The 64,203-nt window shown below is 32.3% G+C and overlaps 2 protein-coding genes and 3 long non-coding RNA genes across 6 annotated transcripts; 1 reads left to right on the forward strand and 4 right to left on the reverse strand.

The window, feature by feature from the left end:
* Positions 1–16,940: 16,940 nt before the first annotated feature.
* On the reverse strand, positions 16,941–17,772 carry LOC128291640 (uncharacterized). The gene is made up of 2 exons (XR_008281450.1): positions 17,655–17,772; positions 16,941–17,222 (listed from the first exon to the last, which is right to left on the reverse strand). It is a non-coding gene; the product is annotated as an uncharacterized LOC128291640 (long non-coding RNA).
* A 1,265-nt stretch (positions 17,773–19,037) lies between these two features.
* Positions 19,038–22,905, reverse strand: LOC108459761 (WEB family protein At2g40480-like). The gene is made up of 2 exons (XM_017759165.2): positions 22,502–22,905; positions 19,038–20,804 (listed from the first exon to the last, which is right to left on the reverse strand). Exons 1-2 carry the CDS (start codon positions 22,757–22,759, stop codon positions 19,320–19,322), a joined length of 1,743 nt encoding a protein of 580 aa, XP_017614654.1. The 5' UTR covers positions 22,760–22,905; the 3' UTR covers positions 19,038–19,319.
* Positions 22,906–36,366: 13,461 nt separating this feature from the next.
* Positions 36,367–41,740, reverse strand: LOC128291666 (uncharacterized). Of its 2 annotated transcripts, XR_008281483.1 has the most exons (3): positions 41,322–41,740; positions 36,712–38,667; positions 36,367–36,600 (listed from the first exon to the last, which is right to left on the reverse strand). It is a non-coding gene; the product is annotated as an uncharacterized LOC128291666 (long non-coding RNA). The 2 variants fall into 2 exon arrangements; XR_008281484.1 differs by having other exon boundaries at positions 36,367–38,667.
* Positions 41,741–42,190: 450 nt separating this feature from the next.
* Positions 42,191–43,472, forward strand: LOC108459399 (uncharacterized). The gene has a single exon (XM_017758761.2). The coding sequence runs from the start codon at positions 42,509–42,511 to the stop codon at positions 43,205–43,207; it is 699 nt and encodes a 232-aa protein (XP_017614250.1). The 5' UTR covers positions 42,191–42,508; the 3' UTR covers positions 43,208–43,472.
* Positions 43,473–45,067: 1,595 nt separating this feature from the next.
* On the reverse strand, positions 45,068–46,176 carry LOC108460106 (uncharacterized). The gene is made up of 3 exons (XR_001867464.2): positions 45,833–46,176; positions 45,654–45,718; positions 45,068–45,496 (listed from the first exon to the last, which is right to left on the reverse strand). It is a non-coding gene; the product is annotated as an uncharacterized LOC108460106 (long non-coding RNA).
* Between the last annotated feature and the right edge of the window lie 18,027 nt (positions 46,177–64,203).

The following is a 64,203-nucleotide window of genomic DNA, read 5'->3' on the forward strand; positions in this document are numbered from 1 at the left end:
TTATGATGTAAGAAAATATTTTCTATTTGCATAACTAGCATTGATATTATGATTTTTGGTTTCACATTCCAAATAGCATTAGATTTAATTATAAAATTTATATGAAATTAATTTTAAGAACGAGATTATATCACTTTTTATAATACAAAAATTAAGTAAAATATATAATAAAATGATAATATATTATCTTTATAAAAATATTTTATATTTTGTTCAAAACTTTCATAACACTTCTTATGAATAATATTTTTTCATAACTTTAGGAAGTTATTTTTATAAATAATTTGTAATTTAAAAATTATAACATTTTTTATAAATAAGTATATTATTTTATAATATATAATATAGACACATAAATTAGTTATATCCGTATTTCTTAGCCATAACATTTTATAATTAAATATATTATAACTCTTTTATGATATATAAATTATTTTCATAATAAAATTTTAGCCATAACTTTAGAAATTTTTAAGATTAAATAATATAATTTTATAAAATACACAATTATTTTTATAATATAATTTTTAAGATTTACAATATAAGATTTTTTTACCATAATCATCCCAAATACTTATATGTGTCCATGCTTACAATATGATTTTTATAATTTTTATAAAAGTTATTTCTAAAATTAGATTTGGATGTAATTATTTGTGTAATTACTCCAATTTTATCCTCCTAAGAATTAGAAAGTGTAATTGGAGATGATGCAATTACACTCAAATCAGTGGGATCTACCAATCACAATGATTGTCCAAATAAGTCGCTCTTGTGTAAGCAATTACATTCAAATCCAATTACTAGGTAGCTTTTTAAACAATACATTAAATTTTCTTTTGTAATAAATTTGTGACCCTTAGACTTTCGGCTATTTTTAGAACTCAATCCATAGGTTTGGTTGGTGTGAGGTCCAAAGTTCTATATGAAAGTATTTAAATTGATTAGATTTTTGTCACACTCATTATGTGGCTAAAAGAAAGTATAGGCTTGGTGTGAGGACCAAAGTTCTACATGAAAGTATTTAAATGAATTAGATTTTATCACATTCATTATAGGGTAAAAAAAATTATTTTATGTTAATATATTATATATATTTAAATTTACTCAATGAATATAGGTGGAGTAATAATGACTTGTACTGATCTTAATGGACCACCATGAAGTCTATTATTTCTTTTTCTCCAAATGAAGTAAATAGAAGCATTTCACGCTAGCCTAAGAATGGTAGAGAGTAGTGATTTACATGTTCCCACCCTTTGAATCCATTCAAACTCATCATGCCAATAACTAGGCAACCCATGCAAATCACAAGCCTGCAATATTTTCCCCCAAAGTTCTCTTGAGTAAGAGCAACTCATAAAATATGGTCCATAGAGACAGCTTCATCATCACAACATAACACACAAATAAATTGACCTGCAATTCTCAAGAAATCATTCTGTTTTTGTATGCTAACTTGTCCATAATAGCTAACCAATCAATAAATGAATTCCTAGGAATAGTAACAATTCCTAACTCTTCTTGGCCTTATATGACTCTTGAGGAGTTTGCAACCTGAGGAGTTTCTTCCATACCCAGCAATGACTTTGCTTTGCTTGAATTTGCAGCATGTCGCGACCTTTAAGGATATAAAGGTCGACCCGAGCTACCCAAAGTGATCCAGCTTTCATCCATACTGACCACAAGCTCTGCATCATACAAACTTCATTCTAAAGAACAAATGTTTTTACTCCAATCCCACCTTTAGTCTTGGGATGGCATATCCAATCCCAACTCACTTTTGCCCCCCTTGCTGAACTTGCAGAACATCTCCAAAGAAAGGAATTATATAACCGTGTAACCTCCTTTATAACCTTGGAAGAAAGAAACAAAACCCTGAACCAGGAATTTTGGATACTAAAAAATGACCGGCTGTAACAACTGAAGTCTACAAGCAAATGAAAGACTTTTTTCATCCAACAATTAATTCTATGAGTGATTCTCTCCACCAAACCTTTGCAATCAGTAACACTTAAATTGTTTGCAACCAAGGGAACCCCAAGATATCTGAACGATAATGCCCCCGTTGTAATTCCAATACATTCAACAATTTGCAACTGTTCAGAAGGATCAATGCCAGAGCAATATAGCTCACTCTTTACGTTGTTCATTTGCATCCCAGAAATGCAATAAAAGAATCGAGAATATTACTAATTGCAACAATAGACTCAGTTGTCCCCTTTGTAAAAACCAACAAATCATCGACAAAACACCCATGTGTTACCTGTAAATTTTGGCATATTGGATGATATTGAAAAACCTTATGCTCACTAGAAATATTCAATAAACCTAACAACACATTCATAACTAGAATAAAAAGATGAGAGGACAAAGGGTCCCCTTGCCTAACTCACTTAGCCCCTGAGAAATACCCAACCAAACCACCATTAATCCGCGAAATGCATGCTCTAATCCATTTGCAGAATTTTTCTAGGAACCCAAGCAACCTCAGAATTCAAAAAATAAAGCTCCAAATAATTGAGTCTTAAGCCTTCTTGGTATCCTCTTTAAGAGCACATCTTGGAGATAAGTGTTTCCTCCCTTATCCATTAACCAATTCTTGAGCAAGTAGAATGTTATCAACAAGATTCCTACCCTCCATAAATGCACTTTGGTTTTTAGAAATGATAGAGGGTAAAAAACTTTCAATTTGTTAGTTATAATCTTCGTGACATTTATAGATTGTTGAACAACAAGAAATAGGTCTAGTCGGTAACGAAACAAGGATTAGGAATCTTAGGGACCAAAGTATAGTAGAATTAAAAGACCCTAGTAAATTCCCGGTATCAAAGAAAAATTGCATTGCTCTCACAATATCATCTCCTACAATGCTCCAAGAAGCTTGAAAATTTTTGGCATTAAAGCCATCATGTCCTGGAGATTTATTCCCATTCATAGGAAATAAATTAGCTTTAATTTCAACTATTGTAACCAACACAACTAATTCCCCTTTCAACTCATCAGGTATAGCAATCTATAGAATCTCTCTAAGTAAATCATCAAGACTACTCTTTACATTCTGATATGTTTAGGAAAACTCGGTTTGAAAATTGAGTTAGTTTGTAATATTTATAACAATAAAATTTTTATGAAAAATACTTGTGCTTTATGTGAGACGGATCTTTAATGTTTTTGACTTTCAACCGAACGACTTCTTTACTATTCTCGTGAATCACTTTGAGTGTGGGCTCAAACAATCATGAACCCTAAATCTCTCTCTTAGTAGAAACCAATAGAATTATTATTCCTAAAAAATATAATTTATACTTAGAAATAAATATCTCTACCATTTTCAAATATGTTCAATTGTATTGAATTATAGGCAAATTTGGCAATAGTTTGCCCTTCCTTTTGTAAACAGTTTGGCCTTAATATATGAAAGAAGTATAATGCTGGACAATGTGTTTCTGTTTTTTATTATTATTGTCTATTTTATCTTTTCTAACATATGAGCATTGATCCATACAATGTAAGAAGCTGCCAAACAATAACCAAATACTCTTTGAAGTCTTAAAAGAAGATTAAACATTTAGAAAATCAAATATAAATATGTAAGAATACTAGACCATTACAATAACCAAATACTCTCCCATTGCAATTATTCTTTCAACTTTCAAGGTTGTAAGCAAACTTCTACCCTTTATAGACCATTACATTTAGGACACCTAGCTTTCACTCACAATGAATGAATAACAAAACAGTATACCAACAGCCACATAAGCTGACTTTCAGTGCTCACAACAACAAGAACACCAACTATCATATAAAAAAGTTTAGGGTTTAAAAAAAACAACAATATTACAAATACTAGCACAAAAACCCCATGTTTTTCTCTCTCTACTTGCATCCTCCAATGTATTCACCTATTTTAAAATATTCAACAACACAATTCGTGAATGTGGCGTCAATGGTGGATCAAACCAAGTGAAAAAATAACATGGTTTTCGAAATCCACTCCCAAACTTCTTATACCAAAAAACCTCCTACCTGGGTTGTCATTGGACTAAGACGTGTTTAATTTGGCTGGCTTTCCACGATAGTACACCGGAATCACGGCCAGCATATCTATTTTTTCTCTTCTCCTCCTTCTTCTTTTTCTCTTCTTCTTCTTCTATTGCCTAAACCTTAAATTGGTGTTGAAGGGGCTATTTAAATTGGTGGTAATTGACCACTGGACGGTTAATGACAACAAGGAAGCCGTCATCTGTCAAGTCATTTTTCCGTTACGTTTATTGTAACACCCTTAACCCCGTCCCGTCACCGGAACAGGATTACTGAGTATTACCAGCCATTATAGTACATTTGCACATAAATGAGTATAAATGCAATATATCCATCTAAATATAATTTTTAATGGGTCCACAGTACTTTACAAGTGTAATTAAAACAAACCAGAATTCGATCCTAAAGCTTAGTAAATTTTTCGTGAAATTTTAAATTTTCTTCTTTTGAACAGTACCACACGCCCGTGTGGCTAATTTAACATGCCCGTACTGTGACAGCCCAAAATTGACCCTAGTCGGGATGTGGTTTCGGGACCACAAAACCGAGGCATAAAAAAATAATTAAAAATTTATTTTGATGCCTATGATATGTGTTAATTTGTGTGTGACATTTTGATGATTCAATTTAGTGTTATAAATGTGAATTTCACTAGAAAGGACCTAGTAGTAAACTTTGAAAGTGTGATGGGGAAATGTGTGATGACTAGTTAATCATGCATGCAAAAATAAGGGATTTGCATGTCAAATTTCCCCAAAGGAAGCTTAGTGGCTGGCCATGACATGGTTTATGGGCAAAGAAAACATGTTGAAACATGTTTTGTTGGTGCACTAGGGTGAAATAATAAACAAAGGGGTATGGGTGATAAAAGAATGAAAAAAAAAATGTGTGTGAGTGTGGTATTCCCCCCCCTTGCCGTGAGTTGAGAAAGAAGGAAGAAAAAAAAATTGTTGTGTTCATCCTTTCTCATCTTTTGGCGAAAATCATAAGGAGGAATAAAGGATTTTTGCTCCATTTTGGTTTAGAAGAGAACTAGAAGGAGATTTGGCTATACTTGCATCAAGATTAAGGTATGTTTAAGGTTGTGTCATGAGATTCATGCATGTTTTTGTTGCTAACTTGATGTTCATGTTAGCCATGGTTCAAATCCTTGTTATGCCATGGAAATGGTATTTGGCCAAGGTTGTTATTGTGTTAAAGCCATTGCATGCTAAATGTGAAGCTTGCTAATGATGCATGCAATGATGGATGGACTACTCTTGAAATTTCTTTGTAGCAATCTTGAGTAAGACATTGAATTCTTTGTTTAACCATGACAAAAAATTAAAAGGAGTATGGTGTGTGATGTATTCGGCCATGGTATGCTCATGAGCATGGTTTATGCTTCTTGCATGATAGTTAAAAATTTGTGTTTAGGATGGTTATGAACACCTTGAAATTCGGCCTTGCACCTATATGTGTAAATATGTTTGTTTAAAGAAGAAATTGTTGAAGAATGTTTGTGAAATTGCATGTACATTCGGCCTAGTACATATATAGTGTGAAAATCTTGGAATTTATTGTTGATTTGGTGCAAGTATGACTAAGTATAATCGGCCATAGGAGTGCTTGATGCTATGTTATAATTATTGAGCTCAAGTATGTGGATGTAAGTGTGTGTGGCCTTATAAGAGCTAAGTATCTTGGGTTCCCCTTCGGTATTCAAACGACTAAATCAATTTATTTGTTAACATAAAGCTCAAGAACAAAGGGGAACTAGCTCCAATAAAGGAAAAGAAAAGGTGATTGAATAGTCGTTGGAAGCGCTCGACAACCTCCAAGGTAAGTTTTCGAGTATCGAAACTTAGATTTTGATTCGATTGAATGAAGTATTAAGCAATCGAAATTGTGCCCTTGTATGTGGCCATTGAGCCGAAATGATATTCTTGATTAAGTAAATTGTGCATAAAAGTTTGTTATGAAATTGAAACAAAGATGTGTATGAATGTGCGAGTTGTGATATCGGGCTAAGCCGAAGGCAATTGTGCGAGTTGTGATATCCGGTTAAGCCGAAGGCAATTGTGCGAGTTGTGATATCCGGGTTAAGCCGAAGGCAATTGTGCGAGCTATGATATCCGGGCTAAGCCGAAGGCAATTGTGCGAGTTGTGATATCCGGGTTAAGTCCGAAGGCATTTGTGCGGGTTACCATGACCGGCTACGTCCCGGCGTTTGAGCAGTAGCTATATCCGGTTAAACTCGAAGGTATGTGATTTGAAAATTATAAGCTTGCTGGAAAATTTTCAGTTAATGCACTTGTGAAATTCCCAACAACAAGGTATGTTTTGTGTGTGCTTTGCACACTATGAGTAAGTCTTGATATCAATATTCGTTCCAATGATAAACGAGCTAGCGGCCTTAACTAAGCCGTTATTTGTGTATGAATATAAGAGTTGGGATTGTGAAGTAAGCATGTCATTGAGAAATTGTGCATATGAATTATTGTTTAGCTACTTGAATGCTATGCTTTGGTTATGTGTAAATTATGATTCGAAACTTACTAAGCATAAATTGCTTACTCCGTTTCTTTGTTTCTCTGTTTATAGATTTTGCTCGTTAGCGATCGGATTCGGGATCATAGAAGTTGAAGTCAACCACACTATCAAAGCCCTTTTTGGTACTCCTTTAGTTGAGTTTTGGATATGGCATGTATAGGATTACCCTCGGTTGTTTTTCGGTACTTGGTGATGTATATGTGTGCGGCCATGCGAAAATGGTTCGTAAAAGCGGAGTATGGAATTTGACCATATGTAGTTTGTAATTATATTTGGTTTCATGATGTGATTATGGTTTGGAATGAGAGAGTTGGTCACATGATCAGCCATTGGATTGGCTAATTATGATCATATGTGGACCTAAGCATGACTAGACTATAGTTGGTCCATGGGAACTACAAAATAGGTAAAGCCTACCTTAAAAACAGATGCTGCCAGCTGCAGTGACGTGGATGTGAAAAATCACCAAAATTTGTAGGTGTGGTTTTAAATAGTGAATAAATTATGTAAACGAACCTTGACGAGTCTATTTTCATATGAAAGTAACGAAACGATCATATGAACAGTATACCGAGAGATATTAAAGTTCTCGTGAGACAGGATCAGAACGGTTTCTGGGTCCCCTGTCGCGACTTTGAAAATTTACCATAAATTCTCCAAAAGGAATTAGAAGTCATTCCTTATATTGCAGATTCCATTTTGAGTCTAGTTTCATTAGAAACAAACGCCACCAGTATTAAAGCCCTGTACAGAGAGATATTCAAGTTGTAGCATACGAAGGTCAGTGTAGTCGACCCCTGTAACATGGGTGACTTTAACTAATAAACTGTACCAATTGGCCCGACCAAAAATTCCAGAAATAAATCCATGGATGGATATATGAGTCTAAATTCAGGGAAAATTTACGGAATCAGTTTCCGAGTTTTGAAACTCGAGATATGATTTTTAAGGCGACAGTGACGCACATTTCCAGCTTGTCTGGAAATGTCAAATTGGTCGGTGCAATATGTGGATTTGGCTCGTTAACCCCTCGCGTCCGACACCGGCAACGGTCTCGGGTTCGGGGTGTTACAATTTTATTGGTATCAGAGCTACGGTTTAGTCGATTCTAGGACTACCGTGATATGTTTGGGGTCTAGCTATACATGCCATTAAGTGATAAATTGATAGTGTGGTGATTTCTGACAATCTGAATTTGTGTTTGTTTTTGCAATGGATCCCGATCCCAACCGAGCAATAGCTGATAATGTGGAGAGTGTGGCGCTGCTCGCGCAAGGGACAGCGCCGACGGACTCTCAACCTATTGCCGACAATCCGAATGATGAGGCTAGGCAAGCCTTTTATAGTGTGATGAATGATTGGTTTAACCAATACATTCGAACTAACACTACTGTTCCACAACCTCCATTCCCGACTAATGCAACCCCGCACCTACAATACCTCCGTGAATCGACCAAGTAAGGTCAAGTAAGCCCCAATCGATGAATTGAAAACATGGGGCTACTGAATTTAAAGCTACGGATGATGACGATGCCGAGCAAGCTGAATTTTGGTTGGACAACACTATCCGGTGCTCGATGAGCTATCTTGTACACCGATGAGTGCTTAAAGTGTACCATCTCCTTGCTACGCGATTCCGCCTACTATTGGTGGAGTACTCGACTTCGTGGTGCCTAGAGAGCAAGTGACTTGGGAGTTCTTTCAAACCGAGTTCCGAAAAAAGTACATCAGTCAGAGATTCATCGACCAAAAGCGAAAGGAATTTCTTGATCTTAAGCAAGGCTCTATGTCAGTTACCGACTAAGAACGAAAATTTGTGAGGCTTAGCCGATGCAGCGAGAATGCATTTCGTCCGAAGCTATTATGTGTAAACGCCGAGGATGGGCTGAATGATGATATAAGGATGTTCGTTGGCATTCTCGAAATACGAGAGTTCGTAGTACTTGTTGAGCGAGCTTGTAAAGCGAAGAGCTTAGAAAGGAGAAAGCGAAAAGTTGATGTGGGAACTGGAGAATTTCGAAAAAGGTCCTCGGGAAAGTCTCTTCAACAAGCATCGAAGAGATTTCGAGATGATGTGGGCCGGTCTAGAGGCGCTTCGGGCTTTTCTAGACGAGATCGCGATCGACCCCATGTGATCACACGAGTCACTTCGATCGCCAGTGGTGGAAATGATCGCCGAGAGAGAGCGGAGTGTCTGCATTGTGGCAAATGGCATTCGGGGAGCTGTAGGTTCCGTGATCGCTCCTGCTATGAGTGTGGATCAGCCGACCACTCTATCAAGGATTGCCCGAGGTTACTCGAACAAAATGTAAGTCAAAGTGGAAACCCGGGGCTACCACTGCTCGAGGTAGGCCATCCAGGAATGCGGGCAATGCTAGTGGCGGTCAGAGAGGGTCGAGAGATGCTACAACAAGACCCGAGGCTCGTGCTCCTGCTAGGACTTATGCCATACGTGCGCGTGGATCTTTGCCTCACCGGATGTTATTACCGGTACTTTCACTCTTTTCGATACTAATGTGATTGCTTTGATTGACCACGGTTCTACTCATTCTTATATATGTGAAACCTTAGAATCCAGAAGACTTTGCCTATTGAGTCTCTTGAGTTTGTAATTCGGTGTCAAACCCTTGGGTCATTACGTGCTTGTCAACAAAGTGTGCAAGAAAAGTCCCCTAGTATTCGAGGTTCTTGTTTTCCGCGGACTTGATGCTTTTGCCGTTCGATGAATTCGACGTTATTCTTGGTTTGGATTGGTTGACCATGCACGATGCGGTTGTAAATTGCAAAAGAAAGACTATTGATCTGAGGTGCACGAATAACGAGATAATTCGGGTTGAGTCTACGGACTTAAAAAGGGGTGCCAGCTGTAATATCAGCAATGTTGGCTCGAAATATGTAAGAAAAGGGTGCGAAGCGTACCTTGCGTATGTGCTCGATGACAAGGAGTCGAAAAGAAACCCGAATCGATGCGGTGGTTTGTGAATACCGGATGTTTTCCCTGAAGAATTACCGGGTTTACCACCTATTCGGGAAATGGAGTTTGGCATCGAATTGGTACCTGGTACCACTCTAATTTTGGTAGCTCCGTATCGTATGGCACCAACGAAATTAAAGGAGTTGAAAGCTCAGTTGCAAGAATTGGTGGATAGAGGTTTTGCTGCTTGAGTTTTTCGCCTTAGGGTGCGCCGGTGTTGCTTGTGAAAAGAAGGATGGAACCATGAGGCGTGCATCGACTATCGTCGACTTAATAAAGCGACGATAAAGAACAAATATCCGTTACAGCGTATCGATGACTTGTTCGATCAACTGAAGAACCTCGGTGTTCTCGAAAATAGATTTGAGATCGGGCTATTATCAATTGCGAATTCGAGATTGGACGTACCCAAGACGGCCTTCAGAACGAGATATGGTCACTACGAGTTCCTAGTGATGCCGTTTGGGCTTACTAATGCCCCTGCGGTATTTATGGATTTAATGAATCGGATCTTCAGACCATATTCGGATCGGTTCGTAGTCGTGTTCATTGATGACATCTTGGTCTATTCAAGAAATGAGGCCGAACATCTTTGAACACCGAGGTTAGTGCTGCAAATTTTACGGGATAAGCAAATTGTATGCTAAGTTCAGCAAGTGTGAGTTCTGGTTAAGAGAGGTTAGCTTCTTGGGGCATGTGATATCTGCATCGGGTATTCGAGTCGACCCGAACAAAATTTCTACCATACTTAACTGGAAGCCTCAGGAATATTACCGAGGTTGAGACTTTTGGGCTGGCCGGTTATTAAACGATTTTTAAAGGTTTCTCAACGATAGCCACGCCAATGACGAAGCTACTCCAAAAGGATGTAAGGTTTGAATGGTCGGAGAAATGTCAGAAAAGTTTTGATCAACTGAAAACTTATTTGACTAAAGCCCCAATTCTAGTGCAACCCGAACCTGGCAAAGAGTTTGTCATCTATAGTGACGCCTCCCTACTTGGGTTAGGTTGTGTATTGATGCAAGAAGGTCGAGTTGTGGCCTATGCGTCGAGGCAATTAAAGCCACATGAGAAAAATTATCCGACCCATGATCTCGAATTGGCTGCCATCGTATTCGCCTTAAAGATATGGCGACATTACTTATTTGGTGAGAAGTGCCATGTGTATTCGGATCACAAAAGTCTCAAATATTTGATGACCCAAAGAGACTTAAATCTGCGACAAAGACGTTGGCTCGAGCTATTAAAGGATTATGAGCTGGTCATTGACTATCACCGGGAAAGGCGAATGTGGTTCTTGATGCCTTAAGTCGTAAATCATTATTCGCTTCTGACGATGAATGTGCACTTGTCCGTTCAATCCGACAATGTGTTAGTAGCTGAATTGAAAGCCAAACCATTATTGACACATCAAATTTGTGGAGCCCAGAAAGTCGACGATGAATTAGTTGCAAAAGCGAAATTTGAGTGTGTTCCGAACAAGGAATCGGAGTTTCGGATCGATGATGACGATTGTTTGAGGTTCGAGAGTCGTCTGTGTTCCAAAGAATTGAACTTATTTCGATAATCTTGAATGAAGCCCATTGTAGCCGAATGGCAATCCACCCGGGGAGTACGAAGATGTACAACGATTTGAAACGTCAGTTTTGGTGGCATGGTATGAAACGAGACATCTCCGACTTTGTTTTGAGGTGTTTAATATGTCAACAAGTGAAAGCGGAACATCAAGTGCCTTCAGGATTACTTCAGCCGATCACGATACCCGAGTGGAAATGGGATCGTGTCACAATGGACTTCGTATCCGGACTGCCATTGTCAGGGAGTAAGAAGGATGCGATTTGGGTCATTGTAGATAGATTGACTAAGTCGGCTCACTTTGTCCCCGTACGTACGGACTTTTCAATAGACAAACTAGCCGAACTGTACGTTTCTCAGATTGTGAGATTACACGGGGTGCCTATTTCCATCGTGTCGGATAGAGATCTGAGATTTACCTCGCGATTTTGGAAGAAGTTGCAAGAAGCTTTGGGTACCAAGCTACATTTCAACACCGCCTTTCACCCCCAAACCGATGGTCAATCCGAGCGGACAATTCAGATACTTGAGGATATTTTAAGATGTTGCATCCTCGAGTTCAGTGGTTCATGGAAACGGTATTTGCCTTTGATTGAATTCGCTTACAACAATAGTTTTCAATCAAGTGTTAAGATGGCATCCTACGAGGCTTTGTACGGTCGTAAATGCCGTACACCATTGTTTTTGGTGAGCTCGGTGAAAGCAAAATTTTCGGGTGGTTTTGATTAGAGATCTTTGAGCAGAAAGTGAAAGTAATCCGTGAAAGTCGAAGATAGCCTCCGATCGTCGAGAAGTCGACGCGGATTTGAAGCGTAAAGACATCGAGCATCGTGGGAGATAAGTGTTCCTCAAGGTTTCACCTTGGAAAAGATACTCAGATTCGGTAGTAAGGGCAAGTTGAGCCCGAGGTTCATTGGGCCATATGAGATATCCGGCGAGTCGGTCCAGTTGCATATCGTTTGATTTTGCCCCCTGAACTCGAAAAGATTCACAATGTCTTTCATGTTTCGATGCTTCGACGCTATAGATCTGATCCATCGCACGTGATTAGTCCGTCAGAGGTTGAAATTCAAGCCAATATGAGTTATGAGGAAGAACCGATTCGTATCCTATCACGTGAAGTGAAAGAGTTGCGAAACAAGCGGGTTCCGCTAGTGAAAGTGTTATGGCTCAAACACGGGATGGAAGAAGCTACTTGGGAAACCGAGAACTCTATGAAAGAGCGATACCCAAACCTATTTACCGGTAAGATTTTCGGGGACGAAAATTTCTTAAGTGGGGGAGAGTTGTGACAGCCCAAAATTGACCCTAGTCGGGATGTGGTTTCGGGACCACAAAACCGAGGCATAAAAAAATAATTAAAAATTTATTTTGATGCCTATGATATGTGTTAATTTGTGTGTGACATTTTGATGATTCAATTTAGTGTTATAAATGTGAATTTCACTAGAAAGGACCTAGTAGTAAACTTTGAAAGTGTGATGGGGAAATGTGTGATGACTAGTTAATCATGCATGCAAAAATAAGGGATTTGCATGTCAAATTTCCCCAAAGGAAGCTTAGTGGCTGGCCATGACATGGTTTATGGGCAAAGAAAACATGTTGAAACATGTTTTGTTGGTGCACTAGGGTGAAATAATAAACAAAGGGGTATGGGTGATAAAAGAATGAAAAAAAAAATGTGTGTGAGTGTGGTATTCCCCCCCCTTGCCGTGAGTTGAGAAAGAAGGAAGAAAAAAAAATTGTTGTGTTCATCCTTTCTCATCTTTTGACCGAAAATCATAAGGAGGAAGAAAGGGATTTTTGCTCCATTTTTGGTTTAGAAGAGAACTAGAAGGAGATTTGGCTATACTTGCATCAAGATTAAGGTATGTTTAAGGTTGTGTCATGAGATTCATGCATGTTTTTGTTGCTAACTTGATGTTCATGTTAGCCATGGTTCAAATCCTTGTTATGCCATGGAAATGGTATTTGGCCAAGGTTGTTATTGTGTTAAAGCCATTGCATGCTAAATGTGAAGCTTGCTAATGATGCATGCAATGATGGATGGACTACTCTTGAAATTTCTTTGTAGCAATCTTGAGTAAGACATTGAATTCTTTGTTTAACCATGACAAAAATTAAAAGGAGTATGGTGTGTGATGTATTCGGCCATGGTATGCTCATGAGCATGGTTTATGCTTCTTGCATGATAGTTAAAATTTGTGTTTATGATGGTTATGAACACCTTGAAATTGACCTTGCACCTATATGTGTAAATATGTTTGTTTAAAGAAGAAATTGTTGAAGAATGTTTGTGAAATTGCATGTACATTCGGCCTAGTACATATATAGTGTGAAAATCTTGGAATTTATTGTTGATTTGGTGCAAGTATGACTAAGTATAATCGGCCATAGGAGTGCTTGATGCTATGTTATAATTATTGAGCTCAAGTATGTGGATGTAAGTGTGTGTGGCCTTATAAGAGCTAAGTATCTTAGGTTCCCTTCGGTATTCAAACGACTAAATCAATTTATTTGTTAACATAAAGCTCAAGAACAAAGGGAACTAGCTCCAATAAAGGAAAAGAAAAGGTGATTGAATAGTCGTTGGGCGCTCGACAACCTCCAAGGTAAGTTTTGAGTATCGAAACTTAGATTTTGATTCGATTGAATGAAGTATTAAGCAATCGAAATTGTGCCCTTGTATGTGGCCATTGAGCCGAAATGATATTCTTGATTAAGTAAATTGTGCATAAAAGTTTGTTATGAAATTGAAACAAAGATGTGTATGAATGTGCGAGTTGTGATATCCGGGCTAAGCCCGAAGGCAATTGTGCGAGTTGTGATATCCGGGTTAAGCCCGAAGGCAATTGTGCGAGTTGTGATATCCGGGTTAAGCCCGAAGGCAATTGTGCGAGCTATGATATCCGGGCTAAGCCCGAAGGCAATTGTGCGAGTTGTGATATCCGGGTTAAGTCCCGAAGGCATTTGTGCGGGTTACCATGACCGGGCTACGTCCCGAAGGCGTTTGAACGAGTAGCTATATCCGGTTAAACTCCGAAGGTATGTGATTTGAAAATTATAAGCTTGCTGGAAAATTTTCAGTTAATGCACTTGTGAAATTCCCAACAACAAGGTATGTTTTGTGTGTGCTTTGCACACTATGAGTAAGTGCGTATCAATATTCGTTCCAATGATAAACGAGCTAGCGGCCTTAACTAAGCCGTTATTTGTGTATGAATATAAGAGTTGGGATTGTGAAGTAAGCATGTCATTGAGAAATTGTGCATATGAATTATTGTTTAGCTACTTGAATGCTATGCTTTGGTTATGTGTAAATTATGATTCGAAACTTACTAAGCATAAATTGCTTACTCCGTTTCTTTGTTTCTCTGTTTATAGATTTTGCTCGTTAGCGATCGGATTCGGGATCATAGAAGTTGAAGTCAACCACACTATCAAAGCCCTTTTTGGTACTCCTTTAGTTGAGTTTTGGATATGGCATGTATAGGATTACCCTCGGTTGTTTTTCGGTACTTGGTGATGTATATGTGTGCGGCCATGCGAAAATGGTTAAAAAAGCGGAGTATGGAATTTGACCATATGTAGTTTGTAATTATATTTGGTTTCATGATGTGATTATGGTTTGGAATGAGAGAGTTGGTCACATGATCAGCCATTGGATTGGCTAATTATGATCATATGTGGACCTAAGCATGACTAGACTATAGTTGGTCCATGGGAACTACAAAATAGGTAAAGCCTACCTTAAAAACAGATGCTGCCAGCTGCAGTGACGTGGATGTGAAAAATCACCAAAATTTGTAGGTGTGGTTTTAAATAGTGAATAAATTATGTAAACGAACCTTGACGAGTCTATTTTCATATGAAAGTAACGAAACGATCATATGAACAGTATACCGAGAGATATTAAAGTTCTCGTGAGACAGGATCAGAACGGTTTCCGGGTCCCCTGTCGCGACTTTGAAAATTTACCATAAATTCTCCAAAAAGAATTAGAAGTCATTCCTTATATGTGCAGATTCCATTTTGAGTCTAGTTTCATTAGAAACAAACGCCACCAGTATTAAAGCCCTGTACAGAGAGATATTCAAGTTGTAACGCACGAAGGTCAGTGTAGTCGACCCCTGTAACATGGGTGACTTTAACTAATAAACTGTACCAATTGGCCCGACCAAAAATTCCAGAAATAAATCCATGGATGGATATATGAGTCTAAATTCAGGGAAAATTTACGGAATCAGTTTCCAAGTTTTGAAACTCGAGATATGATTTTTAAGGCGACAGTGACGCACATTTCCAGCTTGTCTGGAAATGTCAAATTGGTCGGTGCAATATGTGGATTTGGCTCGTTAACCCCTCGCGTCCGACACCGGCAACGGTCTCGGGTTCGGGGTGTTACACGTACGGCATGGGACACGCCCGTGTCCTCAACCCGTATGCAACACTGACTTTTAAACACTACCATGACACACGTCCGTGTGGCCTGCCCGTGTACTAAACTGACTTTAAGACACGGCCGTGGCAACCAAGGCACACGCCCGTGTGACAAACTATGTGAACTCAAAATGAACCTTGTAATTTAAAAATTTACCAATCCTGTAAATTTCAATCCACAACCAATACAATTACCTATATTAAACCAATCCAAATGCATTTTATATATTATCTAATGCTTAACTTTAAACACTTATCATGTATCATTATCAATTATCAATTTACTTATTTAGTATTACAATCACAACCCAATATAACACACTTAAGACATCCTAGGTACATGCCATTACCGATAATTAACATGCTTTACGTTTTTGAGTTCGGGATCGGCTTATGATGCTGAATTGACGATCTTTCTTTAACCTAACTTGTGCACGGAAACAAACCGTACGCTGAGTATGAACTCAGTGGTATTTTTATAAATCGATACTTAAGTCAATAATAAATCATATATCAATGAACCTTGAGAATTCAATCTATTACTCCTAATAGTTCAATCATTTGTTTTTGATATATAATGCTAAGATCTTGTTAATCACTTTCGATGAAATGTATACAATTTCAATGTTTGTTCATTATCCGTCGATTTTTCATATTTATTCAGTAATATCCTGTGTTTAGTATCATTCAGACATTTAGTAGCAGTCAATTATTCAGTAACAATTAGTTTTTTCAGTACTTTTATTTACAATTCATTTGAGTAATAATATTATTTACCTTTCATTCAATATTCTGTACTATATCATTTCAATAACAGTCAATATTCTTTAGTAACAACCCATTGATCTTTATCATTTAGTATCAGTCAGTCAACAGTAATAATCGGTTAATCAATAATATTCATTTATTCAGTATCAGTCGTTTATTCTGTAACAGCCAATTATTCATTAGTAGATAGTCTTTAATACTTTTCATTACCCCTATTAACATGACTCGGACCTGGACGGATACACGAATCTAACCCACACACCGGGGATAGTATACAGTGTTTCATCGGCCGAAGCCGAAATACACCGTAAGGGTAACATTAACAGTAACAGTAACAATAGCGGTACACAAAGTACCTCCTCGGAACAAATCCGGAACAGTAACAGTAACAGTCAGGTACGGAGTACCTCTTTGGAATGAATCCAGAACAGTCACAGTAGTCAACACATATAGTGTCTCATTGACACACAGTCGGAATATCCCTGAACACTTCCAATCCTATGGCATGCCAACTATATCCGACTAGCCGATACAGTTAATAGGTTATTCAATAAAATTTCAACTTTTCAATTTCATTTGTAATTTAGTTTCAGTCCAATTTAATACATTTTTCTATATCAATTTCAATGCAATATACATTTTTCAATTTTCCACTCAATATTTACATATTCTATTCAATATCAATAATCACTAATAATTCATGAATTTTTTATTCAATTCAATACCAAAATAATAATAATAATACTTACCATTCATATAAATAATAAATTCAACAAATAATTATTAAATTCGGTTTATAAAAATACAAACCGTAATTCTCGAGTTTACTCGATATCCTCGTCCACTTTCTCTTTCCCCTTCTTCAATGACATTTCCTGCGCTATGTTAGCTACGGAAAAATTTACATTCATTCAAAGTCATTAATATCACATTCTTAAGACTTCCATGTAACTTTTCCATAAATTCCAATTTAGTCCTTCCACCATAACCATTCTTTTTCTTCAAAATTAACTTAAGTTTTCATCTTTATACTTGCTTAAAATAAATTCCAGCTTTTCATATTCAACATAAAACTTAAATTCTGAATTTCTTTCAACTTAGTCCTTACTATGTCAAAACTTAACTTTCTCTTTATAATTTAATCATTTTCCCACTTCTAACTTAAATTCCTTATCAATAAAACTCATAATTCATCATTTTATTCAACATGAATAATATTTAGAAATCTAATAACTTTTAAAATATCAACTTAATTTCATCAAAACTTTGTTCTAAAACTTCTAAAACATCAAAATTAAGTAAAAAGGCTAAATTGACATACCTATTTAAACGTCAAGCTTCAAACCTTCAATTTTCCTTTCTTCTTTCTTTTCTCCTTTCTTTCTTTCTTTCCCTGCTTTTCGTTTTGCCTATTTTGTTTCTATTTCTATTCCTTTTTTCCTTATTTCATTAAACCATTATATATATAATATAATAACTTAATAAATATCTATTATAAAAATCTATTTAATAACAAATATTCTTTTAACATTTGTATCCATTTATAATATCACACTTGTTTTTCTCTAATCTATTTATTATATAAATATCTTTTATTTAATAATAATATATAATTTAATAATATATTTATATAATAAGTAAATATACATGTATTTTACAAATGTACATATACTAATATTTCACATGTCACTATACATACCATACATTTATCAACTTTTATTTATTTTTCACATAAAAATCTTATAATATAATTATTTAATTAATAAATACCTTTTATAAATAATAAATATCTATTAATACTTAAATACAAGCATTACAAGTATATATATATTTTATTAATACACTTGTACCCAATCATAACCACACATTTGTCTTACTTTTATTTATTTATCATATAATATTAATTTAATAATAATAAATACATTAATATTTACTTAAATAATAAGCAAATACATTCATGTATTACAAATGTGTGTATTATATTTATTCCACTTGTATTTTATTTTTGCCATACACTTGGCACTCTTTTGGCTTATTTACTTATTTAGTCCTTTCAATTTTCTTTATTCTATAATTAAACTTTCACACTTCATTCAATTTAATCATTTTATCCAATTATCCTTAATTTAAGCTAATTCACTTAATTAGACTCTAATTAACCACTCGATTAACTTCGTAAATATTTTTAATAAATATTGAAGAATCCATTTTTCAGAAACGGAGACCCGAAAATACACTTTTTCGGTAACGGGAAAATTCAGGTCATTACATTTATAGTAGAAAATGATTAAAAGGATTGTTTTGTTATTTTTCGAAAGTTGAGTGACTGAATTAAAACTTGAGTGACTGTTTTGTTAACTACTCCAAAATTAAGTGATCGTTGGTTTAATTTACCCTATAATTTATTCATTAATTGATTGAGCCTTAACTTTTTTAAAAAAAATAATTCATTTTAGCGCTCCATTTAATTTTTTACCTCTTTTAATATTTAGACTTGCATTTTTGTCAAATCACCATAAAATGAATGGAAAAATTAACTTTTGTTAGCTTTACTAACTTGCATACATGTGGATAGTTACATGGAAGACATATCATTATTTAATTTATTTTTTAATTAAAATTTAAAAGAAGGGAAATTTCTTCGATAAAATGATAAATGTTAAAAGAACAATTAAAATACTGTGGAGCAAAAGAGTCATCACGATTTCAATGCCTTCTGATATATAGATAACATGAAATTCTACCCCATAAATATTTAGGGCTGGTGTCGATAAAAAAATAAATATAAATATCAGGGCTGGTCATAGAATCCATGACTACAAACTCCAGACACACCTTTTTCAAAACCAATATCCAAAGATTGCAGCAACATAAAAACAATAAATAAAAATCACCCAAGAACAGCTGCAACACAGTGTCACGGTTGGTATTCCGAACTGTACTCGTGTTTAGTCATAAAATTTGTCCTATATGTTTCGTTTAATGCTTATGATTTCTTCTTGTTTTGCTTTGCCACTGGAAGAGAGATGTGGATGAACCCAAACTTCCTCCTCTGGGTTAAGTACTGCTTTTGATCATCCCCATGTTCTTTTTGGTGATCAGGTATCTGAGGAAATGTCAGATCTTCCCTTAGTTCATGAAGCATTTGACTCAAAGCAACCTTTTGCTTTTCAGTATTGTGACCCTCATTAGGCCTTTTCACCACACAATCGTCAGGAGTAACCTGTTTCCTGCTCAAGATATCCCTCATTGAAACTGTCGGCCTTAATACAGGCTTTGGTTCATCATCCATTGTTGGGTTTTGCTTGTTCATCAGATCATGTAAAGGAGATCGAGGAGGATGCTGATACTGAGGGATTGGTGGGTGGAAATTGCTGATCTTAGGGGCATTATAAATGACCTGTTTCTTCTGTTCTTGTTCTGGAATCCATCTCCTGAGAGCTTCTTCAGCATCAAGTTGCTTTCTGGTTGCAATTTCGAGTCTATTAAGAGCCTTTTCCAATGCTTGTTTACTATGTTTAACTTCTTCTGAAGCTTCCTCCAGCTTCTTCAAGATTGACATTTTGGAGATATTTGCTTCCGCAAATTTGTGCATTGTATGGATTACTTTCCTGTTAGAAACCTCTTTTGCCCTTATAACTTTCGGGGTTCCAAGCAACGGTTCGGGTTCTGGTTCCGGCAGGGAAAATCCTGATGAGTTGCCATTGCTTGGTAAACCCTTCATTCCCGTAAGGGCATTCATTTCAATTAGAGCAAGTGCCTCAGCTGCCCTGGCGGCGTCCTCCATCTTCTTTGCTGCAATCCATCTCATTTGAGCAGTCCTGCTACAAGGCCTATTTTGTTCATTCCCTGGCAGTGGCATTGATCTTGGAACTTCAGTTTTTGCAGGATCAACCGTTTTCTTAAACAGCTCGAGCTTCGAGTTGCTGTGAAATGGAGATCTTAAGATGTTGGAACAATTATCAAAACCCCCATAATTGGCAGCATCCACAGTGTTGGCAATCGGTGGCTTCACCTTCACCCCTGCAAACTTACAAGTTAGCCTCTCAAGGGTGATATCAAGTAAACTTTTCTCTTTCTTCGTATTCTTATTTAGAGACTCAACAAAAGTTTGAATCTCCCCAAGATCATTGATAGTTTTACCAAGGTTCAGTTTTGCTTCTTTCAACTCCATCAAGATCAAATCAGGAGATGAAGTGGGGCAGGGGCTTGAACCCCCGTTTCCGATCTCTTCACGGTGCTCCATGTTCATTTCTTTGATAGCAGGAGATGGCATGTTGTCTGGTGTAGCAGTGGCCATGCATTTCAAGGCTTCATTCTGGAGCTGTCTCTTTAAATCTTCCACAATCCTTTTTGTAGTTCCAAGTTCTTCAAGCACATCCAAAGTCTCCAACTCTTTCACAATCAGATCTTTCTCCAATTCTGCTGCTTGTTCTTCCACTTTCTTTATGTCAAACTCTTCAACCCCGTTCTGTTCATAACAAATACGATTTATCGTACATTAAAATTGGAATATAAATCCTCTGCCCACATATTGGTGCCCCTCCTGCCCCTTTCTCGTTTAGCTTCCCCCCCCCCCCCCTCTCTTTTTTTTTATAAAACTTCTTAGGTTTTTAAGTAAAAAGACTTATTAGTATTATTTGTTGTTCTACGTCACGCTTTTAATTTTATAAATAATTTATTTAATTAAGAGTAGAATTTAACTATTATAAAAATAGTTTAAATTAAATTTTATTATATAATAATTTATAATTAAATAGACAATTAAAATTATTCAAAAGTTAATATGTCTCATTAAAAATGAAAAATATTTTTTTTTCTTTTTGAAATAATAGGATACGGATGCTAAATCAATATGCAAATAATTGTATAATTCAAATTATTAAAATAATAAAATTATTATTTAAAATAATAATTTAGCTAAAATAAAATATATTGAATAATTTTAACAATTATTTAAATGCTTCTTTTGAGTAATTTAAATGCATTTTATATTTTAATATCTTATTTAAATGATATTTCATTAAAATTGAATAATTATAAAATTTTAAATAAAACAAAAGATAAATTAAGATAGATAAAAGCAACTTAAGAAAAAGAAAATTAAAATTAAGGTAGCCAATTTTATTTTAGTACCGTCTTTATTGGTTGGAACTTATCTTGAGTAGTAATCCGGAATAATAAACTTTAAGTTCCGTTGTAAATTTCGGTCGATATTGCTCATATCAGTGCATATCAATTGATTTCGCCCTTTTCAATTGAAATTTGATATACTGGTTGATAAAAAATAATTTTGAACTTAAATTTAATTTTTTTATCATTTATTTTGGATTTATTGAATCATGGGTTTTTATATGTATGGTATGTGATGATCTTATTGTTCAATTTATGTAATAAATTCTTTTGCTTATTTATTTTTATTTTGTTTAATGATGGACTATATTTGTGAACCTAAAGAATATTTTATATAATTGATGAGTATTTTATATTTTATATAATTTATTTAGCTTTTTAATTTTAAAAAGTTATTTTACTTATTTATTTATTTTTTGTCTTTTTAGTAAGAGTGTTCAAACGGTTAATCGAACAGTTAATATTATTAATTAAATTAACGAACTTTATATGTTTTTTATTAAAATAAGTATAAAACATATAAAAAATTGATAATGTTTATTTGACAAAATTATCCAAATTAACCGAATTAAAACTACATATAATTTGTATTATTAATTTTTAAGTTCGGTTAATTCGATTAATTACCTGATTTTGAACCGAGTTAGATCGGTTAACTGACCGATTAACCGAATTAGATTGGTTCGGTCGATTAATTCGGTTTTAACTGAAATTTAAACACCCCTATCTTTTAAATCTTGAATTTACATTATTTATCAAATCACCCAAAAATATATAGAAAAGTTAACAGATGTTAACTTTGCTGACATGATATTTACATAACAATTCACATGTATGCCGTGCTTGTAATTAATTAATTTTAAAAAATTAAAAATGTAAATTAAAATGATTTCTTTCTTTCTTTCATTTTCATTTTCATTGTGAAATATGGTGCTTGAATCCGATAATTAAAAGGACTTTGACATCTGAAGTTATCTATGTTATTTTCAAACTATATACATATAACTTGCTACAAAACAAAGCAAAAATACTTACATAGGCCTCTCCAAACTTGTACAATGGCACCCTAGGTCCGCTGCCACCAAACCGGGTTACAGCCTCCTTAACCGACACAAAAGGTGGTGAAGTATCGATCTCTGCTCTCAAACTAACCCTCCTTATCCCCGGATTCAGGTCTCTGCTTGAGTCGGTGCAAAACCCAGAATTCTTGGAGCCGTGCTCAGGTCTCATCTCCCGGATTCCGGGTGTACCTGGAACCCCTTCCATAGGAGACCCTTGAGGCACTGCCGCCATTACATATGCACATAAATTAAATAAGCTTCAAGAACGAAATGTTAATGTCAATTTGAGTGTAGATGCAAAAGAGAATTGTCTCATTTTAAAAATGAAAAGAGAAGAAGAAGATACATGATGATAAATCAAGAAATCTGCATGATTATGTCCATAGTCCCACAAGGTGAGAGAGCAAAGGTGGCAAAATGATTTAATTTCTTTTCCTTTTCTCTGGTTTTTTGTATGAATGTTTGAAGTTTAGTGACGCGCTTGATGGGCATTGGTTGGTAGGATGATGAGTCAGAGTTGGTGGGTCAAGGGGTTTGAGTTTAAGCCAAAAATATGATGACATATCAGCATGTTGGCATGAGGTTGGAATTACATGCTTATGGGTTGATTTATAAGCATTTGGGCGTTGATTGCGGTTTTTAAGGGATGGTTGTGTTGGGAGTGGCAGACTTGCAGTTTTATTGGAAGGAAAGGCGAAGTCTAATCAAATCATAAAACTAAACGACGCCGTTTGTGTAAAATTCAAGAGAATGATTACATCTATGTCAAGATGTCATAAATGTACTTTTTAACTTTTTTTTTAGCGAGTGTCAACGGATTGAATCACGCAAAATGTTACGAAACAATTTACATTGATTTAATTCAAGCTAAAAAAGAATTTTAAAAAAATAAATTTTTATTAGGAATAAAATCCTAAAATTTATAATTTTTAGTTACATCTTCAAATTTAAAAGTATTATGATTTATTTGAGTTAGAACTGTTCATTGGCTAGGTCACTCGGCTCGAAGGCCCACCTAAAATATGAGAGTGTTTGAGTAAAAATATAGACTCGAAAAATAAATTTGGATAAAAAATAAGGTCTGTTTAGAAAATGGGTCAGGCCTAGGATAAGGCTTTTTTAGCCTGAGTCTGGCCCAACTCGAATAAGGAAACAAAAAAAACCTACTATTTTTTTTTTTACTTTTTTTGTTGTTTCTTATTATTTTCTTGTCATTTTTTTTTACTATTTTGTTACCATTTCACAATTATGTTGCTACTACTTTATTGTTATTATTTGGATATTGTATAACTCTTGTTTTATTGTTAATTTTGTTACTATTTTTCACATTTCCTTGTTAAGTTTCATTTATCTTAGTGTTATTTAAGTATGCATATTTTTTAAATTTAATTTTAATTTGTTGGAAAATATTTATTTTAATGTTTTTAATACTTTTGATGTATTATATATTTTTAAAATTTATATAAAAATTAATATGAGCGGGCGGGCTAGACTCAGGTTTTAGTATTTTTATCCAGGCCGAGTTTGGGCAAAATTTTAAGCCCATTTTTCAGACTGTGCCTAAATTTTTTGTTGAACTTGGCCTGACTCATGAACTTCATTTAATTTTTTCTTTTTTTAACTTTTAAACTTACACTATTTGTCAAATCACTCTAAAATGGATGTAAAAGTTAAAAATATCCTTAAAAAGAAAATATAAATATAGAAAGGAATTAGGATCGTTCGCCACCAATTTGACATTAGAAGTGAGTCTTCTTTCTGAAAAACATGTTATCTTAAAAACTAAATAATAGGAAAAAGAACATCTCGAGTATTATAAAAGCCAAAATATATGAAATATATAAAAGAAAAGAAACAACAAAATTTAGGAAACAAAATAGATAAAATAATAAAATATTATAGATGTGGAAAACCAAGACACATCTCAAAATATTGTAAGGTTAAGAGAAATATTAATAATTTAAATCTAGATGAAGAAATAAAACAAAAGATCAATGAAACTCTTCTAGAATCCACTATCTCTGAAAATAATACATCTCTTGAATCGGATGAATTATATATAGATAAATTACAAACAACATCTGAATCCTTTGATGAAAATAAACATTCAATAAATATGTTAACCAAAGACCAAGAATTCATAATTGAAGTTAGTGGTAAAATCTTAAAATCCTCGTTAAAAAATAAATCAGCAAAATAAATTATTCCTAACCGATCACAAATGTACAATATATACAAGATACAATATTTAATAAATATGAAAAATAAAATCTAGATAAATCAAAATTCTTAATTACAATTGAAAAGAAAACAAATTAAGTTAGAGCTTTTCCAGCTTAAAAATGAACAACAAGAAATGAAGAAACAAACACAAACTTTAAAACATGAATCCAAGGAAGATAGTTCTTCAGAAACTGAACTCGAGACAGAAGATAATATACAAGAATACATGATGGTTTTTACTGAAGTATCCATCCAAAGATATTTGATAAAAATAAATGTTATTATAAACAACAAATTTCAATTGGAAACAATAGCCCTTTTCGACACATGAACAGATTAAAACTATATTATAGAAGACATAATTCCAACAAAATACAACAACAAAATATCAGAATCTCTTAACGTTGTAAATGGTAAAAAAAAAAAAACTCAAATTTACCTACAAAGCTCCCAATGCTAAAATTTGTAATAAAGGTATCAAATATCAAACATATTTTTTAATGGTAAAAGATATTATCCAAGATATCATATTAGGAACCCCATTCATATCTTCAGTCAAAGCATATAAGGTAACAAATCATTCAACCTCCACCAAAGTTTTAAATACCAAGGTAGAATTCCCTTTTGTGAAAAAACCCAAAATAAGAAATTTCAACCTGTTAAAATCTTTGTTCATCCATAATGGACAAATCAACAAGTTGATCAATTATAAACAAAAACAAATTTCTTTTTTAAAAGAAGAAATATGTTTTAAAAATTAATTGAACAATTAGAAAAAATAAAAAACCAAAAAAAGAATAAACCGGATTAAAGAAGAAATAGAATCAACCGTATATTTTTACATCCCTAATGTCTTTTGGAATAGGAAAAAATATGAAATAACATTACCTTATGAAAGTGATTTTGATGAAAAATAAATTCCAACAAAAGTAAGGCCAATACAGATGAACAAAGAAATGGAAGAATTTGGTAGAAAAGAAATACAAGATTTTCACAACAAAAAATTAATCAGAAAAAGAAACTGTAATATCTCGAATTAGGGCCTAATCGGAATAGTGGTTTCGTGACCACAAATTCGAGATAGAAATAATTAAATAATTATTTCTATCTCGGATTTGTGGTCACGAAACCACTATTCCGATTAGGCCCTAATTCGAGATATTACAGCAACTCTCTTTGGTGTTCCTCCGCATTCTATGTGTTAAAAAATGCATAACTTAAAAGAGGAACACCAATATTAGTTATTAATTACAAACATCTCAATCAAAATCTAAAATGGATTAGATGCCCAATCTCAAATAAAAAAGATTTATTGCAAAAATTTTGAAATGACAACATTTTCTATAATTTTGACATAAAATTAGGATTTTGACAAATCTAAATAAAAGAAGAAGAATGATACAAAACGACATTTACTGTATCATTTGAGCAATACGAATGGAATGTAATGCCTTTTGGATTAAAAAATGGTCCATCTAAATTTCAAAGAATCATGAATGACAATTGTATGGAGCTTAAGACATAGAAATGTCATGCAATCAAATATATCAATATGATCATATAGTGTATACCAATGTAAGTGTGATGTGAGGGAGATGATGACTAATTAGGACACAGTTATACACATTCATGCCAAATGTAAGCTCAAGTAAACATTTCATGGTAAGAAGATATAAAAGATTTATATAAATTTATAGCAAGTTGCCAATAAAAGGAATACTAATTCCAATCTAAAATACTAGACCTATATCTTAAGCCTATATCTAACTCTACACTTAATTCTAAGTTTAATCCTAGAACTATTCTTAAGTTCAATCGAAAGAATAATCCTAAGTCTATATACTAATCCTTAACATATGTATAATCCTAAGACTTTAGGCCATTTAATCAAAGCTTAAGTAAGGATTTTGAAACTATTTAATACTTTGTAAAAAGACCATCAAAGGTTCAAAATGAGATAAAAACATTTTTGATCATCTTGAACATTTTCAAAAAAATTGAAATAATGCAAAGATGCTCAAATGATCATATGTGTAACGACTCGTTTTTCATCGGTGTTAGAAAACCTAGTTTGAGGTCAAATTTATTAAACTGAATTAGTCCGAGAATTTTTAGTTGAACATCTATGAGACAAATACAACTTTTGAAAATAGAATTATTTAGTAAAATTATTAAATAGGGTATTAAATTTAGTTCAATGACTAAATTGTGGGGTGAGTTTAACTGAAGGAGGTTGGTTGAAGAATTAATAAGCCCTTATCGTGATAATTACCCAATCCTTAAAGCAATTAAACCACTCTTTGGTTTGGTTTAGTGGATTAAGATTATCTAAACAATTCGTTTTTCATTATTAATTATTAACATATATTGGTGGGAGAGAATGAAAACTTTATCTCTTCTTTATTATATGCCTTAAGGAAAAAATAAGAAGAAAAATTCTTTCAACTAGCCACCATTGTATTCCACCAAATTGCTAAGCTAAGGGAGATTCTTCACTTGATTTTAATGAATTTCTAACTTGTGACCTTAGATTAATAAAACCCAAATTTTAGATTGGTGAATTGATGAGTTTTAGTTAAGTTTTCATGTTTGAAACCTAAACTTAAAGAGGGAGAGATGATGAGAATTTTGTAGATTATTAGTGTTCATTGATAGTTAGAAGTACTAAAAGTATATTTACAAATTCAGATTTTGATTCAATTGGGAAAAATTGAAAAATACAGAGTTTTTGAATATTTGGGTTTGTAGGGACTAAATTGAATAACTTGCAATAGTGTTTGATTGTTAATGGTTCTTATATTTGATTGTTAAACTAATGTTATTTTTGTAATAAGATAAATTATACGTAGCTAAAGGAGGCGTTGATACATCGAGTGATAAAGGGAAAGCAAAAGCCATAGATGAGTAGCATATTCAGCTTATGCTGGCATAAATTGTTCTTGATGAGCACACGCACGCTAAGTCATTTTATTTGTATGATCTTTAGTGATTGAAGGCTAATATGAATACACATGTGCTAAGTGATATTGAGTGAGATTGGTAAGTTGATAGTGAAATATATATTTAAGAAATATGAACTAAGTCATAATTATGTGTTTTGAATTGAATGGTTTTATTTAATATATGCCATGTTAAATTATGCAATAATGTTATTTATTAAATAGGAAGCCCTATTAAACGGTTCTACGATAAAGTTCGGGTATAGGTGACATGTCGTAGGATTTGTTATATGAAGATACTTTGATTTATATCGATGAACGTTCAACGCATATTACTTCAAATGTACTGATTAGCACTAGGTGCATTTTCTATGGTGTGTAGATGGGTAGATTCATGTATCCATCTTAAGTTCGTGTCCGATTAATAAGGGTGATAAAATGAATAGGACATATTGTATAATACTAAAAGATATGTGATAAAAACGTGAAAACAAAAATCAGTTTACTTGATATTAGATTTTGATTTTGAAACTTGAATAGCATGTGAAAGACCATACGAGATTATATGACAAGAACTCTGAGGGTGTATCGATATGTACTATACAAGACATATGTCAAATTATGACGATCTTGAGAAAGTAATAAAGAATAAAATTGTGCAATATAAAATACTTTATAGTTTTATTATAACTGATTTAGTAGCATGATATTTCTTTGATATGCATATGCCTTGTTATCATATTATGTAAGCACTATTGATCTCTTTTTCTCAACGTGCATATTATTTTATTTTATGCACAGGTGACGATTAGGTCTCGAACTGTATGAAGAGTGTCATAACATCTATCTTTCACATCTCAGCTCAAATGGCATGTGCCTAGGTAATGAGGGTAATGCTTTAAGTCTTGTGGATATGATAATGCTTTGGTACAGGTGGAAGCATGTTTTGGTCATTTTGTGATCTGTGATAATGGCATTTAGTTATTATGTATGTATAAGTTTTGGTGGTGTTGTGTATTTAATCAGGTATGTCCTTACATGATGCATTGATTGTGATGACCCTAGGTGTTAATGATGTATTTTTGGATGTCAAAGTTATGTTTCATGATTGAGTGGAATAATAGTTTCATACAAGTGTGATTTGGTATTCTTATCAGCATGAACCACAGTTACGTTTTAGTATTTTACCATTTGGTCTCAAGATAATGAGACTATTATCTTAAGACATCAAGAACAAAATGGTCATTATAGGCATTTCTTGGTAGTGTTCTCGAGACTTGTTGAACATGTCTTTAGACATCAATTACCAAGTCTCGAGACAGGTGCTCCTTCATCTCGAGACATCTAAACATCGAACTTAAAGTCTAAAAATAAGGGAGCTATATCTCGAGTTGAGACATAAAGCTCAATGTTTTGAGACATAAACCCCAATGTCTCGAGACACAAAAACATTGAAGGTAAGGATCTGAATCAAGGGAAGCATATCTCGAGACATAAACCTCCAAGTCTCCAAACACACTATTGAATTTTTTTAATTTGAGTTGGATTTGAATCCTAACTCCGTCTTTGACCCTGATAACCCCCAGACATGTTAAATAAGTTTTTGGACATTTGAAATGCTTGATCATTCTCGTAATTGATACTAGTTTGGAATCATGTCATGTTTATATGTTTAATGTTTTTGTAAATGATTTAAGTTAGTCTGAGTTGTTCTGACAATGTAATGTGACGTCTCATATCCAGATTTGACGATCGGGTCAGGTGTAGAGTGTCATAGTATGGCCTTAATTTGAAGAAATTTAAAAAAAAACATATATTTAAATCTCCTATTTTCTTAAAAAGTCATTTTCAACAAAGATCATTTAAGAAAATAAAAAGTATTTTCAATTTCATTGAAAATTTTAATCTAAGATACTCACATGTAAGTATTTTTATAGGTGTAACTTGATAATACACCTCTAGTTGCTCTTAATCACAAAATAAAATACCTAAAAACTTCTCTCACCTTAAATAGCATTTTTTTTAAAAATTCATTGTTATAAGGAATGAGTTAGTGGATGTTTATGCTTGTTGGGGATGAAGTAAAGTCATTTCAAGCATTAAATCTGAGCTAAAAAACCTTGCAACTCAAGCTTCCAGATTTACCAAGGGGATCTCAATACCTCTCATAAAAGTAGTCATTTATAATCGTTATTAAGGCTAAGTTTCTAGACTTATAAGCCAAGTCTCAAAACTTTTAAGGCAATTATTGAAACTTGCAAGTTAAGTCTCAATACTTGGCCTTCTAGATGAGTTCTGAGGCTTTTGAATTTGCTACTCACAATACTTGCAATGTTGAGTATTGAGATTTAGCTATCAAAATTCCTTAAAAACATGTTAAGCACTTTGGTATTAACTCAAAAAACTTTTGGACATTGTGAAACATATTTAGAACATGATTCTAATTATTTGCAAGTCTTTGAAAATGTTTAATCATTAAATGACTTACTAATATAAATTATCTTAAATATTGTTATAGAAAAAGCTTGGGATCAAAGCTAACACATATCCATGATCCCTTTAGGTTAAATTCGTTCACCTAATTTGATCCATTTTATATCATGGTCACCATTGTATCTTCCACAATAAAAATAATCACTACCTATACCAATAATGTTTAAATCATTTTTCCAAGACAACTTGCTAATGACTATGTTCCATTTTAATAATCCATATAGTGCCAATGAAAGGATACCATTTACCCTTTTAATTGAGCTATAATTCCTCTATGTGTGTGAAGTCATGTCATGTATAAGTCATGAGCTAACATACCAAAGTTTGGCCCACTACTTTAAAGGCAGAGGCTTTTAATATATGGAAGTACATGAGCCATAAATACATGGTCATTCACTAGCTTCAGATTTAGGTAAGTCACACTATGAGTATCACAAGTGAATAAACCCATAAACAGGTCTAGGATAAATTCAACTTGGGTCTTATTTGATGTATCATTTGTCCAAGCAACCACATCTATCTCTTTATTTTTGGGAGTCAATCTAGCTTCGATAGCCAAGATAAGTTGTATCCTCAATTGGACTTATAGATGACATAATAGTCCTAACATAAGTTATTTTCTCAATCTGGCTCCATGAACTATAGACAATTTAGATTACCTACAAACATAATCTATCTTATCACATTATAATTTGACCATATAGTGCAACTTAATAGTAGTTAAAACTTAAGTAATCAGTATGCCAATATTTGCTTATTTATTTTTCTTAATATACAAAAACTATTGAGGACAACTATGCAAAGAATATTAAATAAACATGTGGTAGTTTCTATTTATTCAACCAATTTAAAAAATTACATATAGGTAATAACAAAATTAACTAGACTCGAGGCACAAATCCTAACAAGTTTCACATCCTAGAGGCAATGCTAGTTGCAACTCGCTTTGCAACTAGGTTGTTGTGCAAATTGCAATATTTCTTAGCATTCTTTTTATAAAAAAAATATTGGTTTCATTCTTATATCTCTTAAAGGTTTTTAAGTAACAATTTAATGGATTAGATCATACTGAATATCGATCAAGTAAGGATTCTTTTTGAATAATTTATGAGTGATTGTGTTACGTTAAATAAAGAGATCCAATTTCTATAGAGGTTCATTCCTTGAAGGTCTCTGGATATTCAATTCCTTATAAATACTTATTCAAGGACAAATTAAGGGAGTACACATTAACATTGATTGAAGAATTGCAAACCAATATGTCTATTTAAACAAGGCTTGTTTGAGCGAGATAATACTCATCTATTTATTGTTAGGAGCTTGTTCTTAGTGAAATTACTTTATAAACAAATTGTGCTCATATTCAATTTGTATCTAAGCTTTTAAGGGGAAAATATTAGTGGGGAGAGCGATCTCAAATTAATGTGCTAGAGTGAAGTTGCAACTTGGTGAATGAGTTGAACTTAAATCATATATTGTACCGTAGAAAGATACTGGATAACTCTTTGAGCAATGCCTTGCAAATTGCTTAACCATTTTTTTTTGCTATCTCTATTTTTACTTTTAGAGTTGTTTATTCAGTTGCAACTTAATGTGGAAACTGACAACCAATTTCAATGTTTTCTTGCCGTCTTTTATTTTTTAGGTATATTTTGCTTCAAGAGGTATGATCTTTATTTTTGGTATTGCTTTCTCTTCTATATTGTTTTTCCATGCTATTAATAAACTATCAAGATTTACTTTTCAAATAAAAAAAAAGTTGTTAGGCTTCATCAATGCCTAAAAAAATTTTCAACCTAAAATAAGGCATAAGTAAAAAAATGAGCTAGAAATTCAAAGCATAGAGAAAATTTAGGTATCGTGTCCAATTCAAGATTAGGGATTGATTTGGATAAAATTAAGTATTTATAGGCATTATTGTGAAAATAAGTTGTAATGAATTGAAATATTTTTTAAAAATGTTTGTTTGAAATAATGAAAATATGTAGATACTGGGATCATAAAACTTGAATGCTATCTTTAAAAGCCAAAGATGATTAAGCCTTAGCTCAGTTGACATCGTTGCTATTGCAACAACCAAGAGGATGTAGGTTCGAGTGCATTTAAGCATATTTTTTCTCCTTTTTAAGAGTTGGGTGGAGATTATGAATAGAAGTAGGCATTATATATAATGAAAGCACCATCTTTTTACACTTTGCTTGGTAGAGTGGAATGGAAATTGGAAAGCTGAAAATTTGAAAGGGTAGAAAAATATAAAGGTGGAAAAGATATATATTTTTTATTTCCATAGGTGTGCTTGGTAGAGATGAAAAATGAAAGGAAAGAAAATAAAACATTTAAAAAATACATAATTTTGAACTAACATACACTTATCTCTCATTTTCTCTTCTCTAATCATTCAAATTTGGAAGGACTGTGATGGTCACAAAATTAACTATAAATACGACAAAAGCAAGTGCACCTATCGAACAATAGTATAGTTATGGTGAGTAAAGATATCGTATCCACGAGGACTGAAATTATTAGTTATTACAGTTTTCTTATTATTTAGTCAACAATTTGGAGTGATGAGTTTTAATCTAAAATTACTAAACTAATTTAACTAAGAACACAATAGAGAATGAAAGAGGAAAATATTTGAAAGATAACCAATGAGAAAGACAATACCTAGGAAAGAATCCACATAGACTCCTTCTATTATTATTAACCTGATTTAAACAATTTATTCACTCAATGTCTTGATCCATAGAAATTCCTAAATTATGTTAATATCTCTTTCGAGAGTAAGAACAACTGACTCTAGGTTGCTTAATTGAAATATCTTTCTAATTAAAACCCTTATTGTCGCATTAACTCGATCTATGAATTCCCCTATTATATTTTATTCCAATCTGATAGATTTATGTCGTCCTATTTCTAAGATTACATGCAACTCCAATCAATTATGCTAGATCTACTCTTAAACATGTACTTTTGCTCCACTAAATTAAGCACGTTAAACATGAATTAATATCCCGAAAATATTAAAACAAGAAATAAGCACACATAATTGAGAACAAGAATCAAGTATTTATCATGTAGATCAAAAATTAAATAATAGAATTTGTCATAGGTTTCATCCTTCCTAGATATCTAGGGAACTCAAAGTTAGAATAACCACAAGACATAAAGAAACTCATAAAAACTTCGAAAGAAATTAAAAGGAGATCTTCAATCTTGATGGAGATCTGCTTCTGAGTTGACTCTGATGGTGTTCTTCGAATGTTTTCTTCAATCTTCTCTGATGACCTCCTTCTGTCTTCTTCTAATTGGTATTTATAGACTTTAGAATGCTCAGAAAGCCCAAAAATTGTGTTTTTTCACGTATTTGGGAAGCAGGGTGCGAAATCGACACGAGCTGGCACATGGGCGTGTGTCCAGCTCATGTGGCTCCTAAAAACAACTCTATTTGTCCGATTTGGCTCATGTTTCGCTCCTTTCGCTCTCAAATGCTCTCTTAACTATAGAAGCATGAATTTAAAGGATCAAGAGTATCAAATTCACTAATTTACATAATTAATCATCCAGAAACGTATTAAGAATGAGATTAAAATATGTTAATTTTATAACTTATCAGACTGATTTTTATGCATTATTATGGAAAATGATCATGTCTCCTATTTTCTTTTCTCTCACTTGTAAAAAAAAAAAAGAATTAATGGATCTTTTTCGTGTAGGAGTAGGGGTAGGGGGGAGTTCGATTAGTTGAAACTAAATCAAAAGTATGGGAAAAGGTATCCAAAAATATAGTGCAAAAAGTTGGGCAACCAACCCACCAATATTACATAATTAGGCACCTTTAATGCAATTTTCACAAAATCACCAAAAATATTAGAAGAAAGATCAATTATTTATGGTTAAGGAAAAACGCGATGATACAGCGTAAGGAAGTACCAAAAACATATATGAATAAGATCCAAAGTTATCGTTGATCGATATTTATCATTCATACAATGTTAAGATTGCACTTGTTAACTCCCAAGGATTTCTTTTCAATCACCAAAAACAGAAGTTTATTGTTTTTTATTTTGTGGGAAATAGTTGGAAAATAAAATCATGAATGTAATAAATCGATACAAGAGAGTGTGCTCTTAAAATAGTATAAAAAGTAAACTCATACAAAGCATGATAAAAGAAAAAAAAAATAATATGATTAATTTATAAGCTTAAGTACATTGTTGAAATTTGAGCTTTCTCCAAACATCAATCTAAAAATAAAAAATAAAAAATTCTCTTTATTTATGTAAAATACTGTTCGTGTTATTCTGTAATAACCTTTTGAATCTTGTATCACACTATTGAACAATAAAATTTACTCATTAATTCAAGTTAAAACTTACAGAGTATGCCCTCAATTACATGTTTCACACAACAATTACATGTTTCACACAAGTAAGTCTGTTTTAGAAGAGTTTCTTTATAACTCTTCTTCGACCAGGTGGGGGGCAAATTATTATACAAATATAATAAAATATATAATAACTCGACTCAGGATCCGACCTGATTATCCAACCCAAAATATCCATGGTTTAAATTGCCCCAAACATTCCATTTGAGGAAGAGTCCAGACAGACTACTTCTTTATCTTCTTCTTCCTGGGAAAGTTTCTTCCTCCCTGCTCTCAACCTTCTTCAAGACCATTTTGTTTCCCCTTTTTCACTTCCGTTGATATTATGTATCAACAACCATAAATATAAATTGGAACATCAAGTTATACAATTTGAATCATTTTGATTTTTTTTACTTTAATCAATTTAATCCCTATGCTTCTATAAAAAAATATTAGAATATATTATAAGTCCATGTATTCTTAGAAATTTGGAATTTAGTCCCTACTTTTGTTTCTAAAATTTTAGTCCCTATCGTTCTCAAATTTTAAAATTCAAGTCCAACTATTAACAATGTTAATTTTTTTATTAAATTCAAGTTCAATACAATATCATTTTCTTTAATTACATGGCTACCAAGTGAGTATTTTTTTATTGCAAAATGTCAACGACAAATTTAACAAACAAACTTTAATAGTGTTAAACTAATGAATATGGATTTTGAAATTTAAAAAGTAGTGGATTAATTTTCGAAAATAAAAGTAAAGAGACTAAATTCCAAGTTTTAAAAAAATACGAAAAAACTTTGAATTGCTTATAGTTCAAAAATCTAAAATTTGTATGGATCACTCGATATAGTGGGTCTAGAAAGGAAGGGCACATCTCTAATTTCAAGTGTAGTAAATGCATGCAGGGCACCACCATAATAACCATGTATGGTTCACTTTGCAAACTATCATTTCTCGTCATCATTAAGCAAACTAATCCTTACAACACTACTTGCATTCTTTTCTTTTTTCCTACTGTTTTCATGACCCAAATAGCTACTTCTTTTCTTTTTAACACTAATTTTATTATAGGTTGTTGTGATATATATATATATATATATGTTCTTTTTAATATAATACTTAAAATTTAGTCCCTCTTCAACCCTTGAATAGGAGGATAATGCGTTTCAACACACTCGAACCCACATCGTCCTACACTAAAAATAATTTCAATTCTAATCGAGTTAAAAATCAATCGACCCAAATAGTTACTTTCTAAAACTTGTTCAAAGGTGCCACGAGGGGTGCAAGTAGTGACCTTTGTTTCAAACTAGAATTTTTTTTATATAACTCCTTTAATTTTTAGAAAACCATAAATTAATATAATCATGAAATAAAAAATTTATTTATTTTGATCTCCTAAAATAATTTTTTAACTACACTTTTACTTATTTGCGAAGCTAATTGTAACACAATATTTTTTAAGAAAAAGAAAAGTCATATATATTAATTAAAAGGGATAAGTATTAAATTTAAACATGAATTTTGGTCTAATTTGTAATTTGATACATGAACTTTGATTTAGTACAATTATATACATAAAACTTGAATTGTGGTTCTTATGTATACATAAGACTTTAATTTTGATTCAATTATGCGCATTTAAAGAATTAGATACATACATTTATTTTTATACCGGATAAGTTAGTTGTTTGTGTATGCAATATATCAACATAAAATTGTGCTAATTCGATAATGCTGTTAGCAATTTATGAAATTTAAATCAAATAAAAATTCATATATAAAATATATAAAATTAAAGTTCATGTATAATTTTAATATTTATCCCTAATTAAAAAGCAAAGAAACATCGAAAACCAAGATAGGAGGGCCATTTAACCTAAGCCATCGGGCACCCAAACCTACGCGGATCACTATCAATGGAATTAACAAAAAGAGCGTCAGATTCAAGCAAATAAGAAACGCTGATATATGGTCTATGCCATTCATTGTGGTTCGCATATAACAAAGCTACCCGAGCGAAAGAGTGAGCGACTTTGTTTCCTGCGAATCCAGAAAAGGACAAATGTTGAAATTGATATGCAACATTTTGAAAATTCATAATAATAAGCCAAATTCAGAGGTATCATCAATTGAATTATTCAAAGAATGTACCACTTGCCAACAATCCGATTCTATAACAATCCCATCATAATCCTCTGATTTCAGCAACGAAAATGCTTTTCTAATAGCATACGTTTTAGCCATATGTGGTGCCATAGCAAGGTTTGCGTAGCCAGAATAAGCCTTGAGAAAATTGCCCTTAAAATCTCTTAGAATAGTAGCAAACGTCGACTACCGAGATTCCTAAAACAAGGCAGCATCCACGTTGCACTTGATTCGATCTTGACAAGAAGCTACCCATCGACCACCCCGTGAACCACCAGACGCCGACAATCCCCTTTGCACCCTTTCATAAATGCCCCTCGCCTCCTAATTCTACAAAAACACAGCAGCAACATACACTATATGTGAAGAAGGTACATCACGATTCTGCCAAGTAAATAGATTTCGATAAAACCATAAAAACCACAGCAGCACAAACACGTGGTTTTGTTGGCCCACATCCGACATACTTGCACCTTCCGCAACAAAAACGGCACAAGAGGAGTTGGGTAAAGATAAGCCGGCCAAATGCCACACCTCCCTTGCCTTCACACACTCAAAACACCGCATATTCAAGAGTTTCAGTCGAGCCACAACATGAGCAATTTGGCAGAATATTCAGCCCCCGATAAGCAAACGAGACTTATATGGAGTGAAATTTCTCCTACAACGCCAAAGGGAAAAACACACCTTTGGAGGGATATAGTTGTTCATAAAGCGAACCAAGTACTATTAATTGAAAACTGAGAAATCATCGAAAAAGAATCAGATGTGACTTTGTAACCCGTCTTCGCAGTGTATCGCCTATCCGGACTAAAATCCCATATCAACCCATCAGTTGGCTTTGCATGAATCACCAGTAGCTTCAAAATTTGCATTGCATCGGAAGGGGGAAAATACCTTGTATAAAACCATCATCCAAATCGGTCTCCATAGTGTCTAACAACTCATATACCTTTAGCGATTCCATACTTAGTAAGGGAAGAGAATCAACATAATAACTTTGATCATCACAAATCCAAGAATCATTGAAATCGAGATCAACGTTCCGCCTCCAACCCTCCACCTCATACCTTTTGAAAGGAGGCCGGTAGCTGCAAACATGCTTCTGCAAATGTACAAGCTAAGCATCCAAAAAATCCCAAGTCGAAAAATATTTAGCCTTGAAATACCGACTTGACAAAGCGTTCGGATTTGTAATAAAGCAAGTTGCCTGTTTACCAAGGAAGGCAAGATTAAAACAATGTAAATCACAACAACCCATGCCACCAAATTTCTTAGGGGCACATAGCCTGTCCCACGAAGCCCAATGAATTTTCCTTCCGTTCCCCCATCCAAACCCCAACAAAAGTAGTTCATCATCCTCTGCAAGGCCACACACATGGCATCCGAAAGTTGGAACACACTCATACTAAAAACCAAGAAACTACAGAGTCTCTCCTAGACATAAGAGAAAGCTTGTTTCTTATTCTTACAAATTAAAGACGGCAACCCAAGATAACGTCCATGGTTCATAGGATTAAACACTCCTAAAATAGAGCAAATAGTTGAGTTTACCCCTTTGGATATATTGGTGCTAAACATAACACCAGATTTGTGAAATTTTATCGATTGCCCTGACTCATCCTCATACCAAGACAAGATACGTTTAATCATAAGAACCTCCATCTCCTTAGCCTGAAAAAATAAAAAGTTGTCATTGGCGAAAAGAAAATGACAAATGCTCGGGCCACCCCGACAAATAGAATGCCCATGAATATCTCCCCATGCTTTTGCTCGACGTAGAAGGAAGCTAAGCCCGTCCCTACAGATAAGATACGAATAAGGAGATAAGGTCCACTAGTCGAAGACCCCTATGAGGTATAATTGGGCCGACCTGCCTTCCATTAAACGCAGTTGAGTACTGAACAAAAGTAATAGAGAGCATCAACCATTTCACCCAATTGGCCTCGAAACCATCTTAACCTGAATAAATTCCAGAAAATGCCAATCAACTTTGTCATTTAAGCTTTGCTAATATCAAGCTTCAGCGTAAGTTCACCCACATTACGTTTGCTTTTTTTTTTCATATGATGAATAAGGTCAAATGCCACCATAAAATTATCAGTGAGAACATGGCCTGGTACAAAATTAAATTGCATCTTTGAAATAATACCCGGAAAAATAACATTCAATCTATTAGCAAGAACTTGCGACTGAATTCTATAGATAACATTACACATTGCAATTAATATTATTTGTATATTTTTCGCACGTGATTTTTGTATGTAAAGCAAAATAAAAGCAAATATTAGTTTATTTGTTGTCTAATGTTTAACTAATATTAAGCGGTATTACATGGTCGGGTTATAATACGAAAAGAAAACTTATATTAGTAGACAAATCTAAACATGTCCTTAGTCTAATCAGAAATGAGCAAACCAATTGAAAGACTAATATATTGTCTATAAGTCCAATTGGGAAGATACTCTTAGTCTAATCAGAAATGAGCAAACCAATTGAAAGACTAATATATTGTCTATCAAATCCAATTCGGGAGATACTTTATCTTAGGCATCAGAGCGTATGACTTCCAGAAGATAGAGATATAGATACAACTGACCAGACTAACAGTACATCGAACTGGACCCAAGCAGAATAGATCATGGATCCATTTATGGATTTATTCACTTATGACGTTCATAATGCAACATACCTGAATCCTGAATGGATGATGGACTATATATGTGTAACTCATATACTTTGATGAAAGTAAAAGTCTGAGTTCAAATTGATAAGGAATCGAAAACTGGTACGTTGGGTATACGACTTCCACAGTATATAGCATCATTCACAATAGTGGAATTCATAGCTCAAGACATGGGTAAATGATATTCTTTCATTGGCATTACATGATAGATGAAAAGTAAATGTGATCACAGGTCATTTGTCTTTATGATGAATGAATTAATTATTATTTGATAATAATTGACTTTTTATGAAGGAAGATGTAATGATTATCATGAGATAAAATAGGATCATATTGGGAGAGTGAATTTATCCCAAAGAGATTAAGGATATTCTATGAGGGTAACACATTTATGACAAGGTCATTGGATGAGCATTGATCGAGTTGATTTCGTAATGGTATGCCATTAGGGAGAGCTTAGTCACAATACTATAGTAGAATGACTTCGTGACTAAATGAGTTTATAATTAATAAGCGAAAAGATGGAACTTAATTATAAATTATTTGAGCCTTAATCACATATGTCCAATCGGTCCCTCCACTAGCTCATCGAAACCAGAAATGAATTGCATGTTGAATCAAATGAACAAAAATGGATAGAAATGGTAAAGTTAGAGAAATGAGAAACATTCGAAAATAAATGTGGTTTTCTCACTAAGTATGAAAATAACACGAGAATTAATTTATGGTTTTTAAATTATTAATTAATTAATTAATTAATTAATTGAAGTTTGAAAATGGAATTAAATTAATTGGTCATTGTGAATCCGTTGAATGTAGAAACATTAAATATATTTTCTCATAGATTCTTTTAAAGTAAAATTACCATGATTCTAACGAAATTAGGATCAGGTTGAGAAAATTATTTAATTGATAAATTTATTTATGTATTTAAATTAATTTATGATGTTTATTTTGGAAAATAGAAAAGCATGTATTGGATTTGGATTGAATTATAAAGTGTTGGGTTAAAAGTCCAAAAAGTACTTATAATTGGATTCAACACGGGAGAGGCCTAAAAGTCTCTCATGTTAATATGTGAGATGGAAAATACCAGTATATTTAACTAGGATTATCGCCCCTCCCTTTCCTAATTGAACTAGGATTTTATTTTTCTATTGAAATAGACTTCTACTAATTCAACAAGGGTTCTACTTTTTCTCCCTATAAATAGATGGCACCAATAAGGCTAAATGTATAACTTTGAGATATTATTATTTGCATAAAGTAGTGAAAATCTATTTTCTAGAATAAATTCTATTTTCTAGGAATTACAATTTTACCAGTTTCAATTAAAAAAAGATTTTTGTTTTCCCACTGAAAGTAAAAAATAATAATTTTTGGTTATGTGTTTGATTCCAATTCGTCTGAACCCACACTCGAATCATTTTATGGTACGAGAATAGTGGTGAAGGTCATTTGGTTGAAAGCCGGGAACGCCAAGGATCTGTCTAACCTAAAGCACAGGTGTAATTTTGGGAAAAAGTTTATTGCTCTAAATATCACAAATCGGGTTGATTTTCAAAATTTTATTTTTCTTTTGTGTAAGAAAACTATTTTTGAATCGGATTTTTTCCAACAATTATACCCCTACCTAGATTGGGACACGCGGTAGCACGAGAAGTGGCCTTAAAGACACCCGCATATGACTCCCCTGCTAATACCATCTAGTTGGTCACCCAATGACCAACCACCCACATGCCTCACACTATCTATAGGAAAGCCACCCTCTATCAGGCAACCCGCTTTTAGTGGTATGCTATTATCCCCAAGAGGGGACCACTAAGGGACTACTGAGGCTTAACAACCTCGTACTATCTCAACAAAGGGAATGTTAAAGCAAGCTCACACAGTACTATACTTGACGACAATAGATATATAATGAACCTACCACCTGGCTGATCATATCGAATGGCCACCATCCATGTTGTCGGTGATGTGTCGCTATCAGGAAAGGGGACCTCCACCCACGAAGGATCTTTTGACCCTTAAAACCCTAAGCACTCCCCAATTCATCTCCTCCTTCCTCCTCCCCTAAATACTCCAGCTCTTCGCCTATAACAAGTGAACCAACCTCCTTATCATTACCATCGTCTCCTCCTTAGCTCCCCTTGTTAAACACTAATATCAACCCTCCTCTAAAAGAAAGAAGTTTGATAGGATTTCAACGTCTAACCTTGCATTTAACTTTGACCATATTCTTTATCGTATTAAATTGGAAAGTTAAACAATCCTAAATCAGTTTTTAAAGCAATCTATCTTTGTCCGAAACAAGCAGCTTTTGATTAAATCATGGACCACGACAAGTTCTCATTTATTAGGGCTTTGCTAACTCGTAACCAATATATCCTCACTGCTCAACTGTTTTTCCTCATTCAGATTAAAATGGACGGTCCACATTAACCCACTTCGATCTGCCTCATCAATGAACCAGATTCTTCCAAAAAATTATTAGTAAGCTATAGCTACCCTATTAAATTCCCCCAACTCAATCCATCCACCAAAGCTGCTCTTCTCAATATATAATAGCTTTCATCACCATTATCATAATTACCAAAGTTATATTATATTATTCACATTTAGAAGGGTTGAATGTTTTTTTTTTTTTTTTTAAAATTATATGCACATAAAATCTTAAACACTAACCCTTCGAGGAAGGACATGCAATAGGGAAAATGAAATCTCAAATATATTAATTACTGAAACAAAACAAGTCCCCACTTCATTAAAATATTTGGTATAGATTCTTTTCTTTAATGATAATAAATTTGAAAATTTTGATAGTCTAAAATCATTTAGAAAATGATTTAGTGCATTCAAAGATTTTTATCTCCCTTTTGATACCATCTCTCTATGAGACCAAACTTAAATATAATTATATAAATAAAAAAACGACTTGAGCCTTAATTATATTATATACCACTAGACTAGACTAAAAGAAGTCATTCGGCCTTGAAATATTCTATTCTGAGCATTTACCAGGCTTCAACTTCGGATCTTGAGCCCTCTTTAGAAATTAGAGATCTACTAAGTTTAGCTGACAACGCACACACCCACCCATCAGTTCCCCAAATCAAAATGTTGAGTGACAGTAAGGGCGAGGAGCTTCAGCATCAGAAAGGCCTCCAAATCAAGCAAGATGACAAGTTCTTCAGCAGGCTCATGTCTAAAGAAACTTCAATGGCTAACTCTTCTTGCAGGGTCTACTATGGCGGAGCTTCGGGTGCTGTTCCATTCATGTGGGAATCACACCCTGGAACCCCAAAACATCCTTCATGTGACACTGCTATTCCTCCTCTTACTCCACCTCCTTCATATTATTCCTCATTCAACTCCAAATCCAAGCAGACAAAGGGCTTGAAATCCACCCTTTTGAACTCTATCTTTCCCAGGCTTATCACTGCTAGGAAAGCCCAGGCTTCCCCTTCTTCTTCTTCTTCACGCTCTTCTACATCATCTTCATCGTCTTTATCACCATGTTCGTCGTTGCATGATGCTGGTTCTTCACCATTGCCTAAATCTTCAATTAACCGAAAGCTATTTCATAGGCAGATGAGCTATTTTTCATGTTCGAGGTCGCCAGTTCATAGCTGCATGGATGATGATGATCATCATCATCATGAAAATGAAGGGCTTGGATCACCAACTTCGACATTGTGTTTTGGGGTTAAACCAAGAAATCTGAATGTGTTTAAAGGATGTCAGTCAATGATAAACATGAAGAAAGCATTGCTCTCAATGGTGAGCCATGGTTCAGGTCAAGGTACTAGTAATTAATTTAATCATTGCCTTTGACTTTGAATTATGTTCTTAATTTGTGGATTTTCCCTTCTATTCTTCTTCTTTTGGTTTTGGTGTATTTGTAGAGAGATGCTATTATTTCTACTCTTTGCCTCCACTGTTTCAGATGTATGATTGTTGTGTTTGGGCTATCAAATTTTCATCATTGAACAGTTTGTTCAAACTCATCATCATCCAATGCTTGCCATTGTGATATATATAATAAGTAAACATTTATCATGTTTATGTAATTATGTACCAATTAATGCATGGCTACCGACAATTTTTATTTATTCAAGGTTCCTTGATGAATATATAGTTAACAATATGCAATTATATCATCACAACAATTCAATCTTTTTTCTTTCTGAGAACATTTGTGTTAGCTCACCTTATGCCTATAGGTCCCCATTTAAGGACTAATTAATAATTTTAAAAAGATAACTTCAAAGTAAATATGTTAATACACTGATTAAAATTTACATATTTATTTTTGGAAATTTTATTTAAAAATATATTTCCCCCACACTCTCCTAACTTTCATGGCTGTTCACGTGGTAGTTAGGTATTTAAGGAAAGTGAACCTTTTTTTTTTTTTTTTGCAAGTTAATGGCATTAAATACACATGTGGATTGCATTAATTTACTGTACAGCCTTCCACCGTCTGTCTACTTTTCACATAGCATGAAGTTAATACGCATGAAATTAATGAAAATTACGAATTTTGATTTAGTTAAATTGAGAAAACTAGTCAGTAAAAAATTGTGTTTAAACTCGCGTTTAGTGAATTGTTTTGTTACATAATTGTTCAAATTATTTATTGGTTAAAGTCTAATTTACCATTATATAAATAAGTAATTGTAGTCTCAGTTTTAATAGTTAATCACAACTTGTTACAACCTCACTTATAAAGATTTAATCTCTCACAAGAAAAGTTTACCTATTGAGTGCGAAATTCCAAATAAAAAATAACAAAGAAATAATCATGCAATTTAACGCAACACTCTCTCCAAAAGATGCATCTTCATATGCGAACTAACTGTATAATTATAAGCTTAGTATGGTAGCCTAGTCAATCAGCATAATCTGTAACACCTCAAATTCGGTCTAGACGTTATGACTGAATCTTGAAGGTTATACCGACCACTTGATAAATTATTTATTTTCTTTATAAAACATCATTTGTTCATGTATGAATAATTTTGCAGAATTAGTTTTATTATCTTATTTTGAAAAAAATTATTGTTGTTAAGCGAGAGTCCTCTAAAACATTCGTTATTTACTAACCAGTCCATAAAATTACCGGACAGTCCAAAAATTCATATTTTAAATAAATAAAGAAAAACCTTTAAAATCATTTTGTTTACAAGAATTTGAATTAGAGTTCTCGAACGCCGTGCAATCCTAATTCTGAGGATTACCTGAGAAGATAAAATAGTAGGGTGAGCTAAAAGCCCAATGTGTGTCAAGGCCCACCAACATAACAGATAGTCAATTAATACAAGAGTTTAACATATCAAAGCAAAAAATCGAATACAAGACATGCTTAGCACTGCAATGTCATACAGAATAAATCTTACCCCCATCTGCTGTTCCAACTCACACTCCAAATTAGTGGTTATGCACCACTGAAATATTATGCAGACAAGCTGCAAGATAAAATGCAGGAAAGCCACTAGAAACAAGTAATACAGTTTAACTGCCAAAATCAGATTTTGCAAGTATCCCACCAGAATCATAGAACATAATTTACAGAAACTTTCTTCATATCATATTCATAACCCACCCCAATCCACATGCCACAACTTAACAGATATTTGGATATGCTTAAACTAATAGATCGGAAACATGCCAATAGAGCATACAAATTAATAGATTGGAGGCATGCATATAACTTATTCGAAGTTACTTATTAAAGACATGCTCATACACACAAACATACAATCAAGTACACAACTTTTCATGATTTCGCATGCCTTCAGAAAATTTACATATGGTAGTTTACATAATAGATTTTAGCGTACTATTAAACTCACTTATTCGACTCAAAACACGACCCTAAAAATTATTTGAAATAAGCTCATATGCCATTGTGGCCCACATACCGTACTTAATCAATCCGTGTAGCTCACACTCCTAGGGCACACACTCGTGTAGTCCACACGGCCAGGTACACGCCCATGTGTCGTGACTGCCCACTATCGGTTTTGCATGAATTTACAAGTTTTCAAGTTACACACACTAGATTGTTTTCGGGATGTCAACACAACAGCATCAATCCGAGTTCTGCACACAACATCCAAAACTCAACCAGTAAGCAATCACCCGCATAGAAATTTGGCCGTTGCTCCCTAGAGCATTCGGCCAAGACCAATAAGACATTCGACCCTTGCAAAAATATTAGCGCAAACCAGCCCCTAAACTTGGGCATTCGGCTACTTACCCTTAGAAGCGGTGGTTTCCAAGGCACTTAATTTGCAAGAGGGGCGTGTTCCTCACAATCCTCACCTAACAGAATTACAAATAATTAGACCATCACTAATTAGCCACCCTCAACCAACAAATCTTTCAATTAAAACCGAAAACAACCTTCTTAAAAAAACACAAACGGATTGCACTTACTTAAAAAAATTAAGATACTACGCCAAACTTCAGATCACACACGGCTAACACCAAAACCAGAAGGTTACCGATGACACTAGGAAGAATCAAAATCTAGACAGCAGCAACACATAAGGTAGGGACAACAAATGAGGAAAAGAAGAGAGCGTTAATCGTAAAATTATGTAAACAATGAAAAAATGAAGAAAAAAGAAAAAGAAAGAAGGAGAAAGCAGAGAAAATTCGACAAAGAGGAGGTTACAGCAACAAAAGTGAAGAGGAAACAAACAAAAAGGTGGAAAAAAACAAAAAGGTGGAGAGTGAGGGGGTGAGGGGGACGACACTAGGAGGATTTTTAGGAGATAATTCTCAAAAACTTTAACAAAATAATATCTGATTATATCCCAACTAATCTGATTAGTTATTAACTTCATCTTATTAAAGAAAAAAATTAAGGTTTTATCACTAAATCAATAAACTCATTAATTCTTATTAATAAACATGCAAAAATTAAACATAAACCAGATGTGTCAAACTAGATATTGAGGAAAAAATAATAAAAATTTTTGAAAGAAAGGAATTGAATACAAAACCTCAAGCATACATCCAAAACATTTAACCTCTAAACCAAATCAATTTACTTAATACAATTTAACACTCAAAATTCAAAAAACAAATTGAGGCATTACACAATCCAAAATAAACACAAATTTATCAACATAAAACCTTAAATAAATAATCTTTAATCTTATCCCAAATAAAGTAAGATTAATCTCCTTAAAATAAACAAGATAACTCCAACTTCATTATGAAAATGAGGGAAAATAAAACATGTCTTGAAAGTTCATTTGCCTATAAAACAATAGAATGAAAAAGTCCAAATCAAATAAGTCAACAAATAAAATCAACTAAGCTGTCCTAATGTCTTGACTAATCAAATGCTTAAAGAGGTGAATAATTAAATCTTGACTAGTCAGACGACGGATTAGACATCGAGTCTTCAATATCAAACAATTTAGTGCTATTAATAATTATATATAAAAAGTCACCTTTAATAAATTTAAGCCTTTATAATTTTTTTTCCTTCTAACTATGGCAAATTTTATATAAAATGGGAGAAGAATCCTTTATAACAAGTATCCTGTTGTTGCTTTCTTAACCCTTGTGATGGAACATTTTATAGCATTGTGGAGGGATGGTAGTCGGTCCCTTGCTCTTAACCTTAAATTTATAATTTTATTTATTTATTTATTTTAATTTTAAAATTTAGTCTTTTACTTATTAAATTTGAGAACTAAAATTCAATTGATAATTATATTAATGAATTTTTAAACTTAAATTTTTGCATTCTAATATTCAAAAGTTTGCTTTAAAATCTAAAATTTTATTGATAGCACCTTCAAATTTGACAGAAATTAATTCATAATTTATCAATAAGATCTTTAATTTTTAAATTAGACGCGTAAGGTGACTAAAATTCTAGAACTAAAAGTAGAGCGACTTAATTTTAAAAATCTAAAGAGTACAAGGACTAAGGAAAAATTAAACCATTCATATATTTGTGTTATATATTTATTATTTTTAACTATTTTCATGACATGATTATATTTAAAGTGTAAAGTATTAATGTAAATTTTAAGTCATAATAATTCATATAGTAGACTTTATATTTTTATTATTTTTAATTTGAATTTAAATTTGGTATTTGAGTTAAGCTTCAATATTTAAATTAATATTTAAAATTTTACATTTTAAAGCTTGAGGTTATTTTTTTGTCTCAATTAAGCAGTTGGGTTTAATTTTAATATTTAATTTAGTACTTGAATATTTTTATCCAATTAAATGATTTTATTTTTACTAAAACATATATATTAAATATTTAAAAATATTAAAGTAAAACTTAAATATTAAAATATAATAAAAAATCGTATAAAATTAAACATTAAAATTATTTAATGATATATTAACCGAAAAAACACAAACACACAACTGAAAACGTGAGCCTCGTGGTCTCATCATTAATATCCCCATGTTTGGTTTTTGTCATCTTTTAATACCATTCATTTAATGTGCTAACTTATATGTATATAAAAAAATATATAAAAAATTGTGGATGTTTGGCCATCAGGAAAGTTTATGAAAATTGAAAAGTTATTTCATCATTTTAGTTTTCTGAATTACCAAATTTGTGATGATGTCAATTTATGTTGCCTAATAAACATTTTTAATTAGGTACAAAACTCTTTAAGATATCAGGGGCATAATCAATTTATTAGGCTCTTAATCATAAATTTCTTTTAGGAATTTGATGCTGAACCATGCCGGAAAGAAGAAGAAACCATAGAATGGGAGAAAGAGGAGAAGAAGAGTTTTGAATAATGTCATAACATAATTGGAATAAAATGAAATACAATACTCGAATTGGATCATCAGCCTAAGTTTCTTTAGCGTGGGCATGTATCAACTACAACCCCTGCAAACCATCGATTGTTCTCAAGGATGAAAATGCGAATACTTCTGCTGCAGATCAAACCAAGTTTACTAGGTTGCTTTTTTCGGAAAATTGTTACTCCAATGCACTAGCACTTTTCATGCAAGAGCATTTATCGAATTGCTAGCTACTTTGGTCTAAATTGAAGAGGATGAAGCTAGACATATTTTGGGCTTTGAAAGCCTAATGAGTTGTAACATGAAAAGCCTAATTTGGTTAGAAGATTCTTAACAGACTTTTGAGCTCATTTAGTAAATGAATTAATGCATGAACGAATGTACGTGCATTAGATACATGCATTTAGTTTATTAAAACGTGAATTTTGAAATTTTACATGAATTTAGGATTAGATTTAGATGCATGTATTTGGTCATTAATGTAAGTATTAATGCAAATACATAGCTTTTAAGTTTCTTATGCTTGAGGGATATCGCAAATATCCTAAATAAAGGTTGACAATGTAAATGAAAGATATTTGAGAATTTGAATCAAAATTTGCTCTTTCAGCAAACTTTCTATAGAAACGATAGGGTACTTGATTTGCAAACAAGCTTACTTGTGTTGTGAAATGCTTAAGTGTATGATGTAATTATATATGTTGAATATATGTGGATATGCCTTGTGGGCAGCTGGTTTTATACACATACCTTTGATATGAAAGTGTAATTGGCTCAATGAGTAAAGTGTTAGCACTTGAAGTGCATTATGAGAACATGAGATAAGTGTTTGATCATGGTAAAGTATGATATGTGAAAGTGTGCATAAACTAGAAAATGAATGTGTGAGATGGCTATATTGGCCTTGTGAACCTTTGAAAGCATTGGATATAGTTGGCATGTTATAGGATTTGAGTACTCATTTATATGCTTTGTTATTGGGACAGGTTTGGAGGGATAAGAGAATGTAGAGCATTGCTCCATTCATTGGGATATGTTGGTGTGTTGGATAGTGTTAGCTTCATGCTACACTTACTTGGGACATGTAGGCTCTTTTGAGTCATGGTGTGATGGAGATCCGAGTACCCAATGAAAGCTATTTTTTCTATATTTTCATGTTCACAAGTTCTCAATGTATCCATTTGATATGATTTTGATGATTCTATATGATAATTGTGTTTAGCATGCTTGTTTTTAACTCTTGTTTTCTTCGATTTGTTGTGGCATCTTCAACACTCACTAAGCTTGGTTAAGCTTACACTCCCTTGTTTGTTTGTTTTTTTTTTGTTTTTTTTTTTGGCAGAGAAATAGCTTGTGTGGAGGGGGGAAGTGGGCAAGCTTGAGATCCAAAGGCAAAGGCATCTTGGTTGTGCAAGTGGACTTTCCATAGACTATTTAAGGACTTTTAAAACTATTTTGTGGATGTTTTTATTGCTTGGATGATTGCATGAAGTATGCTTGATGATTGCTTAGACTATATGTTGAATAGCATGCTTGTGCCACAGTGATTTGTGGTTAAAATTGTTTAAATGATGAGTTGAATGCTTGGCCAGATGCAAAATGACCAAATGGCAAGGTATGTATATTTTTTGCACTTTAAATTGCCTTATATGCAAATTTGGTATGTTGAGTAAATTAAATTGAGACTTTAGAAAAGCATGTTAGCATGGGTGATTGGTTTTGATGCCAAAGCATGTTAATGTATGATCTTGTGTGTTTGAGCATGATTTATATAATTTAAGCATGCTATATGGCATGTTAGAGTAGGGAAAATGACATGAAATAATGAAATGGTATGTGTTTGAATGTCAAAGTGTCATATGCAAATGCTGCAATTTTTATGCAATATTGCAATACGTCATTGTGATGAGCCCTTATTGACATTGTGACGAGCACCCGACGTCGAGATGTGAAAAATCATGTTGTCTCGACGTGGCTGGTGAGTGAAAGGGGCATGTTTCGAAACCTTTGCAATTAAGTGCCGATGTTTATACAATAAAATCGAAGGCCTTAAACACCTCGAAATGCTTTAAAAATTTACGTGACATGGTTTTAAATGATGAATTTCAATATGCGATCTTTAATTTCACAAAATGGTTTATTTGGATTGTCGAAATCAATTTCTTGAAAACGGGAATCGACTTTGTTTGAAAGTGAAAATTAAAACGGGAGTCGCCATCGATCTTTGTTAAGTGTAATCGGATCACTTTTGTTTTTATAAAACGTTTTAGTTTACTAAAACGGTGTTTTTGGTCCACGAAGCTCGAGAGAACGGGTTCGGAATTCGGTTACATGCGAGGAAGGATTAGCACTCTCGCCACGCCCAAAATTGGTACCAAATTGATTAGTTATCGTCCTAAAGTTGAAAGTTGAAAATCGAGAATGGATTTAAAATACGATCCTTTTTTATTAACGTCGATTTTAAAAAATGCTTGAATTAGTTCAAAATGATTGCTAAAGATTTCCTCGTCTCGAGATATCGGAGTATCACATCCCGTAAGTTAGGACACGATACCATGAACTCCCGAGCGCAAGTTTGTTTTTTATTTTAATTGGAAATCCATGTATTTTAGAACTCTAAAGGATATTTGGCTATTTAGAATCAACGAGAAAATCGAAACCCCATAGGTTAGGGCACAATTCCTCGATGTTCCAAAGCGAGAAACATTATCTTATTTTGAAATCTTCTTTTTGAAAAAATAACGAGTATGGTATTTAACAACGTACATTTTTTTTGTTTGAAATAGAATAAAGCGATCTAAGTCGGATAAATGTGTTGGGGTTTAATGCACGATATGATTTAAACTAGATAAAATAAAGATATAACATAGAGCATGGAATAATACAATACGAATACAATATTATACAAGCGAATGGCGATAATATGAAAATATGAATGAGCAATTATAATACTCAATGGCAAAACCACACAACACATATTATTCAGATACCATCAATAATAATCGAAGAATGAAATAAATAACATAAAGCCATTTAAAATAAATAAGGAAACAATATTAAATAAGTAATACATAAAAAATAAATTAAAAAGAGATATTATAAAAAAACAATTTAAAGGGAATTGTATAATACAATCTAAAATAATTAATACACAAAATAATTTAAAAATACAACTTAAAATGAATAGTGTCGAAACCATCCCTCGATTTAAAATTTTTAAATTTTAAAAAAGGGGAGAAATCGACTTTTTGGAAAATAGAAATATGGAGTCACCACCGATCTTTTTGTTTTGGGTGTGATCGGACCACCTAAGAATTTGGTTTAATAAAACATTTGCGATTTACTAATACAACGACTCTGGTCTACGAAAATTTTAGAAAACGGGCTCGGGAGTCGGTTACGCATGAGAAAGGATTAGCATCCTCACTACGCCCAAAATTGGCACCAAATCAATTAAATACTATCTTTATGTCTAAAAATATTTTTGAAATGTGGCTCTTTTTAATAAAGTTGAATAACCCGAGTTGATTGTCAAAAATCTTTTTGTTTCGACGTTCGAAAATTCATAATTTGAAAATCACGAAAGGATGCTCAACTATTTAGTCCAACGAAAAATCGAAAACCAGCACACTAGGGCACGATTCTTCGGATTCCCAAACATTGATCATTGCCTCACTTTGGAAAATACGAGTGAAATCCCGGAGAGATATTCGATTATTTCGGACAGAGGGGAGATTGCAACCCAGCACGATAGGGCACTATTCCCCGAACTGCCCAAACATCGAACACTTCTTTCGTTTTAAAGGGTTTTTAGAAAACGTGAATGAAACTTCGAAGGGATCTTCAATTGTTTAGAACAAATGAAAAAGCGCAACCTAGCGCGATAGGGCACGATTCTCAAATCACCAAACATTGAACATCCTTGGTTTTGAAAGGTTTTTAATAAACATGAATGAAAACCTAAAGAAATATTCGATTGTTTTGAGCAAATGAGAAATCATAACCCAGCACAATAGGGCATGATTCTCGAATTGTCAAACGCCAAATATTGCCTTCGTTTTAAATAATTTTTAGAAGATATGAGTGGAATTTTGAAGGGGTATTCGATTATTTTAAGCAGACGCAAAATTGCAAACCAACACGTTAGGGCACAATTCCACGAATTGCTAAATATAGAATCTCGTCTTCGTTTTGAAGAATTTTAAAAGACATGAGTGAAATTTTGAAGTGATATTCGATTATTTTGAGCAAACGCGAAATTGCAACCCAACGTGTTAGGGCACGATTCCTCGAAACACCAAACATTGAATCTCATCTTCGTTTTGAAGAATTTTTGAATGAATACTTAAAACGTATTAATTCGATTTGAAGTAAAGTGACATTAATCGTAGAAATTGGGTTTTATAAAAACCACATTTCGAAAAACCAAATGAAAACGATGAGATGGGATAATAGGCGCGTATGAGATACCATACTTTATGAATGAGAATATCAATCAACCAAGAAAATGAGCAATTAAATATAATTAGCATGAAAATATGACTCAACCTCAATTATGCATGGAGAACAATTAACATGGCAACAATGAATAAATAAAATGCAACGACGGCATACATGACATAATAAAATTATTAGAGGCATAAAATAAAATGCAATCCAAAGAAGCAACATGGTATAAGATTATTGTAAAACAATGACAAGCTTAATATACACATGCAATCATTAATATATATATATATATATATATATATATATATATAAATGAGTATTTTAAAACACATAATGTATGAGTTGACAAATTTGCATAAAAACAAGAATATATAATTATTGAAATAGATATTATGAAATAAAATTTTGAATCAAGTCATGTGCAAAACATTTTAAAAGCGAATTTATTCGAAAATTGACAAAGCACATGATAACATATAATATGAAAAGATAATAAAATACATAATGAGATATAATGCACAAAATAGATTTATAAAACATATATATATATATATATATATATATATATATATATATATAAAACAGGAGATTAATAATAAAATACATATAAATTTTTTTTGTTTTTAAAAAATAATCTAAAATTATACACATCCTTGCATCAAAACATTTGAGATTACTATATGTACACAAAAGCAACATAATAAACAGATATACTTAATCAATAATAGCTTTATAATCAATAAAAACAATGAAATTTCCGAATTTGTTTCATATATAAAAAAGAAAAAACTGTTAAAATAATAAATGTTAATATATATATATATATAGATATATATATATTTAAAGGAAAGTACATTTTAGAAAACATAGAGATAATAATATATATCTATATAGGTCAACAAACATATATATATATATATACATATAATAATAGCTTTATGTGCACCACGTGAAATTATATGATAAGAGATGAGGATAACTCTAAAAGCAAATATATGTATAAAATAATATAATATTGATGATATGCATGAAATTGACTTTATTATAAAGTATATATATATATATATATATATATATATATATATATATATATATATATATATATATATATATAAAAGAACATTTCAAACAAACAAGTTTAAAGGAAAATAAATAAATAGATATATATAGTTACACATAAGGATATATGTACATATATAAATGAAAGTGTGACTAACAAATAAAAACTATGCAAAACTTAACAAAATACTCTAAGATAATCTATTAAATGGTGAATAAAAGTAAAATTTCACAAATAAAAGGGTTTCAAAAGAAAACAAATGCTGAAAAAAATAAATACAAGAAACTCAATTGAAACGAAAATAAAATTAAAAGGACAATTAATAAATAAAATAAGTTACTGAAGTTAGAAGAAGGACTGAAGCTTAACGCACACAAATACATAGGGACTAGAACTGGTAATATACCAGATCCCCAAAGTGCTGCGTTTAGGCACGGATCCGATTGCAAATAAGTGCAAACTATAAGTCCAAGTTAAAAAGCTCAGGGAGTCTCGAACGAACTCAATCAGAGGCTAATATAAAAAGAGGGACTAGAAGCGCAAATTCCCCTCTACTACGACGAACGCGCGGATCATAAGGGCGCTGAATCGGGTTATCAGGCATGGTTTCAAAACGGTGCCGTTTGAGACCATCATAATTGGTCCAAACGGTGTCGTTTTTAATCCCTTAAACCCCCTAACTGAACCTTCTATTTGGCTGAACCCTCATTTCTTTCTTTCTGCTTTACCCAAACCTTAAATCCCCTCTTTAGTTCGAATTTCAAGAGGCCCTAGCCGCCATTGGACCGCCGAGCGGCGATCGACGGAGGGAGACTTGTTCGCCCATTAACCCCACTTGGATCCATGCCATGAGGACCCCCGATTTCAGACCTCAAATCCCATATCGACTTCGATTAAAACAAAGGAGATAGGGATTCCAGCGGTTCATTCTTCCAAGTAAACTCCTTTGCTTCCTTTTACCCTCTTTATACTCGAAATAACAGTATGTGAAACCAAAAAAAATAAGGAAAGAAGGGGAAAACGATGATAGAAAAAAAGAAAAACAAAGGCCGGATAATCACCTTTTTTAAAGTTTTGATTTTTGTATTCAGTATGCAAAATGGAGTGCGTCCGTTTGTAAAAAAGGGGGAACCCCTATACAATATCAAATCATCGGCTTTATAGCCGAATGTTTAAAAAGAAAAATAAAAGAATACAATTTTGTTCTTTTTTTGTATTGGCCATTGTTGCTGTTGTCGTTTTGCCCATTTCTTTGCAGTGTCTAAGTCTTGTGGCGTCGTCGGAGCTATCTTTGGCGTCTGAGGGCGTGGCGTGGGCTGCTGGACGTTGGGGCTACGGAGGCCTGGAGTGGCCAGGCTGCTAGTGAGGGTTGCGGCGCAAGGTGGATCTGCTTAGGGTTTCCTTTCCAAAAATTTCTGGACCATTTGGGCCAATGTAGTTTTGGGCCTTGGGTTAATTTGGGGATTGGGCATTGGTTTAGGGTTTTAATGGTATTTGGGGATTGGGTATTGTATTTAGTTTTAGGTTTTGGACTGTAAAAAAGGACTGTTTATAAAATTTGTTGGGTTTTTAATATATATATTTATTTATTTATTGTCTGTTTGGGTTTCTAGTGAGCCCGGGCGAATTTAGCTCACTACAAATAGTATGTATAACAGTTTAAAAGAAAACATAGAATGTCTAAAATAAATATTATATGGAAAACAAATTTTAAAAATATATATATAATATATAAAAAGTATATAAAATAATTTAATATAAGTAATATATATATATGAAATCTTAAAGTAAATAATGATAAAAGGTTTGTAATAAATAATAAAAGAATTTAAAATTATTCACATATAAAATAGTATAACAAAATAACATATAAAAATGTAAAATAGATAATATATAAAATGGTTTAACATAAATAACGATAAAAATAATTAGAATAAATAATATGAAAAGAGAAATTTGAAATAAATAATGTATAAAAACAGTTTAAATAGAAAAACATATGTATATAAATAATCCAAAATAAATAATGTATAAAAGTTTAAAGTATATAAATAATTTCAAAATAAATAATATATAAAAGTTTAAAGTATATAAATAATTTCAAAAGAAATAAGATATAATAGTTTGAAGTATATAAGTAATTTCAAAATAAATAAGATATAATAATTTGAAGTATATAAATAATTTCAAAATAAACAAGATATAATAATTTGAAGTATATAATGTAGGAACCTAAAATGAATAATAATAATGATCTAAAAAAATGAAAAAGAAATTAATAAATCAATTGAATGAACAAGGATTAAGTTGAAATAGAATTAAAATTTAGGGTATAAATTATAAATAATAGAAAATAGGTTGTCGATGGCCTAGATGAAACACGCTGAAACAAATGAGGGACTGATTGGGAAATATCCCCAACTCTCATGCGCTGTGTTTCGAGGTGGACCATATTGAAACGAAAACAAAAACATGCAGTAAAAATTAAAAAAAAAATAAAAGAAGCAAACAATGGCTACATTGCAAGGCCTCACAAAAGCGGAGGGACCTCGCGCATAAATTTCCCAATAATGGGAAACACGCGGATCCCCCCTGGGTACGGGTCGGGTCCGGTCGCGCAGGCAAAGGCTCCATACGGCGCCGTTTTGGCGTTGGGGCTCAGGTGCAAAACGGCACCGTTTTGTGGCTTTATTTAAGTTAAAAAATTTTATTTTTGCTTTATTCTCTAAAAAAAATCAGAAAAACACTCCCTTTTTCCCCATTTATTCTCTGCTAGGGTTTCAAAAGAAACCCATTCATGCGCCGCCACCATGATCGTCGCTCCTCCGCCATGGACGGTGGTCAGAGCGGTACCAAAAGGGGTTTTTCCCTCGTTTAAAAAAACATGTTTTGAAGGACATGCCTTCTCAGCCCGAAAACCTGAGAGAAAGGGCTCCTCTTCCGTGGACGGTTTCAACGATGGGGAGGGAGGGCTCCGACGACGTAATCCAAGGTTCGGGTAAGTCCTTTTACCCCCTCTCCTTTATTCTATCCTTTTTTTGAAATAGATTCGAAATAAAAAATATATATAAGAACAGAAAATCGAAAAGGAAAAATAAAAATCAGAAAAAAGAAAATTACAATCAACCTTTTTAGCCTTTTTTTTCGGTTTTGATTGCTTAAATGTGTGTAAAAAATACATTTCTAGTTTTTGGGGCTTTATAGCCGAAAGGTAATACATATTTTATTTGATTTTCCTTGCGTGCTGCTTGGGTTGTGGTTGCTTTCTCCTCTTTTGCATGTTTGCAGGTCTATGGAGGGTCAACGAAAGAAAACCTTGCTATTTCGGTGCAAGGAAGCAGCCATCGAGCGGAAGGTACACTGACGGAGGCACGTAGGGTGCGGGGCGACCGAGGCTGCGGCGCTGGAGTGGATAGAAACCCTAGGGTTTCTGAAAATTTTAAACATTTTGGGCCTGTCGGGCTTTGTATTTTTTGGGGGCTTAAACTTGGACTCTTTTTTGTTTTTATGTTTTTAATTGTTTGGGCTGGTTAATGGTTTGGGCCCGGGCAAATTTGGGCACTTACATGGATACCTTGTAAAATTTATGTTTTAGTCCTTAAACTTCATTTTGAAATTGAGTGAGTTTTAAATGTCTTTTTGAGCTAAATGTTTCACAAATGATTTAAAATAAGATGCCCAAGACACTAGTTGGCCTAAATTTACGTGTTTTTCCCTTACACTATGCAAATTGACAATTTTACCCTCGTTCATGTTTTGTTGTATTGTGTTAGACAAACATGTTCTAGGCTTGTATGTTTAAAATTTCTTGTTTAAGAATGTTTTTGATTGGTGTGATGGTTCGATTACGGTGTTTTGGTGGTTGGTAAGGAGAGTCACGTAAATGGCTAATGTGACGTTCCAGAATCGAGTCGGTTCATCCCAATCGAGTTTGGGGCACCACAATACAAGTTTTCAATATTGTTATTCTGCCAAAAAATAGTGAGAACTTATTTTCTAAGTATAAATTCTATTTTGTAGGAATAATAATTTTGTCGGTTTCTATTAAGAGAGAATGACTTTCCTACTGAAAGTAATATATCATTTATGGTTTTGTGTTTGGTTCGTGATTATTCGAGCCTACACTTGAAGCAATTCATGGTACGAGAATAGCGAAGAAAGTCGTTCAGTTGAAAGCCAAAAACGTCTAGGATCTGTCTCGCACAAAGCACATGTACATTTTTTAGAAAAGTTGATTACTATAAATATAACAAACTGACTCGGTTTTCAAGACCTTTTAATTAGTCTGGTTGAAGTCCTCCTTTTGAATTCAAGTCCTTTTTTGTCCTTTTCCAAATTTCTTTTCACTAACAAAGTTGACATTTAAACTAAGAATAATGCATCCTTAGTGTGATTTTTAACCTCAATTTGAGAGTTAGAAACTCTTAAATTGTATTTGATTCTAGACAATGCAGTATCTTCTTACTATATCTATTCCAAGAAGGAGCCAATTTGGATAAAATTGCTCCCTCTTGAAGCGAATCAAGAACTTTGGTTTCTAATTCACTTGGTCGATGATAGGTTTTGTGTCGATAATACTAAATTGAAAATATCTTAAAGCAAGATTCTTATCTGTGCCTTTCTTCTCATTTCTATATGAGTTCTTAAGAGCGGTCCAAAATTCCCTTAGTAAAGTTATATTTATGTGGAGGTGATATAATTTATTTGTGAGGAAATTTAAAATGTATCCATGACGATGCACTCACCCTCTTAGAATTTGCATCTTTCTTTTACTGTAGCATCAGAGTCTATTGGTGTTGCTCCTATATTGGTTGAAGATATAGATCAAGAATACAAAAGATGTTCAATGTAGTTAACAAGAATGCCATCTTGTCTTTTCATCTTGTGTAATTGGTCCCATTGAACCTATCCAACTTCATCATATCTTGATGAACTTTCAGACTTGAATTTAATTTAGTCTCTATTATTATTGTAGAAAATGAAGATAAAAAGCCTTAAAGTTGTTATAAAAAATTTATAAATATGTATGAAAAATCATCAAAATAGATTTAGTCTTTCCTTAAAGGACTTTTATACCTCCAAGATACAACAAAATTTTAAAAAATTCAAACAAAATTGTAAAATGATTAATAATGAAAAGTTCTTAAATAGGCAATGTATAGCTACTTCTAACTGGCACTTAACTATTGTCATGAGTCGTGTCATTGCTTGATATTGCTCTTTATTAAATGCCATGTCTTTCAGAACAAAATTATTGGAATAAATTGTGTTGTTATGTAACATTATTTTTCACTAAATGTTATACCTTTAAATGACACAACCAACCATTTAAAGTGTTGTGTCATTTCAACACAACTATTATGATGCCAAAATATATTCTTAAAAGTACTAGTCAAAATAGAGTAGTTGCACTTTAATTATCAAACATACATATATTGACATATAATATGTATAAAAGCTCACTAAATAAGCTTAACCCAATGAGCTTAGTATTTAGCTTATTTGTTCATTCATAAAAAAAATAACTTATTATATAGGCTTAATGCACACTTTAGTCCTTAAAGTATTTTTTTTTTCATTTTGGTCTTTAATTTTTTTTTGCCCCACTTCAATCCCTAGCACTATCAGAATTTCTCAATTTAGTCCTTTGGACATTAAAACTAATAGGTGAGATATTCAACCAATCATACACTACCATATGCCATATGATTATGCTATTGTGACATCATCATTGAAAAACCTTAAAATAATTAAAAATAAAAATTACAAAGAATTATTAAATATATATAAAATAAAATTACAAAAATAATATAAAATATAGAAAAATTACTAAACATTTTAAATATATATTAGAAATTTTAGCATATTTAAAATTTTATATATCACATTTACTAGAGCTTTAACACGAGACTACTATCTCTTGGAAGGATACCATTTATGATAATTGTTTTATGATTCAATCCATTGGAATTTGTAATTGGTAGATCTTTCTAGGTGATAAATTTGGATAAGTTATTTTCAAATTATTTAAATAATGAAAATAATGTTATTTATTATTTAAGTTATTATTTAATTGAGATAACATTATGTTTCATTATTTGAATAATCGATTAAAAAGAACTTATCCAAATTTATCACTCAAAAGATCTACCAATTATAAATTATGATTGATTGAATTATAAAACAATTATTATAGGTGATATCCTCCAAGAGACAACGATTTCATGTTCAAGCTCTAGTAAATGTGATACATAAAATTTTAAAATGTCAAAATTTCTATGGTAAATATTTATTTTTAGTAATTTTAGTAATTTTATATTGTTTTTTAATTCTATACTTTTATATTTTTTCTATTTTAATAGTTTTTAAATACTTTTTAAAAATTCATTTTTAAAGACTTTTTAACGTTTTTTGGATGATGATATCATGGTGATGTCATCATATGACATGTGACAACGTATGATTGGTTGGATATCCCAGTCAGTTTTTTAATGTCCAAAGGATTGAATTAGGAACGTTTGATAATGGTAGGGACTAAAGTGGGCCAAAAAAAAAATTGAAGGATCAAATGAGAAAAACAGTATATTTCAGACACTAAAGTGTGCATTAAGCCTCTTATATATTATTTATTTTGAACTATTCTAAATAATATGAGACTTAAATAAATCAATATGTTGCAAACTAGTAACATAAACATAAAATTAGATGACAATATAAAAATTGAAAGAAATAGGTTGTATAACATATAAGAAACAATCTTTTAAACATACCATAATTTCCATTACTCTTTTCTTTTTTAGTAATGTACCAAAGGATTTTGACCTATTTGAAATGAATGTTTGTTACATTAAGTTGACAGCTGATACAGGCTTGGGTATATCCTATGATTAGACTTCGTTTCTGGAACCTCTTTCTAGGGTTTATTAAATAGGGTTTAAAGAAGGTCAAGTCCTTTACTTGACTGCATAAATATGTAGTGGAAGTGGGTGAATTAATTCAGTTCAAACTTCAATGGCAGAGAGAAGAGAGGGAGACACAGAGTTAGGTTGGGGATGAGAGGACAACGGGGCGATATGTATGGCTTAAAATAAGGGTCAAACAACTATCCATACATGTGATATATTTATATAGTATATGTATGGATCAATGGTGCCGTTTTTCCTTATAATCTAAGCAAATTTATCTCTTGTTTGATATCCACTCTCTAAAATATACCCTTTCACCACCCACTTTGAATATAACATTTCTCACAAATTACACCCAACCAAAACTCTCCTCTCTCTATCTTGAAATAGTAGCTTGCATTGCTTGCATTTTAGTAATAGACTCTTCCAAGTACAAACACAATGAGGTAATTAGATAGGGCTTTAGGTTATGGGTATATTAGCTAGGAGAAAAAAGAAATTAGTTAATAAGAAATTCCTTCTAGAATTTACAATTTTTTCATAGGTCCAATAGTTACTATTTTTTAGTAATTTAAATATTTTTTTAACACGTATCAAGATTTTAATTTTACCAACAGTTCTATTTAACTTGTCGTATAAAACTCACACATGATATATCATGCATAAATTTAATTATCAACTGTCACAAATTCAATGTGCAAGTAAATAAATATTACAAATTACATTACAGTTTGATATATATGGTATTGAGGTTAAAAGAGGGTTATAATTCTTGAATTGTAATACTAACCATTTGTGAAAATATTGGTGAGCTGCCTAATCTTTCCATATATGAGCATGTGATGAATATCCACATAGAACCTTGTTTTTGCTATAAAAAGATGTATAAATCTTGAGGTTGTGCAATCTTTTTCTGTGAACATTGAAGAGTAATTTTGAGTAGTAAGCTTCATAATATTAAGTGATTTATTTCATTTTGTCATGTTGGGCAATAAATGAATCCTTATAACTTTGATTTATGCTTCATTTGTTTAAATTGTTTATTGTCATTAATTGTCTCATTTAAAGAACTTTCGCTAATAGGTTTATGTTTTAGGTTGAATTCTTGAAAATATTGTAGCCAACAACATACCTATACTAGGGACAAAATTAGAAATTTTTTCCGAGAAGCCATAATAATAAAATATAATTTCATTATTTTAATAATCTATATCTTTATAATTTTTAAAGGATTAAATCAAATTTGTATATTTTTAAGGGTAAAAGTACAATTTTATCTTTAATAATTTAAATTTTAAAAGGGCCTAAAAGCGATATCAAACATGTAAAAATATATTGAGTTTTAAATGTGAACTATAAAATTATAATTGTCTTTTATTTAATAACAATTTTCCATTTAAATCCAAATATGAAAATTTTAGTAATCCTATTCAAGAGTCGAGTTTAGACATAAAAATTAATCTCAACTCAACTTGGCTCAATTCAAAATATTAATTAAGATATAAGATGGTGTAAGTCAACAAATTAAAGCTTCCATGTTGAAATTAATTAAGGAATGTAAACAAGAAAAAGAATGCTTCATGTGCATATTTGATAATTTAATTATCTAAGCTTTAGCTTATACTATAAAAAGAAAGTTTAATGGGTGTATTTGTTTAACAACATACAATATTAGGGGTCTATTTGATTTTTTTCTCTTATTATTATTTTTAAATGTAAATTTAAATTTAAATTTTAACATTATTTTATTACTACATGATATATATTTTAAAGGATCAATTTTTAAATATTATATGATCTATTCGAGATGTTTTGGATCAATATTTACATATATGTATATATAAAATGTTATTGTATTTCAATTTATCTCATTTTTATATAATTTATAAAAAATAGTTTAATTTTAATTTTACTTTCCTCAAAAAATTCAAATTTACATACTTAAAATATTAAAATTTGTTATTATTTAATATATATATAAATAAAATATATTGATGTATACTATATATTTTAAAATATTAATTACACTATCACCAGGTCTGCTTATATGGAAAATCCTTGGCCTTCTTTAAACAACAAATTGCGGGTAGTACACGGCAATTCTGATTATTAAAATTTCATTTTCGAAACTATTTCCCAGATATTAAAATTATATTCACTAATTTTGGGAGTTAATTAAGATTAAAACTATATATTTCAATTGACATATTTTATTGTCTTTACCAAAGTAAACCACTAAATTAATTAAACTTTATAGTAATTAAAATTATTAAATGTAATGATAAAGTGTCGAGAAGGGCAAAGTCAGAATTTTATTTTAATGAGGTAAAATTAAATTGTAATTTTTACAATAGTAAAAATATAGTTTTATCATTTTAATAATCTATATATTTATAATTTTAAAGGCTTAAATTAATTTTTTTACCATTTTAGGGGGTTAAAGTGTAATTTTATCTTTATTAATTTAAAATTTTAAAAATTTTAAAGGGTCTAAATGGAAATTTTTCATTCTAGGGGGATCGAGGCCCCTACCAATCCCCTACCCACACCCCTAAATTGAGTCTTAACTCAATTGGCATGGGCGTTGTTGCCAATGCAGAAAGACGTAAGTTTGAGTGCACTGAAGCGCATTATCCTCCTATGTATGGGTTGAGGAAAGACTATTAATAGTTTTAGGCATTATGTCAAAAAATACAGATAGATATAATCAGAACCTATAGTGAAATTGTTAAAAAAAAGTGTAACGATAAAGTAAAAAGATTTTTTTTTGAAATCGAGAAACCAAATTCACTTATTACACAACATATCTTTTCATAGCTTGTCTTTATTTGTATTTATATTGTTAACGAAACATTTGTAAAAGTTTTCAAATTTGCAATTAAATCCACTTGCTTATTTCTTTTCTTTTTTTTAAATGAAAGTTATTATTTTTGAACAATGAGGATTATATTTAATATACAGCTAATATTGTATAAATATATACACCACTAATCATTTCTTAATTAAATATTTATAAAAATTTTATTTTTATTATTTGTTCGTTTACAGAATTTGAAATTGAACCCTAAAAGTTTAATATTTTTAAATTATGAGAAATTCATAAAATAAATTCAACTATCCAAAGACCACATGAGCAAAGCTAATTTAAAATACTGAAATAGTTTTAATATACCAACAGTCAACTCACTTCCATTAAATCTCGTAATTGATGTATTTATATTCAATTATATATATTTATATATATATATATATATATCATATTTTTATATTTTTTAATCTAATAAACACATCAAATTAATTAATTTGTCTACAAGGTGCGTTGTATTTTGTATCAGTTTGACTCGTATTACTCTTTTGATAATAAAATTGTGTTTATTTGAAATTTTAATTATAAAATATAAATATAAAATTTATTTGTATTTTGTATTGGTCTGACTAGTATTATTTTTAATGGTGTTGCTCATCACATGACTAAATGTGCTGATACTGGTAGTTCTTTGGTACGTTTATTTAGATCCCACCAACTTTGATCATGAACTTGTTGAAAAGAGATTGCAACATGTCTATTTCTTCTTATTATGGTTTTATAT

This window comes from Gossypium arboreum, chromosome 4 (assembly GCF_025698485.1).
Source record: "Gossypium arboreum isolate Shixiya-1 chromosome 4, ASM2569848v2, whole genome shotgun sequence".
In the NCBI taxonomy this organism is placed as follows: Eukaryota; Viridiplantae; Streptophyta; class Magnoliopsida; order Malvales; family Malvaceae; genus Gossypium; species Gossypium arboreum.

Bases quoted from the DNA above. Each gene is read 5' to 3' on its own strand.
- LOC108459761 (XM_017759165.2), bottom strand. From the start codon at position 22,759: ATGGCGGCAGTGCCTCAAGGGTCTCCTATGGAAGGGGTTCCAGGTACA. The intron at 20,805-22,501 runs GTAAGTATTTTT...TGTTATGAACAG, and splicing joins ACAAGTTTGGAGAGGCCTAT to AACGGGGTTGAAGAGTTTGA.
- LOC108459399 (XM_017758761.2), top strand. From the start codon at position 42,509: ATGTTGAGTGACAGTAAGGGCGAGGAGCTTCAGCATCAGAAAGGCCTC.